At 37.3% G+C, this 72,089-nt stretch overlaps 4 protein-coding genes across 6 annotated transcripts; 1 reads left to right on the forward strand and 3 right to left on the reverse strand.

The window, feature by feature from the left end:
* Positions 1-565: 565 nt before the first annotated feature.
* Positions 566-3,808, reverse strand: LOC107832170 (large ribosomal subunit protein eL24). 2 transcript variants are annotated; one of them, XM_016659984.2, is made up of 5 exons: positions 3,658-3,808; positions 1,790-1,865; positions 1,565-1,666; positions 1,000-1,148; positions 566-896 (listed from the first exon to the last, which is right to left on the reverse strand). In XM_016659984.2, exons 1-5 carry the CDS (start codon positions 3,666-3,668, stop codon positions 740-742), a joined length of 495 nt encoding a protein of 164 aa, XP_016515470.2. In that variant the 5' UTR covers positions 3,669-3,808; the 3' UTR covers positions 566-739. The 2 variants fall into 2 exon arrangements, with proteins under 2 accessions (XP_016515470.2, XP_075086212.1); XM_075230111.1 differs by lacking the exon at positions 3,658-3,808 and adding an exon at positions 2,573-2,726.
* Positions 3,809-4,333: 525 nt separating this feature from the next.
* Positions 4,334-13,376, forward strand: LOC107832169 (uncharacterized). 2 transcript variants are annotated; one of them, XM_016659982.2, is made up of 4 exons: positions 4,334-5,021; positions 6,336-7,226; positions 12,437-12,484; positions 12,573-13,376. In XM_016659982.2, the coding sequence occupies exons 1-4, from the start codon at positions 4,779-4,781 to the stop codon at positions 12,975-12,977; spliced, it is 1,587 nt and encodes a 528-aa protein (XP_016515468.1). In that variant the 5' UTR covers positions 4,334-4,778; the 3' UTR covers positions 12,978-13,376. The 2 variants fall into 2 exon arrangements, with proteins under 2 accessions (XP_016515468.1, XP_016515469.1); XM_016659983.2 differs by having other exon boundaries at positions 4,878-5,017.
* Positions 13,377-23,039: 9,663 nt separating this feature from the next.
* On the reverse strand, positions 23,040-23,810 carry LOC107832166 (uncharacterized). The gene has a single exon (XM_016659978.1). It carries the CDS (start codon positions 23,808-23,810, stop codon positions 23,040-23,042), a length of 771 nt encoding a protein of 256 aa, XP_016515464.1.
* Positions 23,811-30,480: 6,670 nt separating this feature from the next.
* On the reverse strand, positions 30,481-36,016 carry LOC107832168 (sulfite exporter TauE/SafE family protein 4). Its single transcript, XM_016659980.2, has 12 exons — positions 35,647-36,016; positions 35,114-35,273; positions 34,492-34,692; positions 34,103-34,164; positions 33,878-33,917; positions 33,699-33,757; positions 33,511-33,597; positions 33,314-33,364; positions 32,948-33,187; positions 31,841-31,934; positions 31,600-31,740; positions 30,481-31,183 (listed from the first exon to the last, which is right to left on the reverse strand). The coding sequence occupies exons 1-12, from the start codon at positions 35,797-35,799 to the stop codon at positions 31,101-31,103; spliced, it is 1,371 nt and encodes a 456-aa protein (XP_016515466.1). The 5' UTR covers positions 35,800-36,016; the 3' UTR covers positions 30,481-31,100.
* Positions 36,017-72,089: the final 36,073 nt, after the last annotated feature.

Genomic DNA, 72,089 nt, shown 5'->3' on the forward strand with positions numbered 1-72,089 from the left:
ATTATAAATTTCTTTGTAAAGAAAAGAATTAATAACGAATATGGAATGAAGAGAAAGTCAAGAAATTTATTTTGGAACAAGTATTTTGTGAATTAGAAAATATTATTAAGGATAAACTAGTAAAAGTGTTGGTCAAACTAAAAGTGCTTATAAGCTGAAAAGCCATAAGTTGGAGCTGACCAGCTTATGACTTATGACTGATTTTAGCTTATAAGCACTTGGCTTATAAGCACTTTGAGTGTTAAACAAACGCGTAGATAAGCCAAAATGTACTTATAAGCCAGTTTGACCAGCTTATAAGCTTAGCCAAACACATCTTCAGAAAAAAAAGTCTCATTATATTGCTAAATATACTTCAGCATCCTGCTTTCAAATCTAAACACTATAGTATAAATCTCTGTACAAATTGGTTTAAATCGATCTAAATTGCACTGCTCATAAAACTAACTGCAAGGACATAACTTGATTTTCTAGCTGGTACAGCTGCAATGCAATATCAAGTTTTATGATGTTGTGAATTTTTAAGTGTAAAATATAGTGAAGACTTGATTGGGGATAGCTAAGGTGCAAGGAAAATAATTCTCATAATGGAACAAGAGTATTTAATCTGGCATATTTGAAACAAAACAAGAAATATATTGTTTCAACTGCTGGTCTGCAGTTGGATCAAAAACTTACATTCAATCAAGATGCAAAAACCACTCTAGTACTACTTAGAAAAACAAACATAAACAATGGCTTAGCGTTTTCCACCGCCGCCGCCAAGCTTAGGGCCTTTTCCTGCAGCTCCCTTTGACACATTACCCTTCCCTCCACCTTTCTGTGACTTTGCCATCACCTCTGCTTTCTTAGCCTTCTTTTCATCCTTTGTCTTCTTGATTCTTTCCTTGATTTCACTGTAGAAACCCAACCAACAAATTAATCACTCCATCTTCGACAAATACAACTTATATAGTCAGTCACCTTTATAGTAAATGCATGAAATCCATGAATACATACCGAAGAGCAGCCTCCCTAGCAGCATCTCGAACTTCTGGCCTTTCAGTTCTCTTCTTCTGGATTACCTCCAAGGTTGCACCCACAATGGACCTAGAGTAAGGCTTTTTTGTGGCGCGTCTCCTCTTCTTGACAGCTTCTTGTGCAATATCCTAATGTTATCAAATACAGAAAATAATAAGGGATTTTTTTTATTTTTGGCCCAGCAGCCCAAAATAATTGCAGGCGGTAGCCCAAATATACAAATGATGTTTATGTATATTTATACTTAAAATACAAAACATATACATTTGTCGGCTATTATTTTTTTTGGGCGGCCAAAAATGTAATTATCCCAAAAACCACAAATTTAACTTGGCAAAAGTACCCATGAAATGGCATTTCATCTCTAAATCCAAGTTTTCTAAATAAACACTTCGTAATCTGAAGACAAAGTGCATCCAAGGGTACAACTTTACATCACAAAGGTTTATCCTTCAATATTGGAACGTTAGTGATAAACTTTAAGGCAAAAAACAGAATGTTAAGTTCAGAAATTTAGCTTGTTGATGCTTTATTCCAGACTCACCTTCTTGTGCTGCTTCCTGTACATGGCTGTCCATGTAAGCTTGGAAGGCTTCAGGCGGTTGTGGATGTATCTCTTGCATTTTGAGTTAAGAAACAGGAACACCTACGGCGACCAGAAAATACTAGGTGACAATGGACAAGAAAGCATGACTCTGCGCCGTCCGATCAATAAGTACACAAATAACTTAAATTACAATCAGCCAGGATATGGCTTTTAGTATGTTACCTGAGAATCTGAACGAATAAATCTGATGCCCCTCCCCGGGTATATCTTGCCACCGCTGAAACGACAGAGTTCCGTCCTGCAATGGAAGTACGAAAAAAGCTAATGAGTACTCAATTTCAAGTGCTATAGCCTAAAAGTAACCGAGGCAAAACAAAATGTATAGCATGTCAGCATTAACATACTCCCTCTGTCCCAATTTATGTGACACTCTTTCCTTTTTAATCAGTCCCAAGAAGAATGACAATTTTATATCAGTGTTGTCAAAGGCGAAAAGCTCTAAAAAGAGCTCTAGGTCAATTGGTGCATTAAGCGCAAAGCGCAATTTAAGTGTGGGCTTTAGTTAAAAGAGGCGCAATGCAAGAAAAAAATAAAAATATATATGAAATTCAAGAGAAAAGTAACAAATTCATTCATATTGTTTTCCTTAACAACTAATACACTTATTTGCCGATTATATTTGTAGTCTAGCATTGCTCCATTCAAAATAGGATTCATGGGCAATAAGGGGCACGTCTTGGTGCCTTATCTACACTAAAGCGCAGCTTAAGTGAGGCGAAGCGCCCTCCCTGAGCTTTATGAGCTTTAGGGCTTAAGCGCGCCTTAAATGAGCCTTTGACAACACTGTTTTATATAGTACTATTTAATAACAATTCAACTATTAATTTCCCCTTTTATCCTTAATAAAATGATTTCTACCCACACAAAGTTCTATGGTTTGTTTTAGACAACAAGCAAAAGTCTTTCTTTATTTCTTAAAGTCCATGCCCTGTCAAACACCCTTACATAAATTGGAACGGAGGGAGTAACAAAGAGGAGGTAACTCCACAATCTCCACTAATAGAGCCAAATGCCAATCACATTCTGTTATTATAAAGCCATTTGATGAGATAGTCAAGTTGAAACATTCCAAAATCAGCCAAACAAATAACTCCCTGCAAAACAGTTCACAAATCATCCATGCCTACACAATTAGCAAAATTTATCAAAAGTGATGTCTATTTTCCAGACACAATGTCACCTTGAATCAGTTGCACCAATTCGGTATCATCACAACATAGCGCAATTTCCAGGGATAATACTACAGGCAAACATAAGTAAACAGAAAACACGCCCTTCTCATAACATCTTCATTCAATAAAATACAACGAGAGGTCATACTAAACTCCAGGCAACCTCCTAAAGTATCCAAACTCTTGGTAATATCACATTTAATTTAATGGTTAATCAAATTAACCATTTAAGCTGGCTTAAACACCACATTCAGAGAAACAAGATCCAAAATATTTTGCACTAAATGGGTGTATCTGTTGTATATTCAGTAACACCTCTCAATGTGCTCCTCTTTTCACACATTTTCTCTTCTGTCATACTAATCAATCATAGAAATAATTAAAACCCAAATAACAAAACACAAGATCATATATGAGTGTAACAAGATTTTACCAGTAAAGGGTTTTCAAGACAGTTTCCCCCCCCTAAAATAGACTTCAATCCACATTACACATGAACATACATCTAGCAAAAAGAATGCCAAAACAGTAAAGGTCTGATATTTTAGCATTTCCCACAGAGACAGAATTAAAATCAGCAGCAAAAAAAAGGATTAATGTTGGGACACTTCTGATTAAATTTATGCAATATAGTTATCAAATAAGAGGTTCAGTAACATTCTACGAATAAAGGGATTTTAATAACAGATTTTGTTTTTCAATCTACATTACACATTAACATACATCTTGCAAAAGAAATGCAAAAACAGTAAAGATTTGATTTTTAACCATTTCCTACATAGCCAAAGTTCAAATTAACATTTGGTTGTACATAATATGCAAAGAGAGATAGAGAGAAATTAAGGGTTGAGGACTTACTTGAGAACCATTGTTGATGCTGTTGCGAGCTCCCTCCCTCAGGTGCGGCACCTCAATGAAGAAGGAAAAACCCTAGTGAGAGTATCTTTATATTGGAATTTGTGGTTAGGTTTTTATAGGCCCAAAAGAATGTCAGATTCTACCATTCGGCCCAATTGATGTGGACCTCTATATGGGCTTGTGTACGTAAAATCTCAGAAGGTAAGCTATTCAATTATCCCATGCCCAATAACAAAAAGAAGAACTAAGGAATTATTACACAAATAGCCGGTCGGATTCATTAATTTTTTTTTTTAGCTGATATACAGAGATTGTATACTGATTAAACATATACATATACATAAATTATACATATATTATATATTCGCCAATTATTTTTTGTTTAAGCAATTAGCTAGACAACTATTTTGGCCAAACAATAATTGTTGCTCAAAAGTGTTTTTCAAATTGATTAGCCAAACACAAATTGCTTCCCAGTTCTCACCATAAGTATTTTTTTGAAAATTACTTTTGAAAAAAATATTTTTCAAAATAAGTTATTTTACAGGCACGACCAAACATGCTATAAATAAAAATCATCACATCTTGTTTAAATAAAAAATGTATTCTGACTGAGTTTAAGTTGTATATATTGATGGAGTAAAAAATATTTATATAGTTAGATCATTTGTAAAAATAAAAAACTCTTTCTCAACCTTTTTTATTACATGATAATTTACTGCAATTTACACAAAATAAAATACTACTACTAATAATCAGTGAATAGTTTAGTGGTATTACATGTGGAGTAAGTCCATATGCAAACGTTTGGAATTAGAAGAGTTCAAAGGAGTGAAGAGGTGAGACAGTTTTACCTGCTTCCTCTGTCGTCATCTCTATCATCTCTTTCCTTTCCCCATAGATTTCTACACCCTTCACTCACAATCACAAACGCCCATTTTCCTGTACATATGCACATGCAACTGAGAAAATCCCAAGATTTTAAATAGAAAATAATCAGTTTTTTTATATGCACACAAAGTTAGCTCACAAACCAAGAGCAGATAAAAGTTTTGGGAAATACCCAAATAGTAGTCCCTTTTATCTAGGGAGTTGATTGATTTACTGTATTTGATTGGAAAATGGAGGAGAGTAATCAAGATCAGCGGCTGAACGCGGCGGCGTTGGTGGCGGAGGAGGAGGAAGTGGAGGAGAGCAGTGATGATTGTACTTCGGAGGATGAAGGGACTGATGATTACAGGAGGGGAGGGTACCATGCGGTTCGAATAGGAGATAGTTTCAAAGGAGGTCGGTATGTTGTTCAGAGGAAACTTGGTTGGGGTCACTTTTCTACCGTTTGGTTGGCTTGGGATTCTCTCATGTCCGTACGTTTTCTCATCACCCTTTGCTTTTCTATTTATCTTGAGCTTAAGTTCTATGTGATGACGGTAGTAGTTAGATAATCATATCACTTAGGTAATTACAATTAAGTTGTTTGACAAAATATTACTCATTCGGTTCCATGTTTGACTCAGCACCGAGTTAAAAAAAAAAGTTAAACTTTTGAAACTTGTAGTCTAAAATAGACTATATATATTTGTGTCGCAATAGATCATCTCACCACCAACAACAACAACGAATCCGGTGAAATCCACAACTGGGGTATGGGAAGGGTAGTGTGTGCGGACACCTTACCCTACCTAGTGAAGGTAGAGAGGCGGCTCTGGTAGACCTCGCTATAGATTATCTCATTAAGGTAAAATAAACATTTTAAAGTTAATTGTTACTAAATATATAAAGGTGACCTTTTTTTGGGGCGGAATAAAAAGGAAAGAGTATCATGTAAATTGGAATGGAGTGAGTAATTAGTAATCTGAGAAAAATGGTAACTGACATTCGAAAACATGTTAAAGTTCATGATTGTCAGTGTATATAACTTAAATCGTTCATCTTTAGCCTAGTTAGAGCAACCCCTTTTCTTGGAATTGTCATAATCTATTAGTTCTAGGATTGTGGGTGATCAATAATTGCATTTTCCTCTTTATCTATGGCTCTTAACTCTATCGTTTGGATTGTCTAGCTTTATTTTGGTGTTTATGACTCTTGTGAGCTTAGTGTCCTATCCAAATGGGATGGAATTTAAATTTTGGGTTCATAACCAACTGCAAACTAGTTTGGGATTGAGGGATATGTTGTAATTTTGATGTTAAAGTGCTATATATAAAAGGGCATCCAGATGCACTAAGCTCTCGATGTGTGCGGGATTCGGGAAGGGCCGGACCATATTGGGTCAATTGTATGCAACCTTACCTTGAATTTTTGGAAGAAGCTATTTCCACGATTTGTACCTGTGACCTCCCGGTCACACGACGACAACTCTTACCGTTGCGCCAAAGCTCTCCTTTGGAAGTGCTATATATAATAGGAAAAAAGGCTGAATCTTTAGGTTGCTTATCAAACTTTTAGCAGTTAATTGCTTTTAATTGATATTTTATATTATAGCTCTTCTAAGTGGTCTGGCATATAATTTTTTGGCCTAGTTTAATTAATTGTGCTGCATAAGCATGGAGCCGGCTTAAACTTCAGTAATTCCTTCTGAATAGGAACTTAGTTTAGCAATTTTGTATTGGTAGCAATTTTAATTTGTTACTCTCATGGGAAGTAAGAATTTGGTGTTTATATTTTTGTTAATTATGCAGCAATTTGTAGCATTGAAAGTACAAAAGAGTGCACAACATTACACGGAGGCAGCAATGGACGAGATCACTATTCTAAAGCAGATTGCGGAATGCGATCCGGATGATAAAAAATGTGTCGTGAAGCTATTGGATCATTTTAAGCACTCAGGTCCAAATGGACAACATGTGTGTATGGTTTTTGAGTATTTGGGCGACAATCTCTTGACGCTTCTCAAGTATACTGATTATCATGGACTGCCTATTCATATGGTTAAAGAGCTCTGTTATCACGTTCTAGTGGGATTGGATTATTTGCATCGACAGCTTTCTATCATACACACCGATTTGAAACCAGAGAATGTACTGCTCTGTTCCACAATTGACCCATCTAAGGATCCCAGAAAATCTGGAAAACCTCTTATACTTCCTAATCACAAGGATAAGACCACGCTCGAGTCTGGGGCTCTAAACGGTTATATAACCTCAAACGGAAATTTGACTAAGAACCATAATAAGAAGATTAGAAGAAAGGCCAAACAAGCAGCTCAATGTTATGTGAATGATCAGCTTGATTCTTCTTTTAATGTTAATAGATTGTCACATGCTGATGCTGCAACAGGCTGTGGGAAAGAATGCGAGGGTCCTAAGAGAGGAAGCCATTCGACAAGGACGAAGCTGTTAGAGGGTGTTGACCTGAAGTGCAAAGTGGTTGACTTTGGGAATGCTTGTTGGACATACAAACAGTTTACAAATGATATTCAAACTAGACAGTACAGGTGTCCTGAAGTTATCCTCGGATCTAAATATTCAACCTCAGCAGATCTTTGGTCCTTCGCTTGCATTTGTTTTGAGCTTGCAACTGGTGACGTTCTATTTGATCCTCACAGTGGTGACAACTTTGACAGAGATGAGGTATGTATGCGTTCCTCCACTTACTACTTATTTTCTGGTGTATATTATGTTCTTCTTCTGACTTTATTTCCATATTTTGAGAGAGAACTTTGTGTTGACTTTGATATGGACCATTTCTCTTTAAGACGCCGTAAGTGCATTAAGTTGCGGTTTGGATGAGCATAGGACTCACTAAGTCTACGACGTTCTTTCTGTACTAACTATGGAATTATATTGGCATGGCTGAAGATAATTAACATAGTTTTTGTTTTCTTTACTTTGTCAATATAACTTTTTATTTTCCGTATAAGGATTATGACTGGACTGGAGATAACTTGATGATGTGAGATGATTGGACTTGAACAAGATTACTCATATAGTTTGATGTGTCTTTTTTGAGTTAATTTATGTTATCTCATATATAAGGTTATATAACATAGTCTAAAATTATGACAAGTGTCTATTCTTCCCTTTTCTCAAGACTTTCAAATTCCTTTAACTTCAATTTCATTTTTTTACATAAAAGCATTGACTTATGCAAGTCTTAATGTGCTAATTTATTCTTATGAAACTCATAGCATCCTAATTTAAATCTGATAAAAGTGTTCATAAAAAATATAGTAGGAGTAGCAATGTTTAGATTTCGAATTAATAAGAGAGTGCAATAATCTTTCTAAGAACTTTATGTTTAATTAGAAACAATTAGTTGTAGATGGCAAGTCAAAAGCCTTTCTGAAAAACATTGGATAAATATGCAAATACTCGTTAGAGGGGCTCTTGTTGTACAAAAAGGGAAATGAAGAGAAATAACTCCTTTTGAATTAGTGATGAACAACAAACAATAGGGTTCTTTATGATAAGAGATTAGGTTAACATGAAATAAGGGAAGTTTCTTGGTTATTGGAATTCTTAATTATGGCATGATTATTAAAAATCTCTATGCAATTTTTAACAAGGTATATACAATGAACTCGGATACATTCTAATGCTCCTTAAGTAGGAGCAAATAGATCATCCACTTCGAGCTTTCCACCTGTATACTCAATTCTTTGACCGCAGAGAGTTATATCTATAATAAATTTGGATAAATTCTGACAATCCTTTTCAAGATGGAGTGAATAGGTCTTATACTCCTAGATTGTCATGCATAAACTTGATTATTAAAGTATTTTGGCAAACGTGTTTGCTAGTGTATCATTTAAGCTAATAAATGTAGTAGAAGTAAGTCTGTTGTATTTCTCACAAATATAGGGACAATCAATCCAACATGTCGTCGTCTTCTATAATACTGGGTTGGAAGCTTAATCTCATTTTTGTTACCTTTCTGACCTTCAGTTCTTCAAGCAATTGCTTCAATCACATAAGCTCACATATTGCCAAAGCCATAGCTGTATATTCAGTTTTTTGCACTTGACTTGCCACTTACTGTATGCTTCTTTGTTTTTCAATTGCTCAAATTTTCACTAACTAGTCCACGTATCTTGACTTTGACTACTATAAGATGAAGTCATAGCCTAGTCTGCGTCAGTATACCCGATAATTTTGGTTTTCGTATACTGAGTCCCTGACTAACAGTACTAATATACTTTATAAGTTGCATCTCAATGACCTAAAGATTCTGTTACAATTGACTGATCATACTAACAGAAAGGGAAATGTCAGGGTGCTTTGGTGGTAATATTATTCAACTAATCGACCAGTCCTTCATAGTGGACTTCATTTGCCAAAGGTTCCTTTTTTGGGTCCACAAGTGTGTTAATGATCAATAGCCAGTGTATTGGTATCTCTAAGATATCTTAAGCGTATTTTTTTGTGAGATACTCACACCTTAGTAGGATTAGGCCACCTCAATGCCAAGAGTAATTGATCCAACACATACCTTGGACATGGAAGTGAGTAAAGAGATGTTTTAGTGTCCCAATTTTACTCGGATAATCCAATCAACCACAAGATACACACACACACACACACACACACATATATATACACTAACTACAAACTAAGTCACTTCAAATTGCTGAATAAAATTGAAGCGTCGAAACAAGACTTGAAAAGTTCCTTTGGGGTCTTTCCTAGGCATTGAAATAACCAACATCAAATTTGAACGGATAAGGGAAATACAATTGTTTCACTATAACAACCCTCTACCCACTAGTGGTACTGTCCGCTTTGGGTCTTAGGCCCACACAATTTTTAAACGCGTCATTAGGGTTTAAGGCTTGCTTCCTTATATATCCAACATCTCTTGTGTTTTGCTGATGTGGGATTTGCCTTACATGTTATATAAAACCCCTCTTTAGGAACTCAACATCCTAACTCTGAAGTTTGCCCCACCATTATCTCAAAGATGTGGGATTTGCCTAAACTCAATTGAATGTCGAGGTTTGCCCCAACATTGCCCAAAGTTGCACGTAGAGTGGCTTTGATACCATATGTAGCAGCCTAGCTCACTAGCGCTATGGTCCGTGTTTAGCCTAGACCAGGACGATTTTGAAGCATCGTTAGGGTCTAAGGCTTGCTTCCTTATATGCCCAACATATCGCTTGTGTTTTGCGGGTGTGGAATTCTCCTATGATCTAAGTTGCTCGGACACAGGTGCGGGTGTCCGACACGGGTATGGATCTAGAGGTCGGATCCTTCGAAATGTAAATTCTAAGATTCGGGGATACAGATCCTAGTACGGATACGGGTGCGGGGATCCGACTAAAAATAATTCAAAAAAAAATGAAAATATCTCTAAATTATGAGAAATTGTGTGGACTACTAAAAAATAAAAATATAAAATATCTCTATGAGAATTTTGTGGAATACTTACGTATAGCTTGTAAAGTGTGGATTTCTTTTTTATTCTCAAGTTGTAGATAAGTAAAAGATTGATTTCCTATATAAGATATGCTATTTTTTTCAAGTTTACCCTAGTTTTGGTTCTGATTTCGGGAATCAAATTGTATCTCGTCTCGAATTTTTCCTTCCGTCGTAGTCAAAGTACCCAAACAATCTAAGCCGCACCTTCGACATAAACTTGGCATGCTAAGGACTGTCTATCCTTCCTTGCTTTTGATTAGATGGATTATATCATCCAAGAGCTTAAACTAAGAGGCCAATACTTCAAGGAACGGCACATGACTGTCTTTTTTTCGATTGAAGAGTCTTTCACGTACAACCTCTTTCCCTGCTACACCCGGAACTCTCTTGCTATTACCCGCAGGGAGCGCAGCAACACGGGGAGCTGCTTTGGGTATCTCCGAGGACTTGATTGACTAGATTTGGTGTGGATCTCACACCCACACCCATACTAGTGTCATGTCGACATGGGTGCGGCACCTAAACTGCCATGTCGGAGCAACTTAGCCCATGATGTTACATTAACTAGACAAAGCATTACAATATTCCCTGCAGTTGTTCATGTAATATAGAAATGTATGAGATTATGATATTACACTATCGAAAAGGTTGAAAGATAACCCAAAGTAGGAATAAGTGAAACTGAGTAGAAGGACGTGTTTTGGTTAAAGGTAAGTAGAGCGGTGGTGCACTAGTGTAGCTGGCTGTACACCAGTGCATCTGCCTAACTAGTGCATGTGCTTTAAGAAACAAGCCCCGTACATCATACTTGAAATGATTTGTAGTTGATGATGCATTTCTCTAGGTTATGTGTGATTGCTTCATTATTGTCAAAAAAGGTTCAAACTTGTATACAAGTCAGCTCAACCTCTGCAGTTTCACGACTAGAAGTTATAGGAAAAACAATAAGCTTTAAGGATTCTAATGGCAACTGGTAAGGCTATTAGTATTAGAACAGAGATCATCAATAGCTCTTTCTCTTGATTGCTGAATTTGTGAAAGTGGGGGGACGAGTCGGAGAGATAGTTCAGTCCCTGGAAGAGTATAATCTTCTGGTCATCCTGGACATCATAATACCACTTGTAGCCTATATCATACTGTAGCTTACAAGTACAGGGTTAACCTAGGGACAGTTTTTTCCATTCCTTGTTGGTCTCATCGAGTGAAATTGTTTAACACTCCTTTTCGTCCGCTCTTTCCTTACAGATTGACATCAAGTTCAATCAAACGTCTCTTGTTGATATTCTGACCATCTGCGTTTATCAGCTCATCTGGTGCTTTAGTTTTGGTTGGTCAACTATTTTTGCCATTAGGTGATAAACGGTTTATGTGAATAAATTGACCAAAAAAGAGGAAGATATACTGAAATTATGGTTTTTGCTATTCCTATTACTGCATTTAGATGTAAAATCTAGAGGACAAAAAGTACATGGTGTCCTGTCCTGGGCATCATATCCAAGTTATCGTTTTACTTTTCTTCCGTACTGCGTAACATATCTTTTCTCTTACGGTGTTTTTGTTCTATTTTTCGTAAAACATGGATCACCATGTTAGTTCATCCGCTCTTGGTAATCAGGCCTTTTATTTCTTTTCTGCTAAGTGAACCCTGTTAATTTCAACTAACACACTGGATTCAACTTACGGGCATGCTAGAGAGAAATTACATATCTTGAGGAATTTCTTGTGTCCTCTTTGGTCGATGAATAAAGGGCTAGAAAACTGGTGGTTGCCACCAACTGCGATGGTTGGAATTAAGTCATAATGGAACTTAAGAAACATGGAGATGAAACAACATATTTTGATAACAGACTTGACAATGTAACTATGTAGTTTAGAGAGTATAGTTGCCTTTTCTATTCTGGTTTCCGGAGGAAAACTCAGGTTTTTCAGTGCAAATGATGCAACAAAGCACAATTTGGTTGTGCATCTGGGCTGATATTGAAAATACTTGGTACTTATCAAACAGGAAACATGAATTTGGTAAATAAAGTTGTTTTCATTTGCTGCTTCAGTTAGCTTTTGCTCTATTTAAATTAAACTTATCAATCAAGTTAGACGGGGTCGGCTATATCAGAGAATATTTGAACACTAACCGTCAACTCACTGCAACCCTCCTACTTTATCCAGGTTTTGAACCTGCTTTACTTTAGGAAGCCACATAGGCAGAACATACTTTAACCTAAACTTTTACGGTTATAAAATTTAAAGGGGTAATCGAAACCTTTCAAAAGACATACGGCAGTATCTTTCAGGACTCTTATATGGGATTGTCATTAGTTGGCAAAATGCAAGTCATTCGAATGTGGTTTCTGCATCTTTATGGTGATTTATTACTCAATTTTTCGGTAATGGTGATCACAGCAAACCTATACTACTTCTCTTTGCAGGACCATTTAGCACTAATGATGGAGCTTCTAGGAATGATGCCACGGAAAGTAAGAAAATTCGTGTAATCACTTCAAACTTTTTTGAATCATGTTTTTTCCTTTAGTAGTTTTTTAAATTATGCTATTTTCATTTCAGATTGCCTTGGGGGGTCGCTATTCACGTGAGTTGTTCAATAGACATGGTGACTTGAGGCACATCAGACGGTTGCGCTTTTGGCCCTTAAAAAAAGTTTTAATAGAGAAGTATGAATTCAGTGAGCAAGACGCAAAGGACATGGCCGATTTCCTGGTCCCGATACTTGATTTTGTCCCAGAGAAACGGCCTACTGCAGCTCAGTGCCTTCTTCATCCGTGGATCAACGCTGGTCCACGCCTGTTAGAACCTTCCTTGCCCGATACACAATCTAAAGCTATTGATACTGTAAACTCTGTCCAAACCAAGAAACAGAATGAAGAAACGGAGGCAATGGAGGTCGGAATGGGGAAAATGGCTATCAACAAGGACACGAGAAGTTTCAGAAGTTACTCAGTCAAATTCTGATGCTTATTAGACTACATCATCTTTGTCTAAGATGGTGTTCAACGACTTGCTCTTCGATTCATTTGCACAGGGAACAGTCTTATTGTTGAGCGAAATATATCTTCATTTTGGTATGGTTATTACAAGATCGGGACGCTACGTAAATGTGAGAGTGAAAAGGTTTGCGCGCAGACCAAATTTGAACTGCTCCAGAAACAAGCATGCAAAGGAGACTGCAGATTTTTGAGGTCCCTTTCTCTCTGGACCATTTATTCACATTAAAAGCAATTTATAAAGTCATTATACCAATGTACAGATAAGAAGCAATTATAGCAAACTTAACTCTAGAATCATTTTCTTGTCTACATACAGTTCAAAATGATTTCGATATGATGCTTATCTTGAGCAATTTAATTTGAAGTCTATCTGTTCACAGCTGTTTCATTTTCCTGCTTGTGCCATTTATTCAGTTTACGCCCTTCTGGTTGTGATTTTATGATCTCGACCTAACCAAACAAGGGAAGGGGAGCCTTGAACCAACGGTAAAGTTGTCTCCGTGTGACTTATAGGTCACGGGTTCGAGACGTGGAAGCAGACACTAATGCTTGTATTAAGATAAGTTGTCTATATTACACCACTTGGGGTGCGGCCTTTTCACGGACTCTGCGTGAATGCGGAATGCCTTGTGCACTGGTTGCCTTTTTTTGACCTAACTAAAAAGGCCGTTTGTTTGAATTTGTTTAACCTTGGTTGTTTCTTCCCGCTTGAGTTAACTGATTAAAAATAGCTGATAAATATCAAGTGCTTAAAATCATATTTAAATGCTAAAATTAATTACATAAATAAATAGTTAGGTGTTTTTGATGAAAGTGTTAAAAGTGATAATAAATAGTTTGTGTTTGGTAAAAAGATATTACTACTACAACAACAACAATTCCGTGTAATCTCACAGGTGGGGTCTGGGGAGGGTAGGATATACGCAGTCTTATCCCTACCCTGGAAGGGCGGTAAAAAGAAATTACTAATAGGCAATTTTTATGCTGAAATGACTAGCATGCCCATAAAATTCGTTTACAAAAGTTATTACTTCAAAAGAATTTATGCATGAAAAGGACAAATGACGGAAATTGAATAGAGGGGGACTTATGAGTTTTGTTTGGCGAAGAGTATTTCAGAATGACCCAAAAAAAAAAAAAAAAAATTAGGGATAAAATAAGTAAAAAAAACTTGGTCAAATCTAAAGTGTATCAATTGAAAAGTTATAAGTTAGGAGTGACCAACTTATGCATTATAGATAATTTTGGCTTATAATAATTTCTGTTTATAAGCATATTTGGTGTTTATCAAACACGTTGATAAACCAAATATTAACCAATTTATAAGTTTACTCAAACACCCTTTAAATTGAAGTTTATTTTGCAGACTTTATTTATATATCTGAATTTGGCTGATGAATTTGAATAATAAATAAAAGGCATGTGAACTCCAAAAAGAAAGAAGAAGGCTTGTGAACCAAATGAAAATATACTATTTGAAATACGAGAACAATAACAATAACGAATTCAGTATAATTTCATAAGTGAGGCATGAGAAGGATAGTTTGTACTTTGTACATTATCCCTATCTTGAAAAGATAAGGAGACTATTTCCGACACTCAGGTCAAAGAAAAAAGGAAAAAAAAAAAAAAAAAAGCGGTACCAACAAACAATATTTGAACTACGAGTAAGCCGAGATTATTATTTATATATCACCTCACGACTTCTGGTTATTAAATTGGAACTAACTAGCACTTAGCAACATGATTTCGTCAAGGGGTATCGTGAAATGTACTTAATTAGTTAATTAGTAGGGGTATTAATCTCGGAATTAATGCCCTTTAAGCAACAAACTCGAACGCCTTTAAAGCAACTAGTAATATCATCAATTAATTAGGAGTATTCGTATGTCAATATTGCAATTAATGACTCTAATGGTCCATATCGTGTTTGATTGTCATATGTGCAATTATTAACTATAAATCACTTAGTTTTACTAAATAACTTCTTTCCGCTAGCTCTACACATGCATATGCAAGTGCTCTTCAGTCTTTTGGCGAACGCAAATTCGATGTATAAAATTTAGGCTAGCTAGTCAAAGTTAGTATAGTATTAAATCGTCTTCACAGGGATTAAATTAAATAATGTTCTAATAAATCTTCAGCTTAACACTATCCAGGAAATACACCTTTTATTTTAGTTATTACCGACTAATAATAAAAAGTAAGATTATCGATTGTGAGAAAGTAATGGAAATTTAGTGACTAAGTAGCAACGATGGAATATCAAGGTGCGAAGTAAGGGCTGTGACAAGATATGTGATCAACTATTATTCTAGGTAACACCGTGCTAAGTTCACTCTTAACATCTATTGACTCGTTCGATTTCAACAGATGATTATGCTATCTTGAGGATTCAAATTCTTCTTCCGAATGAATGAGAGTTCCGTTAACCAACCTAATGACGGTCCTATGAACACATGCAAAAATACAATGAATGAATGATCTTTCGAAGAATGTCTCTCGACTATTCTTCCACATTGGGTCAATTCATAATTCTCTAAACTCTTTCGATTACCTATGAGAGGCGTAAAATCAACCCAAACAAGATAGCACAATGCGAATTGTAGCAACACTTCTCTTTCGATTAAAGTAAAACCACAATTGGTCTTGCCATTCAATCAATAACTCATTCAATGAATTCAGGCAACTAACATAGAGTAAACCCCAAACAATAGTCAAATCACAATATCTGTCAATAACCCTCAGAAAGATTACTCCATTATGGAGAAGTTGTTTATCACAAGAGTATTAGAAGAACAAGAAGACATTACAATTACCAAAATCAACCAAACTGCCATGTTGAATGAATTGGATGAAGTATTTAGAGTCTCTGTTGTTTCCTTACCTTCTTCTCTCCAAATGTTGCTCCCAAAATCCAAGATACCTTGTTCTGAGACGAGCTAGGCTTCATATAGGTAAAAAAGAGTCGTCTCCGAATTTACAAAAATAGGCCTGGGTAAGGGTCCCAGAAGCGGACGTGCGCGGCCGCGCACCTGGAAGTGTGAACACGCACATGGCCGCGCACCTGGAAATGTGAACACGCACATGGCTGCGCACCTCTGGCAGTACACTGCATCACTTGCGTGCCCAAGTGCGCGCTGGGGGTTTCTAATGCGCGGTCGCACACCTGGGTTGTCCTCCTGCTCAACTCTTTTTCCTTCCACTAAGTGCATTATTCGTCCATTGATCCCCGAACACGATCCTGGCTTAATTCCTTGGGCTTTTACTCAGACTTCAAAGCTCCAAATAGCTCGATTAGCTCCACAATATCTACATAACTCGGAATTGTTCCTACAAGGCATAAAACACACACTAAGTGTAAAATAATACCAATTAAAGCTCAAACACAAATAAAGTGCAGTGAATTAGAGTGAAATAAGCGACTAAAATACAAGATTATAGCCTACCATCAACACCCCACGCTTAAACCATTGCTCGCCCTCAAGCAATCAAACTACACTTCATATAGACATGACCTTTTTCAACAACTCTCATAACTCATCACCTAAAGAATATTTAAAATAGATTAAGCACAATACTGTAACATCCTCGCCTCAAGATTTGACTTAAAAGCACCATGCATTCCTATAACCCGCCCACTTACTCTAACATAGAGGTTAACGACATTACCTTTCCTTCGTAAATCAAGTGCCCTCACACAACAATAGAGAATAGTTCCACACAAAATAAAATTTAAGAATAATTAGGAACTCAAGATAGAAAGAATTCACTCACTATCAGAAACAACATTAATATGCCACAAAAAACATACCATAATATTGCCTGTAGTATAATACTCTACTAATTGAGCTCATTCAGGTAAGGATTAAGTAGGACTTTAATTGGTTGTAAGGTAGGTTGCGGGATGGGTAAGATATATTTGGATATAAGAGTGACTACACCTCGCTAAGCACTTTAATACATACACTTAATCATTAAAAACCCCACACTTATGTCAAACCATAACTCCACCTTCACATCAATATACATTAACTCCCTACTTCTTTAAGCATAATTACATCAAGTTACCACTATCATGGACCATTTTTCACAATCAAACACTTATTTTTTTCCTTTCTTTTTTAATTCAAATGGCTCTTACTTTTTCAAAATAGTGCACATGTCTCCTTTGTTCAATAGTTTCACTCAAAAGCCAAACCAACTACTCCATACTTCAACTTTTACAAAGTTCATAACAAGTTCCAGTGCTCGCGAGAGGTACAAGGTTCAAACAGATGGTCAATTCAAACAAATGGGTGAAGCTTGTAATGTGGTTGCCAAAGAAACAGGATTACATGCTCAACGGGGTTGACTAAGATACATAACAACTAGGTGGGTAAAAGAATATAACTGGCTCAATAAAGAAATACCTATATCACTTCCAAGACTGAATAAAACTACTATTTCACTTTGCACACACATGGGGCAAGTTCTAGACATCAAATGCAATGTACATAATACACAAAACCTCACATATATGTCACATAACTCATTCAGGATTGGACTATCAAGACATTTTAGTCACAATAGTTAAGCAAAGTTAAGATCATACAATTTAAGGTACTTATACAAGAGTAAAACACCGAGCCTAAGCATCACAACTAAAGCACTTACTATTCTCAAGGCATAATAAATTTAAGAGATATTGTCTTCAATTCAAATCACAATACAAAATAAAACTAACTACACCCGATTTAAACAAAACCCTTGGAAAAGAACCCCGGCACAAAGAAAAACCAAGGGAGAATTATTACACTAACTACAAACAAAATGTTTTTTGTTTTTTTTTTCTTTCGACTTTAATCCCTCAAGAAAGCTGTCGATGATATCCATAGTCGGGAAAAATCGAAAATTCCAATCTCTACTAACTATAACTAACAAAAAGAAAACTGATATACATACATATAAATATCCCCCACCCTACACTTTAAGATGTGGTATGTTCCCATGACACACAATTGAAATGCAAAGTTGAAGAAAACTCCCCTGATCGAGTCACTCCGTGTTGGAGATGGTGCCAGGGTCCAGATGACAAGCCCGACCAAGTGCCGCAGCCATGTCGTGATCTTCTTCTCGGACTTGGCATTCTATGTAGAAAGGGAGTCTACCTGAGCTCCCAAATCAGTGACAAAAGTACGCATCCCCGTCATCTCCTGTTCTAAAGTGACCATTCTCGTTTCCCATCCGCTGTGCACCTCCCTTACCTCGTCGGGCGCATCAGACTCCTCACTATCCGCCTCAACAGCCCCATCAGGTTCCTTCCCAATTACAACTCTATCAGCCTGAAATTTTTATTTGCGCTTGACTTTCTCATCCGTGGCCCTGTTTTTCGTTACCCGTGCCTCACGGCCTCACTATCAGCCTCAACAGCCCCAGCAGGTTCCTTCCTAATTATAACTTTATTAGCCCAAAAATTTTTTCGCGCTTGACTTTCCCATCCGTGGCCCTATTTTTCGGTACCCGTGCCTCACGGCATAACTGAATGACTAGTGACGGGAAAAAGAACCCATATCTCTGCACTGGACAACGAATTGTCATCTCATCCTGAATGACTTTAGTCACATAAAAGTTATGGCTTATGACAAAGCACCAAATCATAGCAGCCCAAGGACTATTCACCTCAGTAGTGTTGCCTGAAGGCGTGAGGCAGTTATTAATTATGTAATGCCAGCATTTCCCTCAAAAATGAGTGAAGCAAAGTGAAATTTTTGGCCGTAGATCAACCACACCACCTCCTTCCCGGGCATACAAATGTTCGCAAATAATGTGAGCCATGGATATGGCTCCCTATTGTACGCCAAATAGTAGTTATCTGCATCAGGTTCTTCCACGTACTCCGGCAAGTGATAGGCCCTTTAGATGGCCTCTTTGGAGAAATCCACTTTCTTCTTCTGGACTATACAAATATGGTCCTCATGTTCCGGACAGTTCGCGTAGAACTCCCGAACAACTATTAAATTTGCCTCGTCAGGTTCTTCGAAGAACACCCCCATTCATCGCCCGACCAATTCCACATACACTTTGGGAAAGTCATTTTGTAGTGACCCATTATCGATTCCCCTTTCCGGTATGAGTTTTTTGCCTGCTTTGCTATTAAATCATTGTTGGGCATCCCATGAGACAAACGTATTTTGATCATATGGACAAGCGGATGCAGAAGCTCGCGACCTGGATGTACTCGCTTGACCACCGGTAGAGGCACTTGCAGTTTTTCTTTTCTTGGAGGGAGCCATTGCACCTGAAACAACCCGCCAAATATCAGCAAATAAATCACTTGGCGGACCAGACCAAGAAAGGCTACTCAGACTTCACCCTCACTCTTGGTCACAAAATTACACTCTTAACCTCATTGTGTCATTGACACAAACACTTAACATGCGCAACTGTTCCTAACCCCACACAAAGGAAATTTTAGCCCTAGATGGACGACATACATACCAATTTCACTGGCTAGAAACTATGTTTTTAGTGTCCATGGTGAAACTCAACCTCCACCCCACAAGAAAAGGAGAACAAAAAATTGCTACAAATAAACAAGGAAAAATAGAAACAAGGAAAAAACATCTCACATACTTGAGGGGTCTCTGGGAAGGAGTGCTCGTAAGGAAGGGATAGGGGAGAAGATTAGGGGAGTGGGTGGGTGTCCTTCTTGTTTGCGCAGAGAGTATATGAGGGGAGGGCAGATTTTTGTTTTGTGAAGAGGAGAGGGAAAGGGGAATAATTAGAAGGAGGGTTGAGGGAGGAGTCCGAAATTAAAAGAAAGAGGTACTTACCTGTGCGTAGTCAGGTTATACCGTGTGCAGCCGCGCACATATGACTGTATACTGGTGCATATGCACGGTCGCATGCGCAGCCACACACGTCCCAACGTAGTCTGATAACGTCATTTGCGTGACTACATGCGCGAGGTACCCTACCAGGTGCGCGACGCGCACGGGTACACTCACAAGGAGCCTTTTGAAAACCTCAGTTCTGACCTTCCGCCACATATACCTTCCTGCATCTACCAAGTCATAATATACACTAATTTCTACTTACTCTATGCTACAACAAAAAGAAAGAAACAAAGGGGGAAAATTAAACTAGTAGAGGAGTTAGAGATAATTCTGAGTTATAGTCGTCAGCTTAACTCAACCAGGCATCTTCAACTGATTATGATGCTCGAGGATTTCTGAGCAAATCCTCCAGCAAGATATGGTTTTAGCATGTGCCCATTCACTTTGAAACTCTCCGTTCCGTCCATGTTCTAGATCTCAATCGCCCCATATGGTGGTACATGTTTCACCACATATGGTACCGTCCATCTAGACTTAAACTTTTTGGGGAATAATCTGAGTCTTATATTGTACAGTAAGACATTTTTCCCTTCATGATATTCTTTCGGTTTAATCAGACGGTCATGCCATTTCTTCGTCTTTTTCTTGAAAATTTGCGCATTCTCATACGCGTCCAATCTGAACTTTTCCAGCTCATTCACCTGTGATCTTCTGTATTCACCTGCAAGAATAAGATCAAGATTAAGCAATTTAAATGCTCAATAAGCCTTATGCTCAATCTCCACAAGTAAGTGACATGACTTTCCATACACCAACTTGAAGGGTGAAGTCCCTATAGTTGTTTTGAACGTTGTTCTATATGCCCATAGAGCTTCATCCAACTTTATTGACCAATTTTTTCTGGAAGCACTAACCGTTTTTTCTAGAATTCTTTTGAGTTCACGGTTAGCTACTTCTACTTGCCCACTAGTTTGAGCATGATATAAGGTTCCCGATTTATGAGTTACCCCATATTTAGACAACATAGTGGCAATCTGCTTATTTATGAAATATGACCCATTGTCACTGATGATGACTCGGGGAGTTCAAAAGCGGGTGAAAATATTCTTTCGAAGAAATTCACATACTACCCGAGCATCATTGGTCCTAGGGGGGATTGACTCGACCCACTTGGAGACATAGTCTACGACCACTAAGATGTACTCATAAGAATGGAATGATGGGAAGGGGCCCATGAAGTCGATGCTCTAGACATCGAAGATTTCGCACACCAAAATGAAATTCAGGGGCATCTCATCCTTTTTACATATGTTACCTGTCCGTTGGCACTTGTCACATGCAACCACATAAGATCTTGCATCCTTGTACAGAGATGGCCAGTAGAAATCGGTCTCCAAGACCTTCGTTGATGTCCTATTTCCTCCATAGTGCCCTCCAGCTGCTCCATCATGACAATGAGACAATATACTTACCATTTCGCCTTCTGGTATGCATCTTTGAATTAGACCATATGCAAATAATTTAAACAAAAGGTATCATTCCAGAAGTAACTTTTTACCTCGCTTTGCAGCTTCCTTTTCTGGTCGGAGGTCAAGTCATGTGGTATCCATCCACTAGCCAAAACATTGGCTATGTCAGCGAACCATGGAGGTCTATCAGAGACCGCTGCAATGGAAAAAATCTGCTCATCTGGGAACTCTTCTCGAATGTCCACCGCTTCAACAAGTGGTTTCTCCAATCGCGACAGGTGGTCAGCCACTTTATTTTCTGTTCCCTTCCTGTCTTTGATTTCTAGATCAAATTTTTGCAGCAACAATACCCGCTGCATCAGACGCGGTTTGGATTCTTTCTTACTCAGCAAATACTTCAGTGTTAAGTGATCAGTATGCACTATTACCTTGCTTCCCACTAAATAGGATCTGAACTTTTCAAAAGCAAAGACCACTGAAAAGAACTCCTTCTCCATGGTAGCATAGTTCACCTGAGCATCATTCAAGGTCCAGTTTGCATAGTAAATGGGTCTGAACTGTTTATCTCTCCTCTGCCCCAACACTGCTCCCACTTCCACATCACTGGCATCACACATGATCTCAAAGGGTTCACTCAAGTCAGGAGTCACCATTATGGGAGCACTCACTAGCTTTTCCTTGATCAGTTCGAATTCTCTGAGGCACTCTGCATCGAACACAAATTTCACATCCTTGGCAAGTAATATTGTTAAGGGCTTGGTAATGCTGGAGAAATTCTTGATGAACCTTCTATAAAACCATGCATGCCCCAAAATACTTCTGATGCTTTTCACTGACGTCGGTGGTAATACCGTCAGCTGTGACTTTATGGCCCAAGACTATCCCCTTCTTAACCATGAAGTGACACTTTTTTCCAGTTGAGTACTAGGTGAGTGTCCTTATATCATTTCAGAACAATATCGAGATTCCTCAAGCAATCCTTGAAGTCATCTCCAAATAGAGTAAAGTCATCCATGAACACCTCCAGACACTTCCCATTTAAATCTGAAAAGATTGAAATCATGCATCTCTGAAATGTAGCCGGTGCATTGCATAATCCGAAAGGCATTCTCCGGTATGCAAATATTTTGGAAGGGCGGGTAAATGTGATTTTCTCAACATCTTCGGGAGCAATGGGTATTTGATTGTACCTGAATATCCATCTAGGAAGCAGTAACATCCATGCCCTTCCACCTTCTCCAACATCTGATCAATGAAAGGAAGAAGGAAGTGATCCTTCCTTGTTGCATCATTTAGCCTTCGGTAGTCTATGCACATCCTCCAACCAGTAACTGTTCTGGTAGGAATTAGCTCGTTGTCCTCATTTTTCACTACAGTCATGCCCCCCTTTTTTCGGTACAACTTGTACGGGGCTGATCCATTGGCTGTCAAAGATGGAAAATATTATACATGCATCCAGCAATTTGAGTATCTCTTTCTGCACCACCTCCTCAAGGTTTTTGTTCAATTTGCACTGGGGCTGCACCACCGGTCTGCTCCCTTCTACCAACAGGATTTTGTTCATACATATTGCAGGGTTGATCCCCTGAATATCGGCTATACTCCAACCGATTGCCTTTTTATGCTTCCTTATTAACTCCACAAGTATGTGTTCCGGTTCACCTATCAAATCAGTACCAACAATCACAGAAAAATTGTTAGTCTCCAAAAAAGCATATTTCAAATATGTCGGGAGTACTTTTAATTCCAGCTTCGGCTTGATCTTTTCTTTCTCGAATTCTTCTCATCTACCACCTGGTTCTCATCTTCCAATGCCTTAACTTTCTTCCTGATCTCAGGATCTTCATCCTCTGTTGTGCTTGATTGACTAATACATCTCTCTAATGAATCACCTACCAGCTTATCCAGCTCGTGTTGTTCAGCTAACTCTCCCACAACATCCAGTTTGAGACAAGCATAGGCAAATGCCTCATTATACGGGTATTTCATCATTCTCTTCATTTGAAATACCACTTTTTTATTTTCCACTCGTAGCATGAGTTGCCCCTCATATATATTAAGAACCCGACCAGTGCAAAGGAATGGTCTCCCCAGTATTAGAGGTACCTCCTTATTCACTTCCATGTCTACTACGATGAAGTCTACTGGGAAGACAAATTTGTCCACCCTCACCGGAATGTCCTCACTTATGACCTCCGGTATGATCGTGGTCTGACCAGCTAGTTGCAATGATACCGACACAGATTTGATCACTCCTAGTTCTCCCTCCAATTTCTTGAACACCGATAATGGCATCAAGTTAATGGATGCACCTGAATCGCACAAGACCTTGTCAAAATATTTGCTCTCTAATGAGCATGGTATAGTGAAACTACCAGGATTCCCACACTTTTGAGAAATTTTATTTTGTAGAATGGCACTGCAGTGGGCATTGAGTTTGACCACTTTCGTTTCCTCGAGTTTTCTTTTACTTGAAAGGATTTCCTTCAGGAATTTTGCATAGGCTAACATCTAGGTGAGCACCTCGGTGAACGGGATGTTCATATACAGCTATTTTAGCATCTCCAAGAATTTCCCAAAGCATTTGTCTAGTTTCTCCCGCTTCATCTTTTGAGGAAAGGGTAACACTGGCATGTGCTTGCTTTCCTCAATTGTGCTGCTTAATTTCTGCTTATCAACCTCCTTGCTGCTAATATCCTCCTTAGGCAAAGATTCACCAATTTTATATTCTTCTGCTATCTTAGTTGAGTTGATCTCCTTCTCATCCCTTGGTTTCGCAATGGGCTCAGCTAATTTTTTCCCACTCTTGAGAGATACGACCTTGATCGTCTCTTTTGAATTTTTCTCAGTGTTTGCCGGCAAAGTCCCCAGAGCCATTTCTGATAACAATGATGCGAGCTACCCCATTTGTCTTTCTAGATTCTGGAATAGTTGTGCCTTGCTCCCAGATAGCGGTCCCTTGAGTCTCAAGTTTTTCATCTGATTTATTTATGAATGCCTTCATTAGATCTTCTAAACTTGAGTTGTTGGGCTGTGGAGGCTGGTACTGTTGCCTTTGTTGTTTTTGGAAGCCAGGAGGTCCTTGCACTGGTGCTCTGGGATTTTGTTGCTGCCATGAGTTCAAGCTACCATTTGAAGAACTCCATGAGAACCCCATATGTCTCTGTCCCATAGAATTAAAATTTCCACCTCCTTGGTAGTTGCCTATGTTGAAATTCCCCAAAGCCTTAACTTCATCTTCTGCGGTGAAGGTTTGGCACTCATGAGTTGGGTGTCCCAATCCACGGATGTCACATCTCACATGTGGTTGATTCTTCACCTGAGCTATCGTCAGTTGCTTGATGTCCGTAGCCATAGCTGCAATTTGGGCATGCATTGCTACAGACGATTCTACTTGGTGCATCCCCGATTATCTTTTTCAATCCCCTTGGTCAGTGCACCATTGTTCTGCGTCTTCAGATAGTTCATTCAGAAGTGTGACAATCTCTTCTAGAGTTTTCTTCATCTGAGGACCTGCAACCGCACTATTCAACAATCTCCTTGAAGACAGGTTTAACCCGTCCCAGAAATTTTGGAGTTGCATCCATTGCTCCATTCTGTTATGAGGGCACCTCCGCAATAGCTCCTTAAATCCTTCCCATGCCTCGAACACTATCTCCCCTTCACCTTGGCTGAAATTGTAAATCTCCTTCCTCATCAGTCCAGACTTAGCAGTAGAGAAATATTTTTTTAAGAACTTGGTAGTCATCTCCTCCCACGTGCGGATTGACCCTGTGGGTAGACTTCTCAACCACTCATTTGCATCATCCTTAAGTGAGAAAAGGAATGCTCTGAGATAGATTGCATCATGTGATGCTTCATTGTAGTGGAATATATTCATAATTTTGTCGAAGTCCATCAGATGATTGTTGGGATATTCATTGGGTTTGCCTCTGAAAATGCAGTTGTTCTGAATAGTCTGGATGACTCCCTGCTTTAGTTCAAAATTGTTGGCATCAATGGGTGGGGGCCTCACACTAGATTGTTGTTGGTTGTACACCGGTGTGGCATAATCTCCTAGAGACCTCCGAGACTCGAGAGCTGCATTTTCAAATTCATCTTCGATCATGGTTCAGTTGAGATTGAACCTTCGATCTTCGTCGACTGTTTCATCCGCAACACTACGGGCTGCTTCAACTCCTAACCATGCATCCTGTTGTTGAGGTGCCTCTCTCGCAGCTAGATTCACATCATTTTCGTTGTTCACCATTGTAATTTGAGTCGAAGTCTGACCCAACAACGATGTGCTCGATTCTTTCTCCCTTCTCAACTACCGCATGTTCTTGTCTAATTCTGGATCGTATGGCATCAATTCCTTAGAAGAGGATCGAGTCATACACCACTGAACTTAACCTGTTGCCTGCACACAGATAAGAAGAGCGTAAAAAGGAAAATAAAATAAATTAAAATTGTTCCTAAATTAGCACCGAAAATTATTTCAAACAATATTAATCGCCTATCCCCGGCAACGGCGCCAACATTTGACGAGCTTAAAACCGATGTATAACACTTAGGCTCGCTAATCAAAGATAGTATAGTATTAAATCATCTCCACAGGGACTGGGTTAAATAATGTTCTAATAAATCTTCAGGTTAATACTATCCAGGAAATAAACCTTTGATTTTAGTTATTACCGACTAATAATAAAAACTAAGATTATCGATTGTGAGAAAGTAATGGAAATTTAGTGACTAAGTAGCAACGATTGAATATCAAGGTGCGAAGTAAGGGTTGCGACAAGATATTTGATCAACTATTATTCTGGGTAACACTGTGCTAAGTTCACTCTTAACTTCTATTGATTCTTTCGATTTCAACAAATGATTAGGCTATCTTGAGGATTCAAATTCTTCTTCCGAATGAATGAGAGTTCCGTTAACCATCCTAATGACATGTCATATGAACACATGCAAAAATACAGTGAATTAATGATCTTTCGAAAAATGTATCTCGACTATTCTTCCACATTGGATCAATCCATAACTCTCTAAGCTCTTTCGATTACCTATGAGAGGCATAAAATCAACCCAAACAAGATAACACAATGCGAATTGTAACAACACTTCTCTTTCGATTAAAGTAAAACCACAATTGACCTTGCCATTCAATTAATAACTCATTCAACGAATTCAGGCAACTAACATAGAGTAAACTCCAAACAATAGTCAAATTACAATATCTGTCAATAACCCTAAGAAAGATTACTCCATATTGGAGAAACTGTTTATCACAAGAGTATTAGAAGAACAAGAAGACATTACAATTCAAAAAATCAACCAAATTGCCGTGTTGAATAAATTAGATGAAGTATTTAGAGTCTCCGTTGTTTCCTTGCCTTCTTCTCTCCAAAAGTTGCTCCCAAAATCCAAGATACCTTGTTCTAAGACGAGCTAGGCTTCATATAGGTCAAAAAGAGTCACCTCCGAATTTACAAAATAAGCCTGGGTAAAGGTCCCAGAAGCGGACGTACGCGGCCACGCACCTGGCAGTTTGAACGCGCACATGGCCGCACATCTCTGGCAGTACACTGCATCACTTGTGCGCCCAAGTGCGCGCTGGGGGTTTCTCATGCGCAGTCGCGCACCTGGATTTTCTTCCTGCTAAACTCTTTTTCCTTCTACTAAGTGCACTATTCGTCCATTGATCCCCGAACACGATCCCGGCTTAATCCCTTGAGCTTTTACTCAGATTTCAAAGCTCCAAATAGCTCGATTAGCTCCACAACATCTACATAACTCGGAATCGCTCCTACAAGGCATAAAACACACACTAAGTACAAAACAATACCAATTAAAGCTCAAACACAAATAAAGTACAATAAATTAGAGTGCAATATGCGACTAAAACACGAGATTATAGCCTACCATCATCTTCTCCATGATTCTTGTGATTTTGGAAAATAATTTACAAATAGAAAGACACTAGACGTGGCAAAAAAGGCACACTGTTTATAAAAGTTATAAATTAAAAAGAGTTTTTACATGAAAAAGGACGAATGGCGGAAATGAAATGGAGGAGTTAGGAATCTTGTTTGGGAGAAGAGTTTTTCAAGAATTACAAAAATAAAAAATTAGGAATAAAATGGTAGAAAGTTCGGTCAAACCAACTTTTTTTTTTTTTTTTTTTACTGATTTTAACTTATAAGTATATTTGGCGTTTATCAAACACGTAGATAAACCAATAATTGGCCACCTTATAAACTTACCCAAACACCCTCCCATTAATGTTCATTTTATAGGATTTTTGTTTTCTAGTATTATTTTCTATTCCAAAAGCTTTCTTTCTTCTCTAAATTCTACACTTGAAAACCAATACTATTTCTTATTTTTGTAAAAAGAGTTTCTTCACTATTTTCTTACTGTAAAAATTCAAAAAGCTTGTCATACTAATTAAATTTTTTTGTATTAAATCTCGCAAAGAGAATGAGCAAATATGGTATTTAGGAAAACATTTTCAACCTGTTTAAAGCCTTCATATATTTTTCCAACCCACCTTTAGGCTTAAAATATTAAAGCCAAAAAGGGGACAAAAGACAAGAAAAGAAAAATTAAATAGATGCGTGAAGCTCGTGACACTACATTAATATATAGTGAAAAGTAAGTTTAAAGACTTAAAATACATATAAATATATATGGAGTTTGAGGGAATAATTAATATATACATGTAAACAAGTTGCAAATTAATAATTTATCTATCTGATCCACAGAAGAAGTAATTATATGGAAAAATAAACATGTAAACTAATTAGCACTTAGCAACATGATTTCAAGTCAAGGGGCATCGTGAAATGTACTTAATTAGTTAATTAGTAGGAGTATTAATCTTGGAACACTCTCTAAGCAACAAAGTTGAAGATGTCATTTCTAGAGGAATCCTTATTTAATTAGAGGAATCTGTTTATCATTTTAATAACTCTTTATGGTCCATATTGTGTTTGATTATCACATATGCGATTATCAACTATACATCACTTATTTTTACTAAAATAAATAACTTCCTTCCACATGCATAGTTCAAAATAAGCATAAATCCTGAGATTCTCGACCAGGGCAACCTTTCGCATTGTTGGTAAATTCATAGAAGGACCATCTAATTTTTCGGAAAAAATCAATTGAAATCCTCGAATTGTTTCTACTAGATGAATACATTTCTCTTAAGAAACCGGTAAATACTTCTGCTACGAAAAATACACAAGTGCCCCCCCCCCCCCCCCCCCCCCCCCCCCCACACACACACACACACAAAAAAAAAAATACTAGACGTGCCAAAAGATGGACGCTATGAAATGGTTGTTCGAAATTGCTTCCTAAAATAGTAATACAAAATTCATTATGGATATTAGAAAAAAGTTCAAAAGATTTTTACTCTCGTCCAAAATGGAAGTGAAGGTACAATATAATGGTTGCAATTTTATCACACTATCGCTTTGTTGCACGAGTCTAAACTTACTCAAACTCGCTCTCTCGTTTTCTTATTTCTCTTTACTTATATTCATGCGTTACCCGCATTTAAAATAAACAAAAAACATAATATCAAGAAAATAATAATTTAACTGAAAATCATTTACACCCGCCTCAAAAATTAGGAAAATAAACATTGTAACTTAGTAGAGTATAAACACATCAATCTCCAGTTCCAACATCAAATGAGTTGTCCCAAATAAGATAAGGGACGATGAACAGTACATGTGATGCAGCACGTTATACAAGTTGTTATCAAAGGACAAAGAAGTTATTGTCCCTTTTGCCATTAGAAGGGACAAAAAAGGAGAGAAGAACAGAGTTACAACAACGACATACCAAGTGATGGCATAACGTGGGGTCCGGAGAGTATAGAGTGTACGCAGACCTTATTTCTATTTGTGTAAGGTAGAGAGACTATTTTCGATAGACTCTCGGCTCTAAAAAAAAAATTGTAAAAAAAAAAAAAAAAAATATTGCCAACAAAAATAACAAAGAGAACCAAAGTAAAAGATATGCACTAGTAGTAAAATTGAAGAATAAGATAATACTAGAGTACGAATAACAATACTGATAAATAGAAGAGGGAGTAGATAAACCAAATCTTTTAATTCTTATTTTCTTGGGATAAGCCTTGGCTACTAATCCTATTTAGTTTAATCTTTATGATATTGACCAAACACTAAGATATTCTATTTCAGATCCTGTGAGTTAATCAAATCTCTAACTTCAACAACAAGATCCTTATTGGATTCCTCTTTGAATACTTCATCTATACAATTTTATATGGTGATGAGATGTTTGAATTCAACAAGCATGTTACTTTATTTAAACTCATACAATTCGGGTGAGACCCTTTCCCTAACCCTGCGTAAATACGGGATACTTTATGTACCACACTGTCCTGATAGTCCAATTCTAATTATTGGGGATTGATCAAAATTGATTAACTTTGAGTTAGTTGCCGACTTGCTACAACATTCCTCACTTATTCAGGACCGACATTGTAAGCATACTCACACATTCAGAGTTGGTGATGAGATGTTTGAATGAACATAAAATTTAAAATATCAAGCTGACTCGTACACTAGACTAACTATAGCAGAAAATAATAATAGTTAAATACTCTGCATCAGTTAAAGAGTAAGTTTGATAATAAAAGAAATCACGTTAAAATTTAATGTATTCTATGTTGTTGAAAGCTAGATTCACATGAGGTGTGTAATGCATAGCTTAAAAAACGCCAGTCTTCTATGCTGTTGAAAGCTAGATTCACACGAGGTGTGTAATGCATAGCTAAAAAAAACGCCAGTCAATATCTGAATGGCTAAACAAATACTAGCTAACGAACCGAACTCCCACCAATAACTAAGATTGCTCGGGGTTGGATAATCTATCAAATGCTAGAGCCTAAATGATTTGAACTTTCTTGTGAGAGTGGTACAGAAAAATAAATCGAATATATTTGAAACATTATGAAATAGACAGACTGCTATAATCAGTACAAAGAAATTACATTATTCTCATTACATTGGTAATTTATTTTAGGATTTTTCTGCTGCTTTGAGTACAGAAATATTTTTGATTTTATCAAGGAACAAGAGCAGCCTGATTCAGTAAACTGTTACTATGTGCGGAATCTGAATAAGGGCCGGACCACAAAGTCTATTGTACAGTAAAATTAATAGAAAGAATCACAAACTTCATTGCAAAACAAGTGAAGTGACCACTATAACATCGCGAAATACAAATGGTATTGGTGTTGGTACTGTTGGTGTTAGCGCTAGCTAACCCTCGAACAGAACCATTAACATACACAGGAATTAACCAAATAATGCTGGTGTTAGCGAGCGCTAACACTCAGATACAAACCATAGAAATAATTCTGGTGTTAGCGCTAGCTAACACTCAGATAAAACTATAGAGCAAGCACAAGATTTTACAACAAAAAAATGGAAATAGAGGTGGTGTTGGCCGGCGTTAGCGCTAGCTAACTCACGGACATTATAGCCACACTGACACAAAACATTTTACTGTATAACTGACTAAAAGCAAATGGAAAATATGGTGGAGGATGCTGGCGTTAGCGCTAGCTAACACTCAGGCAAATTACCACATTTTCAAATGACATTCTATACTTTTATCTTATAGTAAAATGACTTCTTCAAATGGTTGGTCCAATTATGTATTGGCCACCAATCTTTCTGCTGCTGCTGCTGCTCTTTACATGTATGTTTTATAGTCTTTACTGAACTGTGCCATTCTTGTCCACCAATAATTTGCTAGTTGGAAATACACAAATTATTGACTGCTACAGAAATCCAAGAACCCCATGAACTCATGGTTCTGTATCATACTGATGCTCTTCTCTATCCCTATCACCCCTGTAACCATTGCATAAATCGAGAAAAAATCAATTATTTTCTTGCTTCTTAATTTTATGTCGAGACTCGAGACATAATTAATATGATAGATATTAAACGTATGCTCTCTGTAACAGCTTAATTTTTTAAATATGATGGTCACACAATTCAATATTTTATGGCGATATAAAAAAAAGGGCAGCCCAGTGCACGAAGTATCCCGCGTTCACGCAGGGTTCGGTGAAGGGCCGCACCCCGAGAGGGTGTACTGTAGATAGCCTACCCTCATGCAAGCATCAATGGCTGATTCCACGGTTTGAATCCGTGACCTATAGGTCACACGGAGACAACTTTACCGTTGCTCCAAGGCTCCAAGACAACTTTACAATATTTTATTTTATGGCGATATGAAATTCAAGAATTGTTTATTGACTTACCCATTGTGAGAGCGCTGGCGAAAATGACACCAGAGAGTATGAATACAATGAGTGATGCTCTCTTTAAGATTGCGATAAGTTTTCTAATGAAGCATTGTCCCCAAAAGCCAGCAAGAATAGATACACTCATGAGGTATAGAGCTGCAATATGAGTTTAGTTAGTCCTGAAGATAATGTTGCAAATAATGTACAAGACTTAAAAGTGAAAATTTTGAGAAATTTGTTGAGACTAAGAATATACCATAATGCATTGGGAATCTCTTGAGGAGATAAAACTCCACCACTGATAAAGATGATGAGAACATCATCACAAATGTTGCTGTCGCACTAGCTACCTGTAGAAGTAAAAAAACAATGTCCTTTTTGTCAATTTCCCAATTGATTGAAACAGCCATCTTTCTCTGTAATATTCCTTAGATATTTCCACAAAGACATCTTCATAAAACCATAATAGCACAATTTTCTAGCCACTCATTTAGTAGAAACCTATAGTACCATAGAATTTGTTATTTTGAATTAAGCTCTATGCAGTTACAAATAATCCTTTACAGTTCGTATTGATTGATTACCTGGAAAAAAATAGTAAATTACCTGTAGTTTATACTACATTAATAATGTAAAAAATCTTTATGATGTCAGTATATGTAACTTAAATTCTTTTTGAAAATAGATTCTTTCGCGATAGGGTGAAGTACACAAATAGACCTCAAAGTGGATGGTCTTGAATTTTGTCCTCACTTGCGTCACGAGTAAAACTTTATGGGCAACACTTTTAACTTTTGACCTTGAAGTTTTACCCATAACGAAAGCGGGGATCAAAAATTAAAGACCATCCCCAAAAAGTGTCATATTTCTGCAATTTTTTGTTTGGGATACTAGAGTTGTTGGGAAGTTACAAGGTTCCCTACCAATCCCTCTCTACCTTCTATTATTTGTATCCCACTAGAGCAACCATAAATAATGGTAAAGTTTAGAAGAAGTGACTAATTTTTAAAAAGGAGACATAAGTGAGAGTAAAGGCTTTCCAACAAGATGTATTTAAAAAGTGAGAATAAGGCTGTCCCATAAAGATGTACATCTTGTTTTAGAATCTTGGTGATTGGCATACATCATGTGCAATAATTAACAGAGTATGTTCATATCTAGTGTTGACTTCTTTGCAAAACTCTGCCACTCTACCAAATCATATTACACAAAATCTGTAAAATGTACATCCTAATTCAACAACTACTACTACTACGACGACACAATGCCAAGTAAGCTGAAGTCGGCTATATGAATCTTCATTGTCCAAAATTGGATATCATAATCAAGAAATTAATAAATGAGGTAACGACGACGGCCATACCTGAGGGATAACTCCAATCTCAAGAAGAAGAGGACCAAGAATGAATCCACCACCAGATCCAAGCAGTCCTCCAACAGTGCCTCCCAATATGCCACAAAGGGCACAGAAGATAAGGTTTGTGGCAGTCCATTGAATGTCAGCCTCACATATTGACTCTGTATTCCCGTCTAGTCTCCTCTTCTTGCTTTCCTTGTACAATTTCACACATTCATACCCAAACACTGCGAATGCTACTGGGAACTGAAAACACAAATGCATTCTATAAGACTCAGCCTCACCATACACAAATAATATTATATAAACGACTTAAATACGCGACAGGGTATTGTAAGTGGCAGAATGACCTTGCTGCCAATATTTATGTACCTGTAGTAAGTTGAGCACCCAGTACAATGGAGTACAAGCCACTAGATTGTTCTGTAAACAGGTTAAAAATAGTTAAGTTTAGGTGCATACCAATGGGCATTTCATCGACAAGTTAATCTTTAGCGCGTTTAAATCTAGTAAATATGTTTAGAGAAGAAACAAGTATATTCAAATTAGAAGGTAGAGGGTTCACTTGCCTTGAACACTTGAAGAATCAGAAATATGAACCATACTAGAAAGAGCACCATAATTCTCTTCAAGTTAAGGTTGAACCTAAAAATTTCCTGTCAGATACCAGAATTAGACAATTACAATCAATAAAATAAGCTTAGAAATGGGAGCCAAAAACAGAAAATTCTCCATTTGATGTAGTAAATTAACTTACCAGTGGTGTTTTCTCCTCCCTAGGAACCAATGACTCATACATTGTATCAATAACAACAACTGAAAGAAAGCAAGTAAAACTAACAAATATTAGCCTAATTTAAACTAGGATCAAATCAGTAGTTACTTTTTCTTAGTAAAAAAAGACGGAGAAGTGTATTCAGTTCTTGGACGACATACGTTCACCACGTGAATTAACTGGAACTTCTTCCATTGATTTCTGCAAGTTCCATACAAATAACACAGATGAAAAATTAGTTACCATCAAATGTAACTATTTGACTGTTATAAAAAATTAGTACTAATACATTCTTAATCTCATTGATATTGTTTAAGTAATTTATATATGTTCAATACATTTGGAAGCAAAAGGCCCATGTAAATCATTGGATTAGTAGAGCTAACCTTGAGAATAGTTTCTTCTTTCCACATCTCAATTGCTTTAAAAAATGATCTTGATGAAGTCCCTATTACCAAACAATAAAATACAATTAGAGTTGCTTACTTGCTTTAAGCTATGATGTCAGAACAACAAAACCAATAGTTTAACAAACACAAATCCAAATCTTGCATTAGAAAACAAGGATGATAACATAAAGGACCAATAATGAAATTAATCATGGTTAATAAAAAGGACTTAACTTATATATATTGATAGTATATTTTAATATGTCGCAACAAGTATACTGTCTTATTTGCCAAATCACTAATCTATACTTATATGACGGTTGCATATAATTATCTTAAGGATGATTATATGTCAGTATATAAAATTTAAACTCCGCGAGAATTACCCATGAAGAGGATGATGATGAGGACAGTGATGAGCCAATAAGGGAAGACAACACTTAGAGAAACACCAAGTGTGATGCCTAACATGAGCATAGGCTGAAACAACAGAGCCAAATCATAATCAAGTATTGGTACTTCTCTGCATGGATGTGGTACCCTCAAATTATACCATACTGATGATGCTGATGCCCCCATTATCATACCTGTAAAAAAGCAAATTAACTTTTCAACAGAATGAAAAGTGTCCACAAAAGAAAATACAAATAATTCAGATCTACCCCACTTACAACCATATCTTTTCCTGTCACTCATCCAAATCACTTTATTTACAAGTTTTTTCAGCTTCTAAGGCTTGCACAATTCCCAACCATTCTATTGAATTTAGTTATGTTTAACCCACACATCTAGCGGATAACTCTTTATTTACAAGTTGTGATGCTATTAATCTCTTTCTTTTCATCTTTTCTTGAGCCGGGTTCTATCGGAAACAACCTCATTACCTTCAAGGTAAAGGTAAAGTTTGCGTATACTCGCCTTACCCAGACCCCACTGAGTTTATTGTTTTTGTTGTTGATGTTATTAATCTATTATCTCATATATGAAATGCAAAGAGAGAATGCTTACATTTGGAAAGAGCAGCAGCAGATTTTGTATCAAATCCAAGAAGCAAAGTAAGCATAGGAACAAAAATGCCTCCTCCACCAACACCTCCTACAGTACCACAAGCTGACCCCAAAAATCCTATTATCGTTGCCACAACAATTCTCCAACTAAATTTCAATTCCTGCAACAAGAACAAAAATTTTAAAAAAAAACATATAAACCAAAAGCCATTTAAGGTAAAACTCAAGACCCTTTTTTGCTCCACATGTATATACCACGTCTGGATGAGACTCGTAAAGTTGTTGCTATGTGAGCTCACGTTTTTGAGCCATGAAAATAGCCTCTGATAAAAATGCAGGATAAAACTGAGCACAACTGTTGTGGTCCGACGCTTCCCGGACCCCACGCATAGTGATAGCTTAATACATCATACTGCCATTTTTTATGTATATACCACATGTTTATAACTATAAACAACAACAAACCCAATGGATTTTCACGGGTGGAAACAAGCATATATAATATAGAAGATTATAACAAGAGACAATAAATACCGGCCAAACTTTGTCTTCAGATCCAATGGGTCGTTGCAAAAGGTTAGAACTTTGATAAAATTTTCCATCTTGGAAGTTCTGGACAAAGAAAACTGATAGAACCGCCACAGAAAAACCTGCTAACAGATAAATCAACAACCCTTTTGTAGCCATAGCCAAATGAAAACCAAAATCTTCTCTTCCCTTTTTCCTTTGCAAATCACTCCTGTTCTTCTTCTCTTGTCTTACGTTGTTTCCCTAATGAAGATTTTGAAATGTATGGCTAGCCTACCAGCTAGGCGTTACCACATGTATTTATATAAGATGTTACAAGAATGAATGAATAAGAGAATCTTATTTGGAATTAATTATTTTCTTTATCTTTTTTAGTGGGTGGTGATTTTGTGTTTTTCTTTTTTATTTAGTTAGGGGTGGGAGGTGGCGGTGGGGTCGGGGGCATTAAGGGCATGGAGGCACGGGGACAACTTAGGACCTTGGCCATAGATTTTGTCAAAATAAATCTGGATTTTATTTGACAAATACATGTTTGGCTATAGATTTTGCCTACATTTTAGCCAAATCCCAAGTCTCAAATCTCAAATACCAAAATCAGCTCAATAGCTGGTTTTAGGCCAAAATATCATTATTATATTTTTTAAAAGTTACTCCAAACTTTTGTATTTTATAAAAAAGCCCACCATTTATTATTTTGTAATGATGTTGTTTCGTCTTCTCGGTCATCTGATAGTGTATCATGTAATTCATTATAAAAATAATAATTTTGTATCAAATTTATTTATGTTCAGGACTATGGTTTGCGATAATATAATGAATGGTATTGTTGGGTATTTGTGATAGTTTTTAGAACTTGTGGGTATAAGTCATGTTTCATATTTTTTTCAAACCAAACTTCACCCAAAACATATGTCCAAACACATTTTCATCTTCAAACCAAACTTCACCCAAATCAGATTTTTCAGAATAAATATGGGAATCTATGGCCAAACACTAACTTAATTTTCCATTTGATCTCGGTTCAGATGATGGACTCTCACATAACATCACCAAAATGTTCGATAATAGTTTTCAATCGGATCTCCCATTAATTGGATGCCTAAAAATAAAAATAAATATTTAAAAAACTACTATAAAAAGTGCTATAAATCATAGCAGATAACATGTCAAAATGTTTAGAAATTTGCCAAATAATATGGTAATTTGATTTTGTTTGATTTCCCTTATAATATATACATAGGTTAAGTTTTTTTGTTTTTTCTTTCTAGAATATGTTTAGTTTATAATAACAAATTGGTGAAAACATGCTACGTAAGTTAATCCAAGTGGATTAACTTACCAGACATGTGATACACACTGTTTTGTCTTGTAGCGGCCTTTACATTAGAACAATATTTCGGTTCTTGAAAAAACAAAGGATTGTTGTTTAGGGAAAGTTAATTTTTTCCATTACATTTTCGGAATAAAAAACTTTACTAATTATTTAACTTTTTACAATATAAACCTCAGACTATAATTCTACATTAAAGCAGTTACTCCACCTATTTCAATTTATTTGAATCTTTTCGGAATACGAAAGTTAAATGAAATTTTAATGTGAATTCGAAAAGTTAATTTTTTTCATTACTTATTTGAAATAAATTACTTTACTAATTATTTAACTTTTTACAATATAAACCTCAAACTATAATTCCACATTAAAGCAGTTTCTCCACCTATTTTAATTTATTTGAATCTTTTCGAATACCAGAATCAAATTAACTAATTTTCAATGTGAATTCGAAAAGTTAATTTTTTCTATTACTTTTTGTGAATAAAAAACTTTACTTATTATTGTATCAACGCAATATTATCCTATAATACAATAACAATAACAAACCTAATAAAATTTCACCAGTGGTTTTGGAGAGAATAGTATGTATTCAGACCTTACCCTTATCTTTGGGAGGTAGAGAAGTTGTTTCCGAAAGACCATCGGCTCGAGAGGATGAATAAAAACAATCAAATATCTACAACAATAGCCAGAAAAATGATAATAACCATCTAATAACTAGAAACGCAATATTATCCTATGCTCTTTATTTTTTACCTCGTTACTGAATTTCTTTCCAACTATAATGTGACTGAATTTTTTTTTACCTGAGTGTCTATCAGAAATAACTTTTTTACTTTCACAAGATAGGGTTAAGATTTGTGTATATACTATCCTTCACAGACTCAATTTATGAAATTACACTGAGTTTGTTGTTATCGCTCTTTACATTTTACAATCGAAAACTCAAACTATAATTCCACATAAAAGCAGTTACAATATGTTTGTAAACTAATGCTAATCGCACTACATAGAAAAGTGACAGTCAAATTGGATGTACCGAGTTTTGAAGTTGTGGTCTGTGTTGTGTTGTTGCAAGATAAGTACCAAGTGTCCCAGCAAAAACAGAAACAAAATAAAAAGGAGTAATTTCGTGGCAATTTCTAATTTGGAAGTATCTGGAATCATAGATTCATAAGGTATTCAAATTTGGAACGAATACGTTACTATAAAATATGAGGACCAGTTAAGAAGAGAAATAGAATCTTTTATGTCTAAATTTGTAACAGGGCGCCCAAGAAGATTGGTGGTCTAAAGTCGATTTTTAATTTGGGGCCTTTCAGAATGAATTTTTTTTTTATCATAACATCGATGATTCATTCTGATGTTTCTATACATAAAACAACACAATTTAGAGCAATTGTCGCACAATAACTCACTTAAACCAACAAAATATAGGGTGAGTAATGTGCTAAAAGTATAGAATTTTGGCCTAACATCAGTTGTTAATAATTTATTTTATAAATAATTTAGTCTCTCCTAAGATATTATTGATCTTAGATAATAGAACCAAATTCATATAGATACCTCACTAATGATGTCACTCGTAAAATTTAAATAATGAAAAGTTTTTATATTCGCGATAAGGGTTTAGGTGGAGTGATTCTCTTTCTGCATTTTTTGCTCAAACGGTTACATCACTACTAAATTAAAGTTATCTTGAATTTTTATAAAATATTTTATTTTTTATTTTAACATACCCAATATATTTAGACCCTGTCTCTAAAGATTGTTGTGAGATGTATTTGATCCAACTTACCTTAATTAAATATATTGGGTTCGAGTCCTGTGGTTAAAAAAATCATGTTAAAACGTGTTCTCTCTTTTACTAGGTCTTATGCGGTACGAATCTAGATTAGTCGGGATCACAATACAAATACGAGTAAAAAAATAAAAGAAAAATTTGGGGCCCTCGAAATTTGGGGGCCTAAAACCTTTGCTTTAGTGGCTTGACCCTTGGGCCGCCCCTGATTTGTAAGATCTTTTTCCTTGTAATCATTTTGACCAAAATAACCCTTTTCTTAGATAAAAAAATCTAAGATTAGTAACGAAAAATTTAAAATTCGATGAATTATGGACTCGCTATCCTCTATTGTTTTCCACTTAATACTAGGTACTTGTTGAAAGGCCCGTTCAGAAATTAAGGGAAATAACCCTTTTTTTAGATCGAAAAATCTAAGATTAGTAACGGAAAATTTAAAATTCGATGAATAATGAACTCGCTCTCCTCTATTGTTTTCCACTTAATACTATGTTCTTGTTGAAAGGCCTGTTCAGAAATTAAGGGAAATGTCATCTTAAGTGGTGCATCCGTAATTTTCACTAAAGGGTGTCAAAATATAAAAAAATAAATACATGAAAAAATCAAGGGGGGTCAACATATAATAATATATACTTATAAAATAAAAATTATTGAACTACACGGTGTAATTTTTAAAACGAAGGGCCTTTGGATAAGGTGGCTCCGCCACTGTCACCTTATATTGCTAAAAATCAATTACTGTCGTTTACCTCCACTTATCAGTAGCGTAGTCACATATATTGAAAGGTGGTCTACCGAATACTATTAATCGAAAAATTATACTGTGTATAATAAATATTTATATTGTATTTATAGGTCTAAAATTATTTTTTATATGAATATATTAAATTTTGAACACCTCGTACGAAATTTCTAGCTTCGCCAAAGCCACTTATCGTATGCCTTTTCTTTTCTTTTTTCTTTTAATGCTTTGCATTTAGTTCTTTTATTATCATTGACAAAAGGTTGAATTTAATTTTGGTTTGTGGGATACAAGGAAATGACAACAAAAAAAAAAGGGAAATCTTTACAACTCCGGTAAATTTTTGTCCATAAAGACTATATTTAAAAAACTCATATTGTATTTGGTCTCATTTATCCCTAAACTTTTAATATATACTAGAACGATAAATGCTTACCTGCATCGGATGTTTGTACCAAATCAAATAATTTAACCATGAGAATCTCAAATTAAAGTATAAATGCATATCATCTAACTATGATTAAGTAATAAATAACTGATCTTTAAGATAAATTTTATGCATCCATTTGCTTGAGGTAAAAACCGGGATAAGGGTAAATTTTTATCAGACTAGAAGTCTAGAACCTTTCATGTAGTTTATAGTAATTCGTGAAAGTGCTAGAATTTCACTCCTAAAACCGGAATTGACTAAAGATTAACATAATGTTCTAAACCAAATAATGTAATAAATATTTATCCTATTTCTCATGATCGGCTGCATCTCATTTAACAGCGACATGTTGAGATCATTTTATGGTTTGCCAAAAAAAAAAAATCATTTTATGAATGAAAAACAATCTTTCAAACCAATGCAGGAGCTGGGATAATATTATTTCCATGCGAATAAATTACGTACGTAACAATTTGTACGCGTAATTAATAATTTTATTAATTTTAATAAATAAAATTAATTTCAAACCAATGCAGGAGCTGAGGTCAATGTTTTATTATTAAAATCAAAGGAATTGAAGTATGCTAAAAAAGAAAGAATGATTTGTATGAAAGTGCTTTACAAGTGGAAAAAATATTATAAAAATCAAATATTCGAATGATGCTTGAATTAAGTCAGGGAATTAATAAGATTGCTAGAATAGTCCGAGGTTTTGAATTTTAAATTTGTATAATCCACTCAACTTTATGAATTAAAAGTGGATTTCTTTTGTTAGAATTAAGAAATAAATTAATTAATAATTCAATCAATTGTCTTAAACTTCGACATAATTTCTCTCCGAAACACCACTTTTAATATTTTGTAACCATAAAATTTTACATATATTCCTAAATCATTTTTTATATATACTATCAATAAAGCCTCAACGGCCATTTAAAATTACCTTTGGATGCATGGTATTAAATAATGTTATACATTTTAAAGTTGGGCTAGCATGCATATGGTTTGTTTCGACCGTATCATTAGCGTCAATAATAATTTTTTATTTTCTCACAAACGTTATAATTTTTTTTTATAAGACGAACCATTTTACTGTAGAGTGAACTCTGACCGTATGCCAGTAAAAGAATGAGCTGGCGACTCGTAGGCTTGGTATGCATGGGTTAAAAGAACATTTAAATGCCCAAACACGGATATATATATATATATATATATATATATATATATATATATGAGGGTCGGGTTCTTTTAGGGATTGATACACTTGTAAATTGATTCATCAACTTGTTGGTTGTGGGGTGGGGGTGGGGGGGGGGGGGAGGAGGTAGGCATAGGACTAATTTTCTATCTGATATTTTACTTTTGATTTTATCTTGAAAACTTTGTTCAATAAATAATTAGTATATCACTTTGATACTAATAATTACCAGGTCACATTTCAATAAAAAGGTTGATGGGCCATGCCCATGTTGTTCACACCCAATGGTATAATTCCAGGAATACTACCAGCTATGTCCATTTATAAGTAGCATATTACAAAAATAGGTTAATTCATAAAATATTACTAATATTAGCCAATTAGCTATTCGTAGCCAAAAAAAGAATTATTTTTTGCTTTCTTTTGAGTGAGTGTTATTAGAATAGATTGGGTACATCTTAACAAGATTGACTCTCCTTTTTGGGATGATTTGGTGGAGTTTTGAGGTGGTTTGAATTGAAAATTCGAATTAGAAGATGAACATGAAAAAAATGATATGTGTATCACACTGTGTATCATTTGAGTATCACATATGTATCATAACGATATCAAATGTGTATCACACGTATATCCATGTATACCCGTGTGTGAGATATATGTGTCGCAGAATAATTTTTTGAACTCGATTTTATGTCATGACCCAAAATTCACTATAGGTAGTGATGGCGCCTAACGCCGCCACCAGGCAAGCCAACGTTGATTTATCACATTATTTACTCATTTTATTACTTTCGAGATCATAATCTCCATTTCTTAAATAGTATAAGATGGAATTTATATAGTAAAAAAATAATAACTACGTGAACTACAATAACGAACAACCAATAGGAACCCCCAAAATCCGGTGTCACAAGTGTATGAGCATTTTCTAAGGAGTACAATAATAATATAATATCTGTCCCAAATATAGTAAGATAAAATAAAATAAACAGTACAATGGAGACTTGGTGGACTGCAATGCGTAGCGTGGAATGCAACTCACATAAAGTCTCCTCAACCCTAAGCGCCAAGGTGATCATCAAAGGAACCTGTCATATCTTGCACATTTAGTGCAGAAGTACAGCATGAGTACGTAAATCAATGCATACCCAGTAAGTATCTAGCCTAACCCCGGAGAAGTAGTGATGGGGGGTCGACATCGACACTTACTAAAGGTCCAACAAAATAACATAATAAAATATGAGCAGATATGAAACATACGACAATGATGGGGTAAATCTGTAAGTTACATAATCTTCCAATTACTTCTTTTAAAGCAAGAATTTCTAAATCCTGTATTCTACCTTAACAGCTCAAAAGATGTCAAGTCTTATTATCAAATAAATGAGGAATACCATATAAATGCCAGACATCAGTGGAAAGATTAGCTCGTGAATATTCGGACTACTAGCGATATAACACACGATTCTGCCGAGGTTGTTCGGCCCGATCCAAAATAGTATGTACACTGCCGAGGGTCGTGCAACACGAACCATAGATGCATCTATATACTGCCGAGGCATTCGGCCCGCTCCACAAGAAATAGAAGAAAGTTTTCGAATTACGAGATACGTGTTTGCAATACAACATATGAGCATAAAATGAATATAATATTTACCAAATCTCAAATAACTCGCCCACAACTCAAAGTGTTAAGGCTTGGCCTAGTGTACATATATTTATTTCTAAATTAATTTCAATTAATTAAGCCAGCAGAATGAGTCCAAATAATTCAAATATTACATGATAAGATTCTAATAGCCTGTTTGGCCATGCTTCTACAATCTGCTTATTTTGAGAAGTGCTTTTTTCAAAAATACTTTTCAAAAAAATACTTTTGGTGAGAATCGATTTGTGTTTGGATAATTAATTTGAAAAGTGCTTTTCAACAGTAATTAGTGTTTGGCCAAGCTGTTGAAAACTGCATCTAAGTGTATTTTTCTCAAAAGTGTTTCTGAGAAAAGTGCTTTTGGAGAGAAGCTACATTTTTCTGCTTCTTAAAAACTGCTTATGATTCTCCTCAAAGGCACTTTTTTCCTTTTAAAATCCTGGCCAAACACCTCAATTTTTGGCCAAAAGTACTTTTGGCCAAAAAGTACTTTTGGCCCAAAAAAACATGGCCAAACAGGCTATAAGTCTACCTAGACATAAACATGTTTTAGTTATGTACGGACTCTTATCACCTTGTGCGTACGTAGCACCCACAATTAGTTGCACATAACAATAAATATCACCTAGCAGTAGTACCCCCTCACATGGTTAGACATGAGACTTACCTCGCTCCTAAGTTCCAAAACCGGCTCCAACATCTCTCAAACACCTCAAATCGATGCCCGTCTCTTCAAAACTAATAAACCAATGTGCAACCCAATCAAAATATACCCCAATACGTATAATTTAACAATTGAAAATGATTCCCAGCTCCGCTCAAAAACCAACAAAGACAACCCTCGAGCCCACGTGCCCGGATTCCAAAACTTTTCGAAGATAAACTTTACCCATAACACCACAAACTAAAATAAATAACTAATTCCAAATTTCATGTCCAATTTCGTGGTAAAAATCAAAAAATACCAAATTCTAGATTTTTTACCTAAATCCCAAGTTTCTACAAATTTTCATGTTTAAATCCATACACAAACCATGTATTTAACTTGTAATAGGTGAGAGTCACTTACCTTGTATTGCTTGATAAAAATCTCCCCTTGAAACTATACAAAATCACCCCAACCAAGTAAAAATAAAAAAAAATAGGCCAAATCCCGTTCTTAAAAGTACACACTGCCCAGCGACCTCTCGCACCTACGGCCACTTGGTCGCATGTGCGACTCCGCAGAAGAAAAGTCTGGTCCACAGATGCGAAGGCAGGGGCTGAAGGGGGATTGCAGAAGCGGTATTTCGATACAATCCTCGCACCTGCACCTCCAGCCTGCCTCACTCCCTACCGCTTCTGCGACTCCCGGGTCGCTTCTACGGTCACGCAGGTGCGGGAATTATTTCACACTTACGGCCTCTTCCCAGCTCCCTCCTAGCCGCTTCTGCGGTCCACTGCCTCGATTCTGCGAGGCCGTTTTCTGCGATGAAGCTTCCACAGAAGCGGTTGCACCAGCAACCAGAATCCTTTAGCTTTTGCTTATGTCCAAAATCCGATCCGTTAACCATTCGGAATCCACCCGAGGCCTTCGGGACCTTGACCAAATATACCAACGTGTCCCAAAACATATTACGAACTTAGTCAAGGCCTCAAATCACGCCAAACAATATCTAAACTACGAATCAACGATCGAAATCCTTCTTTAGATTTCAAGCTTTCAAACTTCGACGTACGTGTCCGATTTATAACTAAACATTCCGGAATGACGCCAAACTTTGTGCACATATCACAAATCACGATACGAACCTATTCCAAGTCTCGGAATCCCAAACAGACATCAATAACACCAAAGCCCACTCCAAACCAAACTTAAAAAATTCTTTAACTTTCAAAATGTTAACTTTCCATAATAAACGCCGAAATACTCCCCGGTGATCCGATACTCAATTTGAACATCCATCCAAGTCCGAAATCATCATATAAACCTATTGGAACCTTCAAATCTCGATTCCGAGGTCTTTTACTCGAAAGCCAAATCTTAGCCAATTCTTCCAAATTAAGGCTTCCGAAATTAGAATTTTCTTTCCAAATCAACTTCGAACTTCCCGAAGTTCAATTCTGACCATACGTACAAGTCATAATACCCAAAGTGAAGCTACTCAAGGCCTCAAACTACCAAATGACGTGCTAGAGCTCAAAACATCGGGTCATTACATTGTCCCCCACTTAAACATATGTTCGTCCTCGAACATGCTAAGGACTGCTCTGGAGTTGTTCAAAATCACTGTTTAACACCTCGTGCACCTACCCGTGCCACCACAATCTAGTTGGACACATTAGCTCGAGTCAGACTGAAGATCCTCCCTTTTATTTAGTCAATAAACCTTAGGACCAAATTCCAACCTCCGAATTTCTCTACAGGTCTTGATTCTAACATACGAACACAGTACCAATCACCACGCACTGTTCCAAAACATAATCATGCACCTATGCTGAAATCACACCATGTACCACATAAGTCGGTTGTCCATAATAACATCCTCCGGCCACAATAGCTGTAATTTCATAAATCTGATGCCCGCAATACATCTCATGATGCATATACATCATGTTCCAACCCTCGCAATACTGCCACGACGAAAACGACATGTAGAAACTCATAACCACCTGCCAAATCAATAATTCATGGAGTCTCTCCTCCTGACAAAAACCATTACCTCATTCTGAATGGAATAAAGATATTTTCTCTTTAATGTACCTTATATAAATCTGATTGCACTAATTTCAGGTCCAATAATCTCGTCTCACCCAGTACAAGCTGCTCATGCAATAAGCCGTCTCAGACACTGCCAAAAATCTTAAATGGCGCCCACAACGCGCCAACAAGCTACGACTCGAATGTGATACATAAGGAAGAACGAACTCTGGAGAAGGACTACCCAGCCTGCATTACGAATAAAACGGCCGAATAGATGTTGTGAACCTACCTCAGGGATGAAAACAAGGCACACAAAATAAGTGTAAGGAACTATGCTTAACATCTCGTTGTTGCGGCGTGCAACCCGATCCAACATGACACTATTACGGTGTGCAACTCGATTCACATAACATGCCCGTGACGGCGTGCCACCGATCCAGACAATATACCCGTGGCGGCGTGCCACCCGATCCACACATAACATCAAGAAGAAAAATACGCACATCAAGCCATAACGCTTATACTTACGAAATGCCAAAATATCGATCACAAGCACGCCAAGTGTATAATACAAATCCTAGAGAGACGGATAACGCCATACGTTACGAAACCCAAGCACAACTAAGGTGCAATAAATGACCTGCATCTCGAGAGCCATCCTGCTCACATAACACCACAAAGGTACACGGGACCTCAACACGTGTGCGAATAATCAATCGTCTCATAACCCATATGGCACAATAGAGATTACACGGAATAGCTGATGACAGAAATAACATCCCATGCACGACGATTCATCCGTAAGCAATGCTATGATGAACGAACACATCCGACTTGACGTAGAGCACACACTTATATTAGACCCTCCAACGGACCTCACACCGATTCTAATCATACTATACGGGGCCAATAACCTTCCAAAGATCCATAATGGCCCTATTCATGACATATAAGAACATCCATCAAATTCGAAACAAACTCACGCGGTCCACAGCCCAAGGAATAGGAAGCCTCTCAGACATAAACTCTCGCATTTGCGATATTACTATAACCTCCATACTTGGTTTTAATCTTTCACAATTAAATGACTAACATGCCATACTTATAAAATCTTTTCGTGGGGCACGCTCCAACGACCTTCCGCACCGGGTAGCAAAATCTGCACCTCCATACCACGAACCGTACTAATTCTGTAAAGAAAATCACAATCCGCAAATCAATACACAATGCCTCTTCCATAGAACACCATTCTCGGGCGACAATAAGATAACGCCAACTTGCTTTAAACATCTGAATTCTTCCGTGCTCATTCGAGCTCGTGACATTCTTATCAATACCGAACCGCAACCTTGATCCTCAACTTCTAATTCCCATGCCGCTCGATGCACCCATTAAGGCGCTATACGAGAGTATAAGAATTTATCGTAAACCCCTGAAATACTAGTAGAATGAACACTTCATTGGCTAGAATAACTCATTTCAAAAGAACCAATGCAACCCACAACTAAATTCCCAAACCGTAGGAAATACAACCCTCAAGTCGTGATCTAAACCGTCATGACTCTTCCGGAATCCATTTATACAACAAGGCCATTGAATCAAATACCTCCTAAATCAATCAAGTTATGGTGGCTGTCAAGCCCTCACGTACAACTACAAACCGCATGTATAACTTCACACGCTGAAGGAACTGATCATTGGCGCAATCAGACTGGTTCAACCATTTCTAACCGACCCAACTTCTTCCAATTTACTCTCGACTTGCCTTAGAAATAATAATAGCTCCATTCGAAAGCATAACGAATTAAATCCGCACTCATCCCAAGTGACCCGCATTACGAGACCGCATCGTCTCAATACTCATGAACCATCCCATACCCTCCTTATGCGCTCAATAGCATCTCCGACTGGTACGCCCATTCTGCAAGACCTTCTGCGAATCCGAAGCTATTTCTTCCTTTCCTCCAATACCTCATCGCATACCCGATGATAACATAGAATATTGCAAGTCACGTTCGCAATCCACTGTGAAGACTCGATCTTTAACCACACAACGGTCCCGAAATCCTTAGGCACTGCACTTTAATTCTTGAACCCACTAGAACCGTTGTTGAGAGTCACCTACTCTGATATTATCCCGAATATAACTAAACTTCAACACTCTGCTAGCACGTGAACACCCTCTCAAGGAAGCAACAGGCTGAATTCTTTTCATTGTACATTACCTCCACAAGAAGCATAAACTCTAAGTCTTCCCAAATCCTGCACCTCAATCGATAAGGTGAAGTACAACACACATTCATCGAGTTCCTTGTTCGAATTACTCTTGACATTTACTTATTTTTTCCTAGTCATAATTAATCCGCCAACGCATCGATAACCAGGAACCGCACAAATAGACAACCACGTGATCCAATCGTAAATAGTGGGGCTCCCTCACTTAGCTTTAAGCTACCACATAATGTAGAGCCCACAACGATTTCTCCTTCTTAATTACCATGATCTCGCACCGTTAACCCACCAAATTTCTCAAAGTCTTTTGTTAAGCTTTTCATGAACATTCCGAATTATCATCCACGACCGCATATTTGACCTTCTGTCGGGTAGTAAGTAAAACTCCTCGTAGAAACTTTATCAAAGTCACGCAACCGCTAACCTGCTCGCAGGAGATAACCCAACTGTGGAATTCCTTACCGACATCTTCCAACGACGCTGCGCTGGGTACAACTACTACGTAATTAGTAAATTCTCCTGAGCCCATGCTTGCCCACCAGCTGTATAAGTCTGTTCTTTCCCCATTAACATCAACTGAAAGTTCAACAATACCTTCTAAACTCAAGTCATATTGCATCTGAAATGATAATCAAATCTTCACACCCCTCTTCATTTCAAGCAGACTCCTTTCTGCCATATTCAATCTTTCTCCGCACAGTAACCATTATTCTAAATAAAATCCGTAAAACCAATCGCCTTCCATCACGATTCCTAAACCGTTCTACACTTTTTAAGGCACGCGGCTAGCCTACCACAGAATCGATATGCTAATCTGTCACTCTTAATTCGGTTAAACCATCTCCTTTAGGCAACTCCTCGACCTCTGTTGTTCGTACTTGACCTGCTAGAAATTCAACTACCTCGAGACACTTCCCGCCATGTCCTCCCTCATACTTTGCTGCCCAACTGCTGCCTCATACCAAATCCATATCTGTAGCACCTGAACTAATGAATTTGCTATCAACTCTAAACCTCCTGGAAGATCATCCTTCTCGAGCAAGCCATCAACCTTGGAATCACTAATTCGGCTCGAAACCGCTACACATCGCTATCTCTGACAACCGCGTCTTAGGCACCATTTCACAACACCTTGCCTGAAGGCAAAAATCAAAAAAGACCATAACACCTGCTAATCCTTAATGCGTTCCAACAAGGATGATGATACCACATCACAACTGAGAATTCCACCACGCTCGAAAATATTAAGTGTCGTTACTCCATCAACCAAAGCCTAAACGTCCATAGTCCGATTGCCCTTCCTTTGCTGGAATTAAATGTTGAACCTCTAAATCATGCACTGAAAAACCCTCATTTTAAGTCATTCACTTTCTCGACACATAGACAAGCACCCTACCATTACACCAACACTGTGCGATAACAACACATGATCATCATAGCAATCCATGCATATTCTCAAAAACATAGGAAGTACAGATACTGAACTTGAAACAACATAACACCCTTCCGCAAGGCGACAATAATAACCTACCCGAACATGAAAGGAAAAACATCATGCACCACGTCTGCAGTACCAATACAACTCCTGGACATCCAATTGACAACAACCGCTTCACGTCGCATAAGATTGAGTAGGAAGGAAATAAAGGCACAAGCCTTGATTGAATCAAACCGCACGATGAGGAAATCAAGAAAGGAAGTGCTCCTAGTAGTCCTGTAGCCTCTCGAAGATAAGTACAGACGTCTCCGTACCGATCCTCAAGACTCTACTAGAATTGCTCATGACTCGTGAGATTCAAGTGAACCTAATGCTCTAATACCAAGCTGTTACGACCCAAAATACACTATAGGTCGTGATGACGCTTAACGCCGCCGCCAGGCAAGCCAACGTTGATTTATCACATTATTTACTTATTTTATTACTTTCGAGATCATAATCTCCATTTATTAAATATTATATGATGGAATTTACAGGGTAAAAAGATAATAACTACGTGAACTACAATAACGAACAACCAGTATGAACCCCCAAAACTCGGTATCACAAGTGCATGAGCATTTTCTAAGGAGTATAATAATAATACAATATCTGTACCGAATGTAGTAAGACTGAATAAAATAAATAGTACAATGGAGACTCGGTGGACTGCGATGCGTAGCCTGGAATGCAACTCACATAAAGTCTCCTCAACAGGTGCGCCTACGCGCCAAGGTGATCATCAAATGAGCCTGTCAGATCATGCACATTTAGTGCAGAAGTGCAGCATGGGTACATAAATCAACGCGCACTTAGTAAGTATCTAGCCTAACCCCGGAGAAGTAGTGACGGGGGCTCGACATCGACACTTACTAAAGGTCCAATAAAATAATAAAATAAAACATGAGCAGATATGAAGCATACGACAATGATGGGGTAAATCTGTAAGTTACATAATCTTCCAATTACTTCTTTTAAAGCAAGAATTTCTAAATCCTGTATTCTACCTTATAAACTCAAAAGATGTCAAGTGTCATTATCAAATAAATGAGTTATACCATATAAATGCCGGACATCAGTGAAAAAATTAGCTCGTGAATATTCAGACTACTAGCGATATAACGCACGATTCTGCCGAGGTTGTTCGGCCCGATCCAAAATAGTGTGTACACTGTCGAGGGTCGTGCCACGAACCATAGATGCATCTATATACTGCCGAGGCGTTCGGCCCGCTCTACAAGAAATAGAAGAAAGTTTTCGAATTACGAGATACGTGTTTGCAATACAACATATGAGCAGAAAATGAATATAATCTTTACCATTTATCAAATAACTCGCCCACAACTCAAAGTGTTAAAACTTGGCCTAGTGTACATATATTTATTTCTAAATCAATTTCAATTATAACTTCAATTAATTAAGCCAGCAGAATGAGTCCAAATAATTCAAATATTACATGATAAGATTCTAATAGCTTGTTTGGCCAAACTTCTAAAATCTGCTTATTTGGAGAAGTACTTTTTTCAAAAGTACTTTTCAAAAAAGTACTTTTGGTGAGAATCGATTTGTGTTTGGCTAATTAATTTAAAAAGCCCTTTTAAACAGTAATTAGTGTTTGGCCAAGCTGTTGAAAACTGCTTCTAAGTGTATGTTTCTCAAAAGTACTTCTCAGAAAAGTATTTTTGGAGAGAAGCTACATTTTTATGCTTCTCAAAACTGCTTCTCATTCTCCTTAAAAGCACTTTTTCCTTCTAAAAGCTTGGCCAATCACCTCAATTTTTGGCCAAAAGCACTTTTGGCCCAAAAAAAGCTTGGCCAAACAAGCTATAAGTCTACCCGGATATAAACATGCTTTAGCTACGTACGGACTCTCGTCACCTCGTGCGTAAGTAGCACCCACAACTAGTTGCACATAACAATAAATATCACCTAGCGGTAGTTTCCCCTCACAAGGTTAGACAAGAGACTTACCTCACTCCTAAGTTCCAAAACTGTCTCCAACACCTCTCAAACACCTCAAATCGATGCTCGTCTCTTCAAAACTAATCAACCAATGTGCAACCCAATCAAAATATACCCTAATACATATAATTTAACAATTGAAAATGATTCCCAACTCCGCTCAAAAGCCAACAAAGACAACCCTCGGGCCCACGTGCCCGAATTTTAAAAATTTTTGAAGATAAACTTTACCCATAACACCACGAACTAAAATATATAACTTATTCCAAATTGCATGTCCAATTTCGTGGTCAAAATCAAAAAATACCAAATTCTAGATTTTTTACCAAAATCTCATATTTCTACAAATTTTCATGTTTAAATCAATACACAAACCATGTATTTAATAGGTGGGAGTCACTTACCTTGTGTTGCTTGATGAAAATCTCCCCTTGAAGCTCTCCCAAATCGCTCAAACCAAGTGAAAATGAAAAAAATGGGCCAAATCCCGTTCTTAAAAGAACACACTACCCAATGACCTCTCGCACCTGCGGCTACTTGACCGCTTCTGCGGTCCCTCTTCGGCCCCTGCCTTCGCATCTGTGGATAATACTCTGCTTCTGCGGAGTCGCACATACGACCAAGAATCCGCTTCTGCGGTCTCGTAGGTGTGGCACAAACCTCGCACCTGCACCTCCAGCTTGCCTCACTCCCTACCGCTTCTGCGACTTGCGGGCCGCTTCTGTGGTCACGCAGGTGCGAGAGTTCTTTTGCACTTGCGACCTCTTCCCAGCTCCCTCCTATCCACTTCTGCGGTCCACTGCCTCGCTTCTGCGAGGCCGTTTCTGCGATGAAGCTTCCGCAGAAGCAGTTGCACCAGCAACCAGAATACTTCAGCTTTTGCTTAAGTCTAAAATTCGATCCGTTAACCATCCGGAATCCACCCGAGGCCACCGGGACCTTGACCAAATATATAAATGCGTCCCAAAACATATTACGAACTTAGTCGAGGCCTCAAATCACGCCAAACAACATCGAAACTATGAATCGACGATCGAAATCCTTTTCTAACTTTCAAGCTTTCAAACTTCGACGAACGCGTCCGATTCATAACAATACATTCTGGAATGACGTCAAACTTTGTGCACAGGTCACAAATCATGATACGAACCTATTCCAAGGCTCGGAATCCCAAACGTACATCAATAACACCAAAGCCCACTCCAAACCAAACTTAGGAAATTCTTAAACTTTTAAAATATTAACTTTTCATAATAAACGCCGAAATGCTCCCGGATGATCCGATGCTCAACCCGAACATACGCCCAAGTCCGAAATCATCATACGAACCTATTAGAACCTTCAAATCCCGATTCTGAGGTCGTTTACTAGAAAGTCAAATCTTCCATCTTAAGGCTTCCGTAATTAGAATTTTCTTTCCAAATCAACTCCGAACTTCCCAAAATTCAATTCCGACAACACGTACAAGTCATAATACCCGAAGTAAAGCTACTCAAGGTCTCATACCGCCAAACGACGCGCTAGAGCTCAAAACGACCGGTTAAGTCGTTACATTTTAACTACGAATTTTGATACCAAATCAGTCCAAATCACTCCCAATCTTCTTCAAATTTTGTATATTGACTCATCTATATGTTTTCGATGAATTTCAACATACCCATTGAAAAATGTCCATTTTTTCTTAGATTTTTGGAATCTTATATATTTGTTTTTTGTATTTCATCATCTTATTTGCTACCTCATGCATGAAATTTCCTTTCCGTCTTGCATCTAATGTTGATAATCACGACTAAAATATGGAAGGAGATTTTTGCGTGTGATTCTTGGAGAAAAAGAACCTTATTTATTTGGGTTTTTAATTTTTATATGTGTTGGGCTAGTATTGATAAGTTTATGATTAATGGCTAGAGGTTGGTAAGTTGAGAATTATTTGGGGACATTCCTTTAAGATTCCCCTAATTCTATTCTCTTTTGGTTTTTATTCCTATTCGAAACTGGATTCGACTTTAATTCCTATTTGAAGTTGGTTTTGGCTTTAAAAGCAAGCACCATCCATTATTTATAAATACTACTCCGTTATATATAGAGGCGGATTCAAATCAAAAAAAAAATCAGACAGACTAACATGATTTTGATAATAAACTGAACTAAATCTATGTTTCTGCAAAAGCTGTTCAACCAACCTGAATATGCCGAACCTGCTGCTATCTTCCAAATAGCCATTTCAGGTTCACCCCACCCAAAAAAGGGAAAAATAAAAAAAAAACGAAAAGGACAAAATATTTAAAAACATTTCAGCTAGATCGTGAAAAATGATTCCTTCAATTTGTTTAGGTGAATTATTGCGAAATTGCGGTGGATATACAGGTGATATTAATTATTAGGTCCATGTTCTGCCTGCTACTTAATTATTTGATTAAAGTTTCTCTTCATAAGTCAATCCATACATAAATTCTCAATAGTCAATAGATGGCTGTGGACCATATTACAACAACGTGAAACACGATTTTTTTTTAATTTTTTTTTTTTAGAACAAGTTTATACATTTTTCTGTACTCGATTATTAGTAATTAATATATTTAATTGAGGCATTTCATATACTGGTGATATAAATAAATTAATATTATTAATTAACATGCAGTGACATGTGAGAGAATGAATAGTCTCATTGTTAAACAAAAACCAGATCTTTCAGAATTAATTCCACATTTACTGAGTCTTAAATGTCAGAAACGAAGATTAGTAGCAGTATTACTTGAGTGCCAACTGTGCATTTCCTGATATGCAGCCAGTATTCTTGATGTTTTTTATCATCTACCTCGAAACCGTAAGTACAATAAATTTAATGCTACAATCTTAAAAACTGAACCTATTAAATTTAAATCCTAGAGCCGCTTCCATCACTCGGCCTCTTTCTGACAGCGGTCAGAACGGCAATGACTCTATCTTTCTCCTCTAATTCCTATCGAGTTGCTCGGAGACTTCTCTTCTTACCGTACTTGTTGGGGCTTAAAAAGAAGTCAAGTATATTCTTCTTAAAAGAGCATTAAATTGATCATATATAAATTACAACAATAATCCAGTATAATCTCACTAGTGGGGTATAGAGAGGGTAGTGTGTACGCAGACCTGGTATAGAGAGGATAGTGTGTACGCAGACCTTACTCCTACCATGAGGTAGAGAGGCTGTTTTCAATAGACTCTCGGCATCCTTCCCTCCAAGAACTCCACACCTTGCTCTTGGGGTGACTCGAACTCACAACCTCTTGGTTGGAAGTGGAGGTTGCTTACCATCAGAGTAACCCCTCTTGTCATAAACCATATATAAATTAGTATAAAATTATCTCCACATGCAATAAAACGTGCTCTAGCATTTCAAATGAATAATATACTGTAGGTTCATTAAGGTTAGGGGTGTACACGGACCGGATTGGTTCGAATTTTAACAAAACAAAACCAAATCAATTATATCGGTTTGGATTGGTTCGGTTTTGTCGGATTTTTCGGATTTTTTTTGTTACATGAATATTATTTCAATCTTGCATTATTAAAGTTATAGATAAAATTTTGATAAGTGAATATATGTTTACTAAAAAAATAAAAAATAAAAACAAACATATGATCTATTAAAGTGATCTTACGGGAGAATTGTTTTTAGTAACACATAATAGTTTATTTTCTTAGTCGTCTACCAATAATTTTTGGTTGATGCAGGGTTAACCAAATTTAATAATTAAATATGATACCTAAATAATGATATGTTCTATGTAATTTTAGATTATCGAAATACCACTTCAAATTCGAAAAATATATAATAAATCTTGACATATGAATATGAAAGAACAAAGAGATGATTGACGCATTTCAATAACACATAATAAGAAAGTGATACAATCTATTAGTTAAAGTAAATAAAAATGAATGCACTTTATAGTTCGATTAAATATTATATCCCATGAGAGGATCTCAAATATTTCTAGACATCTTTTAAATAAAATTCTATATAAAGTCTTAAAATTATATATAAAAAATATATATTTATATGTCAGTTTGATTCGAGTTTTTTTACTCAATACCAAACCAAATCAAACCAAACTTAGTCGGGTTTTTTAATCGATTTGATTTGACTTTTTGGTTTGATGCAATTTTTCGGTTCGGTCTGTACACCCATAATTAGGATATAAGAAAAAGAAGGTCCACATACTCATCATTATCAACTCTAGAAAGATTGACCTTTATAAAGGTGAAATAAAGGCAAAAATAATAGAGAAATAGATAAAGAAGAAATCTACCCTGAGAAGAATGAGAAAATAATCACTGTAATAATTTTATAAGTACAGTAATGTTGCAACTACACTTGTTTTTCTTACTTTTTCTTGTGTTACACGAGTGAGATTTTTGCATGGGTGGGTTTAGGGTAAGGCCACTAAAGTTGCTTTAGGCTCCCAAGAGTCAAAGGCCTTTCAAATTATTTTTATTAGTAAGTTTTTTTAAGTTAACAAAATATTAACATTTTATTTCAATACACTATATTAGTTCTAGTTATCAAATATTTTATTAGTAGATATGAATATTTGAATATATAACTCAAAATTTTAAGATATTAGAGAATGTTATACTGTGAAATATTTAGAAGAAAACTTAAAACCTTGAAAGAAAATTTGTTAACCCATACAATATTTTCTTGGATATCTAAATTAATCGTATTTATTTGTCTAACCGTTATCACATTTCTAATGCTATTTCCTCACATCTTCTTGGCTTTAGGCCTCCGATTTCATTGAGCCGCCCCTGTGTTTTTGTGTAGTAATGATAACAGGTAGCCACTCAAAAGGGCTGCTATTTAGGAATTAGCCGATACGTTGTGAATCTCAATTTACCAGTTCAATTTTTCGGGACACAAAATATTCTGAATTATTTTGAAATTAAGATTTTTAATTCAAAATTTTAAGATAATATAAGTAGTGGTTAATCCATAAATAGTAGCCCTAAGAATCAAAAGAATTTCAATATCTTTTGGTCAAATAGGTTTGGTCACGAAACTCTTAGTTTTCTCGGTAGGATATTGATCAACTGATAATAAGAACTCATTATACAAAACCTTTAAATAATGTTGATGTAAAGTTTAATTTACTTAAAACAATTAAGTGATAATGTGATGATACAGGTGTAGCATTAATTGCATTCAAAAGTCCAAATTTGTTTACCAAATATCTTTATAATTCATTCTCTGTACCCTTAAACCTTTAAACACGATCTCACCATTCAGAGCGCGAAAAACGTGACATTAAAAACTCTCATAAAAGTTTTCAGCTAAATCCAACCCTATGCAGTTTCAAACTGGTTGGTTGCCCATAAAATTCAGCTCAATCCAATTATTATGAACAAAGTGAAAGTGCAATTTCAAGCTGGCTTTTTGCACATAAATTCTACAATAACAGAGAATTGCCTATTAGTATGGGCTTTAAACATATATAACCGATTGGTCAAAAATAACTATAATCTCTAGCTAAAAATATAAAAAAGTATACATTATTTATCTATTTATACAATAATATATAAAAATTATACTGATTATTATTTTGGGCGACTATATTGTGTAAATTTTTCTATTAGTGTTAAGTCACTTTTTGGAAAAAGTGGGCATGAGGCAAACACGCTCTCCATGCTTTAAGCTCTCAAATTTTGGGGCCCCAAAAATATTTTTAATTATGAATTTTCTATCTTATTTACAATATTGAAGTTTATAGAAAAAAGTACAAACTCCTTATAAAAGTATAAAGAAAGAAGGTCTATTTTTTAACAATAGAAATTATATTTTAGAACTTTGAATTAAGCTATTCAAACCTTCATATTGGTAAATAATATTTTTTTCAATAAGATCCAAGGTAACATATTGTAAATACGTGGCTAATATCTTATAACTTAAATTTTCTTATCAATGTAAATATTAGTGCTCCGTATTATATTTTGTAAGATAATTAATTACAAAAAAAAAAAACCAATGTAAATATTAATATTATATTTTATAAGATAGCTACACTATAAAAAAAAGAAATAAAAAAAAGAAGATACCTTATTAAAATTTAGTTTTAAGCCACGAATATTATTAAGACGTCCTTTTTATTTTAGAAGATAATTAATCAGAAAGTCTCTGTCACAAGATGACTGTTAAAATAAAGTAACAAATTAGAAAAGAGGATAGACATTTCAATATCTTAGGTGCAATAATTAATGTGACATGATATTTGCTGATCTATTGCCAGACAATCAATAGGTTGTACGTCAAACCAACCAATGTAATTATTAGCAATTAAATCTCATTTTTATTAAGAGTCAGAAATGAAGACTAATAGCAATATCACCTTCCAAGATGCTGAACTTTCCTTAGATATCTTTCAAATGGGATGTAATTAATTAATTAATTAGAGAAAAGATTTATTTTGCATTCAATATTTACATCAGAGTAATAAATATAAAATATATAGTCGATATTTTTACTTTAATTTACTACTATTAAATCAAACATTGATACATGCAAGTGTTTTTAATACATCACTCGGCCACTTTTAAGAATTTAAGCCTATTCAAGTTGAACTGCCAGCTTCTTAAAAGGATCTGGTCAATTTAGCATTGAATTGACCATATATAAATTAGTATACAATTATCTCCACATGCAATAAAACGTGGTCAGACTTTTCAAATGAATAATATACTATAGATTCATTAGTTATAAGAAAAAGAAGGTTCACGCACTCACCATTACAACCCTAGAAAGATTGATGTTGATAAAGGTGAAATAATGATAAAAATAATTGAGAGATGGATAAAAATCACTCTAATAATTTTATATGTACAGAAATGTTGCAACTGCACTTTTTTCTTCCTTTTCTTGTGTCACACGAGTGAGATTCTTAATAGGCGTTTGAACATAAAAATCATAAATTTTGAAAAAATAGTATTTGAAGTTAGGTTTAAAAATGATATTTGAAATTTAAAATTATATTTGAGCATGCATTTCACTTGAAAAAATGTGGTAGTTTTGTGAGTGGGGAAAAAACATTTCGAAAATTTTGAAAAAGTGGTCAAAATCACTTTTTGGTTTTTGAAAAACTCATTTTTGAAAAATTTCCAAAAACATGCAAAATTTAATAGACAAACATATTTTTTAAAAAAAGAAATTTTTTTATAGACAAACGGGGCCTAAGCATCAACTATTGCGGTTTTGTCGTTTTTGTGTAGAGACGTAGCCACTTTAAAATGCTTATTTAAGAATTAGTCAATGCATTATGAGTTTCAGTTTATCGTTCAATTTTTTGAAACACAAAATATTTTGAATTGTCCTGAAATTAAGATTTTTAATTCTAAAGCAGCCTCAAGAATTGCTGTTTGTGCACTTCGCCCGTTTTAGTCCACAGCAAATGTCACGAAACTCATGGGTTTCTGAGTAACTGAGAATAAGAACTCATTATACAAAACCTTTAAATAATGTTGATGTAAAGTTTAATTTACTTGAAACAATTAGAAAACAATTGAGTGATAATGTGATGATACATGTGTTGCATTAATTGCATTAATTGCATTCAAAAGTCCAATGTTTGCTTACCAAATATCTTTTTAGTTCATTTTTTGTACTATAGTCTTCCACAACCTTCATGAATTAAATAAAGAAAAACAGTAAACTAGAAGAAAGGAACTAGAATTTTAACCCTTATGAACCTAGAAAATAAGAGACTTCCCAATATAACTAAGGAATTGCACCACATTTTAAGTTTATCTAAGCAATTAGCAAATAAGAAATTAATATTATTACTAAACCAAATTATTTTGACACTTCTTTGACTGATTTTTTTTTGGATGGAAAAAAGGTTTTCCTTCAAGGTTGACTTTTCACGATCAACAGGCAATTGACTCTTTGCACATAAATTCTACAATAATAAAGGAATTGACTCTTTTTTCTCTTGCCAAACACAAACTAGGATGGAATAGGAGACTTAAACTAAGCAAAAACAGTGAATTGACTATTAGTACGGGCCTTTTAATACATTTGACAGATTGGCCAAAAATAATTATAATCGTTAGATAAATATATAAAAAATTATACACTAATTATGTATTTACTATATACTAATATATATAAAAAAATATACACTGGTTATTAATTTGGGCTACTATATTGTGTACATTTTTCTATTAATTATGTCAGTTTCTGGAAGAGCGTGAGCCCAACACGTTCTCCATGCTTTATCCATCTTTTTCACTTGATTTCTGGGGATAGATTTTGAATAAAGATTGCAAGCAAATAAGGAAACAAATATAGTACTATTGGTTACTAATAGCGTGTTTGGTCAAGTTTATTTTTGGGCCAAAAGTATTTTTTTGCAAGCAAATAAAGAAACAAATATAGTACTATTGGTTACTAATAGCGTGTTTGGCCAAAAGTATTTTTTTGACCAAAAGCACTTTAGGCCAAAAATTAAGATGTTTGGCCAAGATTTTGGAAGGAAAAAAAGGTACTTTTAAGGAGAAACAGAAGCAGTTTTTGAAAAGCAGAAAAAAGTAGCTTTTCTCCAAAATCACTTTTCTGAGAAGCACTTTTGAGAAAAATACACTTAGAAGCAGTTTTTAAAAGCTTGGTCAAATACTAATTACTGCTTAAAAGTACTTTTCAAATTAATTAGCCAAACACAAACTATTTCTTATCAAAAACACTTTTCAAAATAAGCTGATTTTAGAAGTTTGACCAAACATGCTATAAGTTTAGGAATAACTAATCAGAAAGTCTCTGTCACAATTGACTGCTAAAATAAAGTGACAAATTAGAAAAGAGGTTAGATGTTTCAATTATTTGGTGTACACGACCAATGTAATTATTAGCAATTAAATCTCTTTTTATTATTTTCCAATGATTAAGCTGACAAATATTGTCAATAGATTAGGTTGTACGGAATGATTTGATAGCGTTTTAATATACGTTAGGTAGGGTAAAAAAGCACGGTGAGTGGTATATAGGGAAGTGCTAGCTGTATTACTATCTCAAACCGATTGTAATTCTTTTCCTCATATGAATAAAATGCTGTACAAAGTTGATTATATATAAAATAAAATATAATATTATAAAATTGTTTGGTCTCATTTAAATGAATAACAATAATAGTAGTAGTAAGTGCTAAGAGTAGGTAAGAAACGACGCTCTCTCATCACTATCATCCTTATTAAGATTGATCGGAGTAGAGGCAGAAACAAAATTTTTACTGAAAATTTATAAAATAAAATAAATAAATACGCAAAAAATTTAATATGATTTAACACACACACACACACATATATATATATATATATATACACTTTAAAAAATAATTTAATGGTGTAATTTTCGATAAAGCGAATTTGGTTGCACCCCTTCTGCTTATCTAGCTCCATGCGTGAACCTCATGTATAAAGGATAAAAAAAAGGTATGTAAAAGATGCTAGAAAGAGAGATCTGTCTTTATATAAAAATTAGAAGCTAGACCTTTCAAAGGCAACAGTTGCTCCTTGAAAAAATTATGTATTAGGTTATTGTTATAAATATAATTGTATTTAAGGTGAATGTCTATATTTTAGAGAGATTTTAGGGTATGTTACTTGGTGACTAAGTCATTTTTTCCCTATAAATAGAGGGATTCTATTCCATTGCAATTCATCCCAAAATTAATAAAATTACCTTTCTCTTTTCCTTGCAATATTCTTCTTTTCTTAATTGTTTTATTTCAGTTTATTAGCACGAGACTCTACCGTCTCAAGAAGCTCATTGAGAAGACTAAGGAATAATTCTTCTCCTCTTTTAACGATGACTGATATTATGAAACGAAAGTTTGTTGCCCTTGAAATTTCGGGCAAGAACTATATGTCATGGGTTTTAGATGTTGAAATCCATTAAGATGCAATGGGTCTTGGAGACGCCATTAACGATAAAAATAAAGCATCTACCCAAGACTGTGCTAAGGCCATGATTTTCTTGCGCCATCACCTTGATGAAAACTTAAAGATAGAATATCTCACAGTCAAAGATCCACTTGTTTTATGGAATGTCTTAAAGGAAAGATATGACAACTTAAAGTTGGTCACACTTCCACAAGCACGATATGATTGGACTCATCTCAGGCTCCAAGACTTTAAGTCTGTTTCTGAATACAATTCGGCGATGTTCAGAATTACTTCTAAATTAAAACTCTTTGGAGATAGTATCATTGACTATGATATTCTTGAAAAAACGTTCACAACGTTTCATGCCTCCAATATGGTCCTGCAACAACAATACCGAGAGAAAGGTTTCAAGACGTACTCTGAATTGATTTTTCTCTTCCTTGTGGCTGAATGAAATAACGACTTGCTCATAAGAAATCACGATAATCGACCTACTGGGTCTACACTATTGCCCCAAGTGAATGAGGTGTATTCCCATTATGCTAAGCGTGAAAAAGGCCGTGGCTCTTATTTAAAAATGAGTAACAATTAAATTTGTACGCGATTTAAAAGACATGTGATTTAATTTAACACGAATAATCTAAGAACATAATAATTAAATTAAAGATAGATAAAACGATTAAACCAAACGCGATGGAACAATTAAGCCTGGTTTAAGTTGAACACTAAAAACTGGCTCCAATCGACCCCTCGATACGGGCTCAGTTGTAACTAAAGAAAAGAGGAACTGAAGAACACTTTGAACAATAGCTAGAAGACAAAAATAAATTTTATTGCTTTGATATGTGTGTCAGTAATAGTTTGAAATGAAAAAGCTCTCCCTTTTATATAATAGGGGAGTTTCAATCTTAGTACAAGTCTAGATAAGATAAAAATCTTCTCTTTTCGGGAAATATCAATCTGCAATTGATATCGGACGGGATTTGAGCCATAATATCTGCTTGAGGGTGGATATTACAGCTCCTTGCTCATCATTTTTAACCGCTTCTCTTTTTTCTTAGTCTAGAAACTTCTCTCTGCCCGGATCCGATGTTTAGTCGTATCCAATCTCAGATGCACCATTCGTCCTCCCCGGTCTCCGAATCGAGGAACCCTTCGGCTTCACTCGAGGTTGCGTCAGATCATACTTCCCTCTCATTTCTTTACAGGTAAATCCGGACCCGTATACAAATAGTACCCTCACTTTTCGGAGAGTAGATTTATCGAAGCTACAAGAAGTGATTAATTGACCCCGGTTCCTTTCTTCGTACGGTGCAATTGGGTCGACGAGTCAGTGAAACGTCCCATCAACCGTGTCGTTTGTACTTCGAACACGTGTCGGCCGCCGGTTGAACGTCCTCAAATGCGAAACGTCACGCATTAATTATCTCCCCTCCATAAAAGCTTCGGTTCTTTTTTCATTGTTTTACTTTCCGATCTCAAACCTTGTTAAGTTACCCCCGAACGTTTTACTTGCTCATAATCCTTTCAAATCTTCATACATTGTTCTTCATATATTCTTATCTTTATCTTCCCATCTTTAAATCTTCATACTTTGTCCTAGAATCTTCAAGTTTGACCTTCAAACCTTCATTCTCATCTTCAAACCTTCATGCCTTAATCTTCATACATTCATATTTCCAGAATTCGATGGCAAAAACTTCGAAGTCTATGCTCCAATAGACCGCTCCTTCAACTTCTAACCCGACCACAGATATCGAGGTTGTCGTACTTGAAGCGGCTTCGGAACCTCATCTAAAGAATTTCATCCCCGGAGGATGCTCTATAGAAAACGATTTTAAGGTAAAAAAAAAACCTCCATGCCAGGGGACCGAGGTGAAGAAGTGTGGAGGTACATATGCTCCATCACCGAGGACACGCTCCCGATGGTTTGGAAGGACTGCAAGTAGGAGGGCAAGGAAGTGATCATCCCTGGCCCCGATGAGGACAAAACTACATACGTGGAGGGGTATTTAAGTATTTATACATACCCCTTCAAGCTTGGCCTGGTGGATACAATATTCCTCGACTTCTGCAAGAGGTACGAGGTATGCCTCGGGCAGATTCACCTATCGTTTTGGAGGATCGTGATCCTCCTATGTCACTTCATCAATAACATGGAGGAGCCTCAGTTTACCATCGACCACCTGCTTCGCCTCTACAATCCCCGAATCTTCCGAGGGGGATTAATCAAGCTCGTCCATCGAGCAAATAAAGCTCTATTCTCGAGCATTGATGAAGACAGAGACCGAGGCTGGTAGGGTAGATTCATTCAAGTGAAAATCGAGGATCTCATTCTTCCCGAGTTCCTGCCGTTCCCTGAAAAGTGGAACCTAACACGTAAGTTCCTCTCTTTCTAAGTATTTAGAATACTTTTTGGATTTTGTTCTTCTTTCTCATCGCCTGGTTATACCATTGTGCAACGTTTTACTGAGTCCCCAACGCAGTTCCCCGCTTCGAACAGTGGGTCGAGGGGATCTGCAAATAGTTATCGTACTTCGAGCGCGAATGACGCAAACTCTCAAAGGGCAAGTAGGAGGACCGTTCCCATGGTGAGTGTTCTCCCCCGATCAAGTTTCCTTTTCTATTCAACTGTCATCTTTACTAAGTCTCTCTTTTCCTTCTATAGGTTTGCCCAAGACCACTGAGCTCCGGCCAGTGGACGAGGACAAGAATCCATCCTCACCTACTAAACCCTCTGCTTCGGGATAGCCTGAGGCCGCTGTGAAGAAGGAGGAGAAAAAGAGAAGAATTTGGGTGGTCTTCCGGTTCCCCGGATGCAGACACCGAGGCCAAGATGAAAAGGGTCATGGTCAGGTTCCGAAAGAGCAACAAGAAGAGTACCTGGGCTAGGGTACCGGACTTTGAATCCCTTTACTGGCTTAGGGACTGCCCTGAATATGATGAGTTGGAGTTCGTCGTCCATGGGCCGGACGCTGATGTATAAGAGCGGGCAACATCGGGGGGAAGTGACCAAGAGGCCGAACCCTCTTTGGCTCGGGAGCCCAAAGGAAAGCATGTGGCTACAGCTTCTTGAGAAACTACTCCCGCTCCGAGAAAAGCCGTTGGTGTCATTGACATCCTGGAGTCGCCGTCTCATATGGAGTCTTTATTTGATGAGGCTTATGCTATCAGAGAGAAACCAACCGAGACAACACGGGCCGCAGATTAGGCCCTCAACCTGGTCTTTAAAGGCATAGACATCGGTGCATTGAAGGACTACTCTGGGTAAGGTCACCTGGAGATCCCAAAAAAGGATGTACTGCCGAAGTCAGGTAGGTCGAGCTCGAGCCCAAAGCTGGTGAAGAAGTTCCCCACCCCGAGCGTGGATCCCGACCGTAAAAGAACGGTCATGTTTACGATCCCGGCGGATACCCGGGTGCTGTCTGGACCAGTTGGTGTTGCCAACTATCTTCGCTGCTTGGTGACCGAAGAGGATCAAGCGAATATGAATGAGGTGGATGCACCAAGCCTTTTCAACGAGGCACAACAAGCTCTGAACAGGGTATGTTTTTCTTTCTTTGTATCCCTTAAAGGGTTCATTTAACATTAGCATATTCTTATGATCTCATCAATTTTGTTTCTCAGGACTCGGTGCTTCATCATGAGAGCTTCCATCGGTCTCGGATGGAGGTGAGCCAGCTCGAGTTTGAGCATAAAGAACAAGTCCGGCAGAAGGACATGTACAAAGCTCTTAGTGAGAAAAGAGACGAGGCCCTCAAAGACCTCCCCATCCTCTAAGCCAAGCTGGAAAAATCTCAAAAGGAGGCCTCGTCGGTGAAACAGGAGCATGTCGTTCTGGTTGAAGAGGTAAGGGTATTTGAGATTAATAACGAGAGGTTAATTGCAACTACTAATGCCGCAACCTCGCAGGTCCAAGAGAAGATAAATCTGATCGACCAACTCTGAGTCGAGATGAACGAGCTCAAAGCCTCGACCGAGGAACTGAGGAGCAAGATGGATCTTCTGGCCTCAAAAAAAAGAGGCTACTAAAGAAGAGTTGGCATCGGCCAATGACCAGCTCAAGGTGATGAAAGATAAAGCCATCAAGTGATCTCGGCTGAATGATGAGCTCTAAGCACAACTGGGCTCGGCCGTCTCGGAACGGGATGCCCTCAGCTGGATGTATACCGCGTTGAACTCCAAGTTGGAGGTAGCTTCGAACGAGTCCTCCGAGGTCCTGGATAAGTTGGCCCAATAGAAGAACAACATGGAGATAGCCGAGGGCCGTTTAATAACAAAGGCCGAATATGTAAAGTGGTTATCCCGGAGGGAGACCCTCGAGAAGATTCATGCCCGGGAGTCCGATCTATCGGTCGAGATTGAAGAGGCTAAAAGGCTCGAGACAGAGGCCAAATAGATATACGAGCTCGAGGGTTCAGGCAGTGAATCAGGCTCCGGTGAAGATCAGGCGGAGATGCCTTAGTTTATTTGAGGCCGTTTTACCGCGCCTCTGTAAATAATTTTGGCATATATAGAAAATTTCCCTTCGGCTATATTGCCTCTTTTACTTTTCAGCATTCGCTTACAACTCTTTGTTTGAAAAATGTCATTAATGCCTTAGCATAGAATTGGAAATAATTTAGAGTGTTCGTTCCCCAGAGCCCGAATAAGGCCTGGTTTAGATAAAACTCTGAATTTCTTTCGCTTCAGAATATCTGATAAAAGTGAAGACTTTAAAATACTTGAATATTTCAACCGGACACGATGATGTTTTGCTAAGAGTGACCGTTTTTCATTGGTTTTAATCATGTCTAAGGATCTTCGGAACTAATCATTGAATTTATGAGACCTAATCGGTTTTAAAAAATGAGACCTAATCGTTGAATTTAACCTCGACCGAATACCTTCATGGATTAGTCCAGAGCATAACAAATTTCAAATGAAATTGTGTCCGTACCTTAGTAGTATTTTCGCTTTAAGTGTTCCACATTCTAGTTGTTCGGGAGTTATACACCATTCCCTAATTCGAGCTTATATGAACCTTTACTAGTTATACTGGCAACTCTATACAGACCTTCCCAGTTCGGGCCTAGATTCCCTTCGTTTTGGTTCTTGGTGTGTAGCGTAACTTTCCTTAATACCAAGTCCCCAACTTGGAAATGTCGAAGGTTAGCCCTTCGGTTGTAGGGCCGCTAACCGGACCAGGGCGTCTTCTCGCCTTTCGTCCGATAAGTCCAAGCTCGTGGCCATGGCCTCATTATTTGACATCTCGTTAGCGTACTGGAACCTTAGGCTTGGTTCCCCTATTTATACCGGGATCAGAGCTTCCGTGACATAGACTAAAGAGAATGGGGTCGCACAGGTGCTTGACTTCGAAGTCGTTCGATATGCCCACAAGACCTCGTGCAAAATTTCTTTACACTTTCCCTTTGAATCGGTCACTATTTTCTTCAAGTTTTGGAGTATAGATTTTTTTGTTTACTCCACTTGACCGTTGTCACTAGGGTGATAAGCTGTTGATAAGATCTTTTTAATTTTGTGGTCTTCAAGAAACTTACTTACCTTGCCGCCGACGAACTGCTTTCCGTTGTCACAAGCGATCTCGGCCGGTATCCCAAATCGGTATATTATATAATCCCAAATGAAGTCGATGACCTCTTTCTCCTGAACCTTCTAGAATGCCTGTGCTTCAACCCACTTAGAGAAATAATCGGTCATGAGTAGTATATATTGGGATTTATCGGGTGCCCATGGCAAGGGACCGATGATGTCCATCCCCCATTTCATAAACGGCCATGGCGATAGGAGCGGGAGAAAAGTTTCCCATGGTTGATAAATCATCGGGGCATGCGTTTGGCATTCGTTACATTTTCAAACGAAGTCTTTTGCATCCTTCTCCATCTTGTTCCAGTAATAACTGGCTCTGATCAATTTCCAAACCAAGGATTCCGCTCCTAAATGGTTTCCACAAGTACCCTCATGTACTTCCCTCATAGCGTAATCGGTCTCCTCCGGACCCAAGCACCTAGATAGTGGCCCGAAAAAGGATCTTCTGTATAATTTTCCCTCGACTAAGCTGAACCTGGCAGCTTTAGTACGTTGGGCCCTTGATTCCTTGGGATCATATGTCAATTTCCCTTTCTTAAGTTAGTCTATGTATTTGTTTCTCCAGTCCCAAGTCAATCTTGTCGAGTTCACCTCAGCGTGACCTTCTTCTACTACCGAGTTCATCAATTGTACTACTGCTCCATAGTCGAATTCGTCGGAGTCGACTGACGACCCTAAATTGGCCAACGCATCAGCCTCGTTATTTTGATCCCGAGGTATGTGCTGTAGAGTCCATTCCTTGAATTGGTGTAATGTCATTTACAACTTATCCAAGTATCTTTGCATCCATTCCTCTTTTACTTCAAACGTCCCGTTGACTTGGTTGACTACAAGGAGGGAGTCATATTTGACCTCGATCACCTCAGCCCCTAGGCTCTCAGCCAATTCTAGACCTACAATTATAGCCTCATATTCAGCTTAGTTGTTAGTCAATTTTCAGTTGTAATAAACTGACTTATTACGTTACCCGTAGGTGGTTTTAATACGATGCCCATCCGGGACCCCTTTGTGTTGGACGCACCATCCGTGAATGGGGTCCAAATCCCCGAGCTAGTCCCTGAGGTGAGCAGTAATTCCTTCTCAACCTCGAGGATCAAGGTTGGCATAAAGTCGACCACGAAGATCGCCATAATATGAGATTTTATGGCGGTCTGGAGTTTGTACTCGATATCGTACCCACTAATTTCTATGGCCTATTTGGCGTGCCGTCCCGAGAGCTCAGGTTTGTGCATAATATTCTTCAGCGGGTGCGAAGTTACGACACATATGGGGTGACACTAAAAGTACAATTTTAATTTCCTAGATGTGCTTAATAAGGCGAGCACTAATTTTTTAAGTGCGGATACCTTGTTTCGGCATCGCCTAGGGTTCTAATAACATAATTGCGAACCTTCTTCTTCTCGGACCAGGACATCACTTACCGCCACCTCGGAAACTACCAAGTAGAGGTATAGCTATTCGTCAGCCTTCGGACTGTGCAGCAAGGGTGGGTTCGATAGGTATTAGAGTTCTTCAAAAGCTCATTGACATTCCGGGTTCCAAAAGAAGCCGTTCTTCATTTTTAATAATGAGAAAAGCCGATGGCTCTTGTCCGACGACCTTGAAATAAACCGGCCCAACGCGTCTATCCGCCCGGTCAGTCTTTGTACTGCCTTAACGTTGTCAACTACGATGATATCTTTTATAACTTTTATCTTGTCCGGGTTGATCTCTATTCCCCGGTTGGATACCATGAACCCGAGTAACTTTTCCAAGCTGACCCCGAAAGCACACTTCTCCGAGTTTAGTTTCATGTTGTATTTCCTCAATATGTAGAAGGTTTCCTGCAAATGCTTCAAATTGTCCTCTGCTCGGAGGGACTTAACTAACATATCGTCAATATAAACTTCCGTTGATTTCCCTATTTGTTCTTCGAACATCCGGTTAATTCGGCGTTGATACGTGGTAGCAACATTTTTTACCCCAAACAACATTAAATTATAACAGTAGCTGCCGAATTTGGCTATGAAACAAGTCTTTTCTTGGTCGCCCAAGTCCATCTGAATTTGATTGTACCTGGAATAGGCATCGAGAAAACTCAGTATCTCATGTCCGACCGTCGTATCGATCATTCGATCGATGTTAGGCAAAGGGAATGAATCCTTTGGACACGCCTTGTTTAGGTCCTTATAATCTACACACATTCTAAATTTGTTTCCTTTTTTAGGTACGACTACTACGTTAGCTAACCAATCTATGTATTTAACTTCCCAGATGGATCTTATTTTCAAAAGTTTAGATACCTCGTCTTTGATGAATGCGTGTTTGATTTGGGACTACGGCCTTTTTTTTTTGACCGGGTGGAACTTTGGATCCAGGCTCAACCTCCGATGGGATTCCTGTCATATCTAAGTGGGACCAGGCAAAACAATCAGTATTAGTTTTAAGGAAATCAATAAGTTTTTTCCCGAGCTCGGGAGTTAATTTCGTGCCCAGGTATACCTTTCGATCCGGTAGGTGCTCGATTAATATAACCTGCTCCAATTCCTCGATTGTCGATTTAGTGACATCAGTGTCATTGGGTGGTATAAAATATCTCGGGACGTCGTAATCTTCCTCATCCGCCGTGCCCTCTTCCTATTTTTCTGGCCCGGTCGAGGTCAGGATTATTGATTACTATTTGGTTTCCTTTTCTTCGACCAACCCCCTATTTATTGATGTCAAAATCACGGCACCGGGATCACTTCATTGACAACGAACATCTCCTTTGCGGCCGACTGTTCCCCGTAGACTGTTTTGACTTCTCCCGAAGTGGGAAATTTCAACGCCTAATGTAAGGTTGAAGGCACCGCCCTCATGCTGTGAACGTGTCTTAGGTAGTCCCGACAGTGTTCACTGGTAAAGTTATTTCACCCTTCATCGTCTCTCTCGCTATGTTGAATCCGTTCAACACCCGGACCGCCAGTACAATTTGGTCTAATAATCCCAGTTGTTCTACCACCCTCTATCGGATGATGTCGGCCGAGCTACCTGGATCAATCAACACATGTTTAACTCAAGATTTATTGTTAATCACGGATATTACCAGTGCATCATTGTGAGGCTGGATGATGCCCTCGACATCTTCATCGCTGAACGAGATGGCCCCTTCTGGGATGTAATCCCGGGTGCGTTTTTCCCTTGTGATAGAAACTTTGGTGGGTTTTATCATTGGCCCTTAGAGAAAATCCACTCCCCCAATGATCATGTTGATCACGTATTGCGGCTCCACTTGTTCAACCTATTTGTTGGCGTCCCTGTTTTTGAAATGATTTTTGGACTGTTCACTTAGGAATTCTCGAAGATGCCCGTTGTTGAATAATCTCACCACTTCTTCCCTTAGCTGCCAATAATTTTCGGTACTATGACTGTGAGTACTGTGGTACTTACACACCAAGCTATGATCCCTCTATGTGGGATCAGACTTGGTCTTTGATGCGACCTATGGCCGACACTATACTTGCAATATCCACGTTGAAATTGTACTCCGATAATCTCGGTGCTTCCCTACCCCTGAGCGACCTGTCAAAACTGTTTTTACTCATCAGATGCCGGTTGCTCGGTCCTTGATCATTTCTCTTGTAGTTCCTAGTTGGGTGGCAACCATATCCGTTTTCTCTTTTGTCTGAGCCGTATGGCTGATACCAATCTCGGACCGCCTTTGGCTCCTGATCGATAATTCTCTTAGATCTGTCATTTGCTCTACTGGGGTAAACAGACCCCGAGGCCCGCCCCTCCCCCCAGCTGGTCGTTCTCGACTCTAATCTTCGACTGATACCTGTTATGGACGTCGACCCAAGTAACCGTCGGGTACTCCACCAAATTTTGCTTTAATTATTGAGAAGCAACGGAACTTTGGGGTTGAGACCTTGAGTAAATGACTGAACGGCCCAATCATCTGCGACCGGGGGCTAGTCCATTCGCTCTATCTGGAACCTCGACACGAGCTCATTAAGCATATCGTTATTGCTCTACTTAATTTTAAAAAGGTCCGATTTTCTCGTCTCGATCTTGATGGCACCGACATGGGCTTTTACGAATGCATCTGCAAGCATAACAAATGAATCAATAGAATTCAGAGTCAAGTTGAGATACCATATCATCGCTCCTTTGGACAAGAGTTCCCCAAATTTCTTCAACAACACCGATTCGATCTCGTCATCTTTCATGTCATTCTCCTTGATTGTGCACGTATAAGAGGTTACATACTCGTTTGGATCTATGGTCCCATTATACTTGGGAATGCCGGGTATTCAGAATCTCTTCGGGATTAGCTTTGGCGCCGCACTCGAGGGAAAAGGCTTCTGAATGAAGTTTTTGGAATCCGACCCCTTCAATATTGGAGGCACTCCCGGGATCTGATCGACCCTGAAATTGTAAGTTTTCACCTTCTTATCGTTTGCCTCTATATTTTTCTCACCAGACTCCATCCACTTTGTTAGTGCTTCGAGCATCTTCATCACTTCAAAAGTTTCTCCGGGACCGAATTCATCCGGTTCCATGGCAATTTGTTTCATCCATTCGAGTGTTTTATCTAACTCGCTCGGGCTCGATCCTTTTAGGGAAGTGACTTTGGGTCTGCATCTACGCTATTGCCGCTTGCTGAGCTTGAAACATTTCAAAAATTTATCGCAAGCTAACCTCATCACCTTTCCCTTCGGGTGTTTCTCGAGCCGATGGCCGGGGTGCCCCGCGAATGCTATTTTCGGGGTCAGTTGGTAGGTTGATGTTGATGGCAACCTATGAGTTAGCGTTGACCGGGTTAGAAACTAGGACACCATTAGGATCAACATGGGTACATCATTGCTAGGTACCACGTTATCGTTTTCACCGTGGTGGCCTGACTCGACGTTAATGTTCAAGTGAGCAGATTGAGGATTTGAAATTCTTAGATTAACCTGAAATCAAACTTCAAAGAACAAGTATAAAATAGGGTATGTTATGGAGTTTCGTATTAAATCACCACTGTTATCCTTTGTCCCACGATGTACACCAAACAGTTTTTTCTAATAAATGAGTAACAATTAAATTTTTACACGGTTTAAAGGACACGTGATTTAACTTAATACGAATGATCTATGAACAACAAATAATTAAATTAAAGAAAGATAAAACGATCAAACCAAACGCGATGGAACAATTAAGCCTGGTTTAAGTTGAACAATGAAAACTGACTCTAATCGAGTCCTCGATACGGGCTCGGTTGTAACTAAAGAAAAGAGGAACTGAAGAAGACTTTGAACAATAATTAGATGACAACCCTATCGAGGTTGTGTCAGATCATGCTTCCCTCTCATTTTTTTACTGGAAAATCTGGGGGTAATATTATCCTGAATTATACTCGTACACAACCCTATTCGTGCTCGTGGCCAAGGAAGAAACTTTTCTTGTGTTAATCATCCCCAAAGTAACATAACTACCAAAAGG

Source organism: Nicotiana tabacum, chromosome 2 (assembly GCF_000715075.1).
Source record: "Nicotiana tabacum cultivar K326 chromosome 2, ASM71507v2, whole genome shotgun sequence".
Classification (NCBI taxonomy): Eukaryota; Viridiplantae; Streptophyta; class Magnoliopsida; order Solanales; family Solanaceae; genus Nicotiana; species Nicotiana tabacum.

Excerpts from the sequence above, each read along its gene's own strand:
- LOC107832170 (XM_016659984.2), bottom strand. Across the intron at positions 1,149-1,564 it reads ACAGGAAGCAGCACAAGAAG|GATATTGCACAAGAAGCTGT; the intron begins GTGAGTCTGGAA and ends TGATAACATTAG. Across the intron at positions 897-999 it reads GCTAGGGAGGCTGCTCTTCG|TGAAATCAAGGAAAGAATCA; the intron begins GTATGTATTCAT and ends GGGTTTCTACAG.
- LOC107832169 (XM_016659982.2), top strand. The coding sequence starts at position 4,779 with ATGGAGGAGAGTAATCAAGATCAGCGGCTGAACGCGGCGGCGTTGGTG. Across the intron at positions 5,022-6,335 it reads CTTGGGATTCTCTCATGTCC|CAATTTGTAGCATTGAAAGT; the intron begins GTACGTTTTCTC and ends TTAATTATGCAG. Across the intron at positions 12,485-12,572 it reads TAGGAATGATGCCACGGAAA|ATTGCCTTGGGGGGTCGCTA; the intron begins GTAAGAAAATTC and ends TTTTCATTTCAG.
- LOC107832166 (XM_016659978.1), bottom strand. The coding sequence starts at position 23,810 with ATGTTAGCCTATGCAAAATTCCTGAAGGAAATCCTTTCAAGTAAAAGA.
- LOC107832168 (XM_016659980.2), bottom strand. The coding sequence starts at position 35,799 with ATGGCTACAAAAGGGTTGTTGATTTATCTGTTAGCAGGTTTTTCTGTG. Across the intron at positions 34,693-35,113 it reads TGCTGCTGCTCTTTCCAAAT|GTATGATAATGGGGGCATCA; the intron begins GTAAGCATTCTC and ends GCTTTTTTACAG. Across the intron at positions 33,365-33,510 it reads TGATTCTTCAAGTGTTCAAG|AACAATCTAGTGGCTTGTAC; the intron begins GCAAGTGAACCC and ends ACCTGTTTACAG.